The sequence below is a fragment of the Pyrus communis genome, chromosome 11, assembly GCF_041283825.1.
Source record: "Pyrus communis isolate YQ-2024b chromosome 11, ASM4128382v1, whole genome shotgun sequence".
Taxonomy (NCBI): Eukaryota; Viridiplantae; Streptophyta; class Magnoliopsida; order Rosales; family Rosaceae; genus Pyrus; species Pyrus communis.
The window spans coordinates 24,838,281-24,910,369 of NC_142575.1; the positions used below are offsets into that span (position 1 = coordinate 24,838,281).

General features: G+C 36.4%; 3 protein-coding genes, 1 long non-coding RNA gene and 1 pseudogene across 8 annotated transcripts; 3 read left to right on the plus strand and 2 right to left on the minus strand.

Moving 5' to 3' along the window:
• The first annotated feature begins 9,072 nt into the window (after positions 1-9,072).
• On the plus strand, positions 9,073-9,762 carry LOC148693152 (uncharacterized). Its single transcript, XR_015953749.1, has 2 exons — positions 9,073-9,254; positions 9,459-9,762. It is a non-coding gene; the product is annotated as an uncharacterized LOC148693152 (long non-coding RNA).
• A 13,393-nt stretch (positions 9,763-23,155) lies between these two features.
• Positions 23,156-23,758, plus strand: LOC137742887 (protein expression protein). The gene has a single exon (XM_068482830.2). The coding sequence runs from the start codon at positions 23,231-23,233 to the stop codon at positions 23,624-23,626; it is 396 nt and encodes a 131-aa protein (XP_068338931.1). The 5' UTR covers positions 23,156-23,230; the 3' UTR covers positions 23,627-23,758.
• Positions 23,759-27,307: 3,549 nt separating this feature from the next.
• Positions 27,308-33,381, minus strand: LOC137742222 (heat shock 70 kDa protein 16-like). The gene is made up of 10 exons (XM_068482019.2): positions 33,122-33,381; positions 31,565-32,805; positions 30,853-31,065; positions 30,126-30,221; positions 29,838-29,996; positions 29,410-29,610; positions 28,729-28,875; positions 28,519-28,647; positions 28,308-28,438; positions 27,308-27,911 (listed from the first exon to the last, which is right to left on the minus strand). Exons 2-10 carry the CDS (start codon positions 32,732-32,734, stop codon positions 27,824-27,826), a joined length of 2,334 nt encoding a protein of 777 aa, XP_068338120.2. The 5' UTR covers positions 32,735-32,805; positions 33,122-33,381; the 3' UTR covers positions 27,308-27,823.
• Positions 33,382-40,789: 7,408 nt separating this feature from the next.
• On the plus strand, positions 40,790-44,900 carry LOC137743632 (protein METABOLIC NETWORK MODULATOR 1-like). Of its 5 annotated transcripts, none has more exons than XM_088678973.1 (4): positions 40,924-41,120; positions 41,903-42,000; positions 43,240-44,457; positions 44,583-44,900. In XM_088678973.1, exons 3-4 carry the CDS (start codon positions 43,291-43,293, stop codon positions 44,652-44,654), a joined length of 1,239 nt encoding a protein of 412 aa, XP_088535099.1. In that variant the 5' UTR covers positions 40,924-41,120; positions 41,903-42,000; positions 43,240-43,290; the 3' UTR covers positions 44,655-44,900. The 5 variants fall into 5 exon arrangements, with proteins under 5 accessions (XP_068339658.2, XP_088535101.1, XP_088535099.1 ...); XM_088678974.1 differs by lacking the exon at positions 40,924-41,120 and adding an exon at positions 41,631-41,694; XM_068483557.2 differs by lacking the exon at positions 41,903-42,000 and having other exon boundaries at positions 40,790-41,120.
• Positions 44,901-62,813: 17,913 nt separating this feature from the next.
• Positions 62,814-63,311, minus strand: LOC137742884 (secreted RxLR effector protein 161 pseudogene; annotated as a pseudogene).
• Between the last annotated feature and the right edge of the window lie 8,778 nt (positions 63,312-72,089).

Sequence of the window (72,089 nt, forward strand, 5' to 3'; positions counted from 1 at the left end):
ACCCCTTAATAGGAAGTTTACAACACTCCCCCTTGAGTGTGTAAATACTCAAGGAAGATTCAACATCATGTAGAAGTTGAGGAAGTCAACTTGTCGGCATTGATTCTAAGGAATACGCTATTCTCAAGAAGGTAGGAACTTGCAGAAAGAAGTAAATCTCAGGAGAAAAAAGAAAAAAAGAAAAAAAAAAACCCTAAGGCTATGGTAAAAACCCAAGCAGGGAAATCCATAGTCTAAGAAAAAATGCGTGAGCAATGCAAAGTCAAAAGAAACGTATACGAGATGTCATCAGGGATATGATCAACCCAAGGTGGGTGCCTCGTTAAAACCTAGTAAGGTAGAAAAAACCCAGTGGGAAAAATGCTTCTAATCGTAGGAAAAAAAGTACATTAAGATCAAGCAAGTATACTTCAGGATACTCCCCCTGAGTTTGACACAATTCCAAAGAGAACTAGTAATGTTACAACTCAGAAAGTTTACGAACAAGCTTCTGAAACTTCGTATTGGGCAGTGATTTGGTGAAGAGGTCGACCAAATTGTCTTGTGAACGGATTTGCGTGACTTCAATATTCTGATGCTCTTGTTATTGATGTGAGAAAAAGAACTTCGGCGCAATGTGCTTGGTGTTGTCTCCTTTGATGTAACCCTTCTTGAGCTGTTTGATGCATGCTGGGTTGTCTTCATAGATCATCGTAGGGACATAAACGACGAGGTAGAGATCATAAGAGCTTCGAATATGGCCCACAACTGCTCTCAACCATAAGCATTCCTAAGTTGCTTCATGTAAGGTGAGAATTTCAGCATGGTTAGACGAGTGGCAACTAAGGTCTGTTTAGTTGACCTCCAAGAGATTACGGTGCCTCCAACGGTAAAAACATAACCCGTTTAAGAATGCACTTTGTGCAGATCAGATAAGTATCATGCGTCGGCATAACCAACAAGGCGAGAATCGACTCGAGAAATAGAGGGTACGACATCACTCGAGGATCCATAAGGATAGAACAAGCCCAAATTCATAATACCCTTAAGGTTGCAGAAGATGTCTTTAACATTAGTCCAATGTCTACGTGTTGATGCATTACTGTATTTTACGAAAAGAGTAATAGCGAAGGAGATATTAAGTCGAATGCATTGAGCTAAGTATAATAAAGTGCCTATCGCACTTAGATAAAGAACTTCAAGCTTTAAAATCTTTTCAACATCCTCATTCGGATAGAAGGGATCTCGTTTTGCATCTAGTGATCGAACAACCATAGGAGTACTCGAAGGCTTCGCTTTATCCTCATTAAAGCGATGCAACACCTTCTGGGTGTAGTTCGATTGATGTACTAAGATTCCATCTGAACGATGCTCTATCTCGAGATCGAGACAGTATCGAGTCTTTCCAAGATCTTTCATCTCAAATTCCAACTTCAGGTGTGCGGCAGTTCTCGTGAGTTCTTCAAGAGTTCCGATGAGATTCATATCATCGACATAGACTACAACTATCACAAAACCAGAATGTGACTTCTTAATGAACACACAAGGGCATAGTTTGTTGTTCACATATCTCTGACTAGTCAAATACCCACTCAGACGGTTATGCCACATTCTTCCAAATTGCTTCAAACCATAGAGTGAATGCCTCAGCTGAATTGAGAGCATGTTTCGGGGTTTGGAAATATTTGATCCAGTCAATGTAAGTCTTTCGAGAACTTTCATATAAATTTCCGTATCAAGATCCCCATAGAGGTATGCAATTACTACATCCATCAACTGCATACTCGGTTTTTCAAAAACTACCAAACTGATAAGGTAGCAAAAAGTAATCACATCCATAACGGGTGAATAAGTTTCATCATAGTCAATCCCGGGGCATTGTGAGAAGCCTTGCACAACAAGACTAGCTTTGTAACACACAATTTCGTTCTTCTCATTACGTTTCCGAACGAAAACCCACTTGTAGCCAACGGGCTTCACATGTGGAGGAGTAAGAGTTACAAGTCCAAACACCTTACGTTTCGCAAGCGAATCAAGTTCAACTTGGATTGCTTGTTTCCAGTTTGACCAATTGGTTCTACGTCAACATTCATCAATGGAACAAGGTTCAATGCCATCGCTCAACATAATCTCAGTAACTACTGTATATGTTAATACATTGTCGACGATTATCTCATTTCTACACCACATATCATCTAAGCTAGCATAATAGACCGAAATCTCATGATTCTTGAGAAGAGGATTTGTCTCTTCTAGGACGCTTCCGTAATCTACAATTTCCTCATGAGTTGGATAGAATAAGTAAGTGACAGTCGGATTCTCGGTAGGCTATTCAAAGGCTTGTGTCATGGGTTTCCTCTTCCAGGGGTGTGAATCCTTTGAACCAAAAGGTCTACCACACTTATGTGTAGAGGCAGATGATTGGCTAGCTGCTAATGTACGTGGATCGGCCAAAGTGGTGTCCCGGGCCTCCAGGAGGGAAATTCGTCGTCAATTTGGTACATCCATCTTTGCAGGCATATTCGCAACTAGAATATGTGATATTGTCACTCGCGCTAGATTGGTGAAAGTATCTGGCATGCTTTAGGCTATGCTCTGAAGACCTAATATGCACTTCACTTCAGTTTCAGACTGAGCGGTGTAGGGATCCAAATGAGACAGAGTGAATGTTAACGTTCTGATCTCACGACGGGAAGACTGTCTCATAGAAGTGATAATCTGTGAAACGAGCGGTAAACAAATAGCCTATCAAAGGTTCTAAGTAACGAATAATCGAAGGAGAATCATATCTGAAATAAATTCTCATCCTTTGTTGAGGCCCCATTTTTGTACGTAAAGGCGGCGAAATCGGCATATAGATTGTACAACCAAAAACACACAGATGTGATATGTCGGGTTCGTATCCAGTAACTAACTGAAAGGCACTATATGGTTGTGCCACAACAGGCCTCAGGTGAACCACCATGGCTGCGTGCAATATTGCATGACCCCAAGCAGCGATCGGGAGCTTGGTATGTATGACCAACGATCGAGCAATCATTTGTAAATGCTTAATGAATGCTTCTGCCAGGCTGTTTTGTGTGTGAACATAAGATACTGGATGTTAAACTTCAACCCCAATCAACATGTAATAGTCATCAAAAGTTTTAGATGTGAATTCTCCAGCATTATCCAATTGAATAAATTTGATCGAATAATTAGGGTGGTGAGCCCTGAGCTTGATAACCTGAGCCAACCGTTTAGAGAATGTAGCATTCCTTGTGGACAATAAACACATGTGTGACCAAAGTGTAGAAGTGTCAACCAAAACCATAAGTATCTAAATGGTCCGCATGAAAGGTGAATCGGTCCACAAATGTCCCCCTGAATCCTTTGTAGAAAAATGGGATGATTCAAACAAATCTTGTCATAAGAAGGCTTAATGATAAATATTCCCATTGAATATGTTTGACATGCGATTCCTTGAATCGAACCTACACTTCGGGTTAGTGGATACATGTGTGATGATTTGAGGATATGGTGCATCGTTATTCGTCCAGGATGTCCCAAACGATCATGCAAGTGTAATTTTGTGCACGGTCCCAAAGGTAGGGCCGGCCATTTAATGGCATTCTATGGAGTGTATGGTCGTAGTATACAAACCACTAGGGATACGCTCCATCTTTTCTAGAATACACTTCTAGCCATATTCGAAGGAATTTATGCATAAAAATTCAACTTCGTTTTCTACGTGGCTTTTAGCGTGGTAATTGTTATCTCTAATATCCTTGAAACTCAACAATGTTCTCCCGGAACGTGGAGAATAGAGTGCATCATCAATGGTCAAGATTGTACCATTGCACAACATTATACGTGTCTTACCTTATCCTTCAATCAAGTTGGATGGGCTTGAAAGGGTTGTTAGAGATGCATTCTTAAGTATGAAGTTAGTGAAATAGATATGTTCATGCAAAATGGTGTGCGTGGTTGCACTATTTGCTAGATAACTAACTTCCCCACTAGTCATACCTAGAATGAAAAATTAATTTGAATCGGTCACATGCATAAAAGTTCTAAAATACAAATATCCATTCAAAATAATTCAAGTATTCAAGTGTGGTAATTAATTAAAAACTTAATATACAAAAAACAAATCACCAACAAATAATCCAAACATAAGGGAAAATTGCTCAAAATTTAACCAAAAACAAGGGGGGTTTGGCCAGTATTGTGGAATTCAGCCTAATGTCTTATTTCAACTTAAAAAAAAGTTTATATCTAAGATTCTAATCTTCCATAGGGGTGGTATCCTTCTGAAAGTCAGAAACCTCCATCTTTGTACTCCCCAGTTTATCCACTTGCACAAAGTTTGATTCAAACTTCTTATGAAGGGAATGATAGTCAGCTACAACCTTTTGGGGAGCTTGGCAAACATGGGACCAATGGTCCTTTAAACCATAGTGATAACACATATCCGCATCCATGGTTTCAGGTGCTTTTCCTTATGCTTAAAGTTTGGGGCCTTAGGAACAAGGTTTCGGCACTTCTGGGCTTTGGTTCCTTTTTTAGATGGGCCTTGGCTTTGTTGACCTTGACATGGTGGCTCCTGGCCGCCTCTACCACGCCTCTTTTGGCATTTTGGGCATTGGTTTGTGCTATAGTGTACTTTAGGCACATCAGTAACCCTAATAGGTCGAGCTTGATGATTCTTCATCAATAGCTGATTCTGCTTTTCAGCGATAAGTAAAACAGAGATCAAATACGAAAACTTGGTGAACTTCTTAACTCTATATTGTTGCTACATGACTATATTAGTAGCAGAGAAGGTCGAATAGGTATTCTCCAAGAGATCCTCTTCGGTCAAAGTTTCGTTACAAAACTTGAGAAGTGATCGAATTCAACAAACTTCATAATTATATTCATTCACAGACTTAAAGTGCTGGAAGCGTAGATACTGCAAGTTATGTCTTGCTTCAGGCAAAAAGATGTCATTTTGGTGATCAAAACGATCAGCCAAAGTGACCCATAATGCTTGTGGATCCTCCTCAGCAAGGTACTCAGTTTGCAGGGCGTCATGAATATCTCTTTGGATGAAGATCATAGCAGTGGCTTTCTCAGCTTCGCCAATCGGATTGTCCATCTTATCTTTAATGACGGGACCAAGTTCTTTGTAGTGAGGTAGAGCTTCACATCTTGAACCCACTTGAGGTAATCCCTTCTAAAGACCTCCAAAGTGGTGAAGTCAAGTTTGTTCAAATTCGATATGTTCCTATCACAAAATAGATGGACAAGATGTGGTCAGTGTAATGGAGAAAAAATCAATCCATTCATGTTCTAGTAGACATGTATTGGTTTAAATTTGCATGAAAAACTTTGGGTTTTCATGGGTGATGTTTTTAACGAAAAGTTCATGTTTTCAAACAAGGCATGTCGTTAGAAACTTCAGGTTTCAAAGTAACTATGAACTTCAGGTTCATATGTTCCTGCAGGCAAACACAAATATATATATATACACACACACAGAAATATGCAACAAGAAAATATGCAAATAGAACTTAAGGTCTATAATTATAATTGAATTCATTATTTGGACTTCGGGCCAAATGTAAAGTGTGGGCAAAGAAATATAAAACCCATTGGGCCTAAAATAATTAGGCAATTAAACTCGGGGCCCAAATAAGGCCTAAGCCTATGGGTGGGCTTATTAAATGGGTGTCGTGCATCCCAGGCCCAAATCTGGGCGGGTTTGGTCATAGGCTAAGTAGCCATGTAGGCCCAGCATCACAAAAGCAATGGCCTGCATTCGCAAGCCCAAAGTAAAAGCCTATAAAGAGCATGGATTAGTTGCAATCCAGCGTACGGAAGAGACAGCAGGAGCCCAGATGGGATCAACTAGGTCTTGGGCCAAATCATCACCAAAGCCTAATGCGTTGGTGATGTAGGTCGAAACGCGCGGCACAAGCAAGCCCAATGACATGGGTGTTGTGTGAATAGGTCTAATGGAAACCGAGGCCCATTAGGGTTCAGATTGAGACCTTTAAGCCACCCCAGCAGCATTGGGTGTAGGGATCCACCAGAACAGAGTCAACGATGCCGCTTTAGGCGGCTTTCCAAGGTCGGGTGCAAGCCATGGTTCGTTGGAGAACCAATATTTGTCAACGGAGGTGTAATCTCAATGTCGAGGGGAAAAAACCGAAGGAATTCAATTGAATTCGAAGAGGAACTCACGAAATTCTTATGGAATTTTGAAATAAAATGTTGGAAAAACGATGAGTGTCTTCTAAATTACACGACTATCGGTCATGTTTCATCAGAAAAATCGACGAGGAGGACCTAGGCTTCAGGCCGAAGGTCGGGACGGTGGTGTTTTAATGCACCGATTCAGTTTTTGGGCTCGCAGTGTGGGTTTTGATATTGGGCTGGGCTCGCCAGGCCATTGCAAGCTGCTGGCCTAATGCTGGCAGCTTGCAAGGTGTAGGTCGTGGGTTTTAGGGACCCTAGCGGCTTGCATTTTATTTTATTTTTTTTCGTTTTTTTTTTTTAGATTATGAAATTCAATTATGTGCATATTTAATTCAATAATTTAATGCATGTACATAGATTTGATGCAATTCATGGTAAATATCAAATTCACCTAATTCAACAATTATGAATATAATGCATACACAATTTATGTAAAATCTAAAATTCAAAAAATATAAAGTTAAGTCATGCATTATGGTGAATGTTCATGCTATCAGGGCTACAAAAATATCGAGATAAAAACCGTTGTTTTTTGAAGAACCTAATTGTGTGATGATGTGGATGAACTGGTTTGATGTAGAGAGCGTCAACGTCAGATTCCTAAGCGCAGTGGTAAGAGCGTGCTGATAATGTTTTGTAGCCTATTTTATCTGACAAAGGGAAGGGGGCCGGCGGCAAGGATAGAGATTGAGAGAGAGAGAGAGAGAGATGTGTTTGTAGAATTGTAGGGGAATGTATGTGTTATCCCTCCTACATAGTGACTTTATTTATAGTAATAAGGGAGAGAAGAAATCCTTCATCCCCAAGGAATACAAGTCATAATAGGAAATGATAACTAGAATCAAATCTAATTTAGGATTTATATAATAGGAAGTTTACAACACTCATCTAAATATAATGATATGATGTTTTCAAATTAAATTAAGGTTTTAAATTAGTTAGGTTTTATACTGAAATAATGTATAAATTTGGACTAAATTTAAATGCACAACAACTAGCTTGGTTCTGTAGATTAATTTCAAGACATCTCTTTTTGTCGTATCTATTGAGAAGTTAATTTTGTAATCGATGCTTTTGTTAGCATAAGTCAGGTTACTTCATATAGTGTGGTTTGGTGGCAGACCCGGCAGTTTCTGACACGACATGATAGCATGACACGAAAATAATGTGTTTCGGGTCAACACGATAACTAATCGGGTCATTATTGGGTGACCCGTTAATAACAGGTATACACGTGGATAACCCGTTTCGACCTATTAAGAAAAAAATTATTTTAATAATTTCAAAGTTTAATTACTAAAAGATTTATTATAAAATTATGAAGCTCCTTTTGGTCATCTGGGATTGCTACCCTCCACTTCCTTATGGCTGCCAATGCCACAAGAACATGAGCTATCCTACTAAAAGGACTCTCAAAAGGCAATTTGTGCCTGTAATACGTAGTCCCCAACAAAAACACCACAATAGAGATTGCAAGCCCAAGTGTTGGGAAACCATATCCAAGGGGCCACCCAACTTTGTCTTGTATGTAAATCAAGAAAGTGTTCGAGAAAAGGGTCCCAAAGAAGATGCTGAACATCCACCAGTTGAAAAATGAGAGCTTTTGGATCCTCTCTTTGGGCTCAAACTCATCAAACTGATATGCTCCCATGGTGGAGATGTTGGGTTTGTTTAAAATACAATAGCCATATTAATATATACAATATATTCTATATTAAATATATATTTTTGTATTATTATTCTATCTAAGTTAAAAAAAAAAACAAAAAAACCAAAAAGTTTTAGTCATTATTTATTTTTATTATGAGAGTTCCTTATTATCATTATTATGATAAATTTTACTTAACATGTTGATGTCCAAAATTAAAATAAACTAGTATACTATTTGTATATGCAAGAACTAAGAAGACATACATACAAGTATGAAAAATGTGAAAGAATATATAAACACTTGTGATTCATCATTATTCCTCTACGAGTAGATAATGGTTACATTTACATTATCGTTTAGATTTTTAAAATCCTCCAAACCCTCATGAATAATGTTTTTTATTTGAGCACAAAATTAATAATAATTATTGTAGAAGTGTAAAAAATGTAAAAAGAAAAAAAAAATACAATCACTCATAATAGCAAGCTTTACAACTTTCATGAAGGGGTCAGCTTCGAAATCCAACACTATAATCCATAAACCTTAAATTTATATTTAACTGTCAATTGTCATTTACGCTTTATTCTTGTTACTGAATTTCATTTTTTTAATTTTCTTTTTTTAAAACATGATCATCTGGCTAATGTAAGAAGATGAACGGTTCAGATCTTTGATATCATGTTTCGATATTTACGGTTAACTGAAATATGAGTCGATGTCATATAGTTTGTAAAAACTTTATAAACATCAAGCAATATTTTCACTAACCGTAAAACTCTGAACATAATATCAACGATCCAAACCGTTCATCTTCCTGCATCCTCTAATAGATCATGTTTTCAAAAAAGAAAATCTAAAAAAAACAAAATTTGATGAAAAAAAATAAAGCATAAATGTAAACAACAATCAACGGTTAAATTTGGATCTATTATTTATATGATTATAGTGACAGATTTCGAAGTTAAGCTCTTCACGAAAGTTGTAAAGCTTGTCATTACGAACGTTTATATATTTTTTACACTTCTACAATAATTAAAAACTATTAAAGACTTTACTTAAGTAACAGTCATAAGATAAATGAGAGTAAATCTGTACCATTGGATTCTATGTCACTTATATTATTAGAACTTTTTTGAACAAAAAAACCCCTTATATTTTCCATTATTTTCCAATTTTACCATCTGATTAGATTGATCTGATATGAATCATCTAATAAAAAACAAAAGCCAGCCCAGCCCAAATCCTTTTCTCTCTCCCCACTCTCGTAACCCTCTTTCCCGACCCGTCGTCTGTTCTTCCTAGCCCCTTTCTCCCACCGTCTGTTCTTCCAAAAAGCTCTGATCCAACAACCACGATCTTCTCATCCTCTATTCGTACATCCACTTCTTCTTTATTTCTCTACGTAAGTATTTCTCCCTCTTCAAATACATAGCCTTATTGTTGGTAATCATGGGGCGTATGCACAACAGAGGGTTCGTTCTCTTCTCATTCTCTGAACAAAGTTTTGTGAGCCGATGATTTGTGCTCTTTGAACCGTTGATTTGATTGGGATTTATTTGTTTTTCATGGTGATTTTTTTTTTTTTTTTTTTTGTGGTGTTTTGCAGAAAGGGTATTTCAGGATCAGCTTTGCCGTACAAGAGGATCCCAGCTGGTTAAAGATCTCTACACAGGATGTGAGAAAACCCCAACTCTATAACTCTTGAATCAATTTGGGTTGTTTTAGGTTTTGTTTGGATGATGAGAACATGGGTTGTGTTTAGATGTGTATGGCTGATGAGAAAATGGACTAAAGTTCGAATATTTAGGTCAATTTTGTTCCCCATTGTTGGAAAATCTATGCTCATTCCCATTTGGTTTTGGATGTTAAAAGATTTAAACTAATTTTATGATTTCATTTCATGGGTTGTATTTTATAATTTTGGCAACCATGCAGCAATTTATTGATTAATCTATTTACCTATGTACTGTTTGTATTCATTGACTGATGAAGAATGCAGTGCAGTGAGAAAAAAAAAAAAAAAAAAGGACTAAGATATTTTAATTTTGTTTTTACAAAAAAAGCCATATGATTTGCAAAGATTGATCTTGTTGAAACTAATAAAACATGGAGTCTGGTATCGCTGTTGTATGTAATAAATGATAATTTAATTATCAACGAACATATAGTTTTGTTTCTTATATTCTGCTAGTTCTTTGTGATGTAGTTAACTTTTAGTTTCTATGTTGTGTATCTAACATTGACAACCTAATTATCTTTTTTATTTTGTTGGTTGTAGTCCCTTATTTTTTCCATTTTATAGTAGTCCTATCTTCAATTGTTTGTTTCCATGTTCTGTGTTCACTCAATCAATTTTATTTGGACTCTTAATGCACAATGAATGGTGAAACGCTTGAATGGCTTCCATCCTCAAAATGGTTCCTATATCTTGATAAGTATACCAATTGAATTGCACTCAGTGCACCACATCGAAAACTTGGTATTATCTTGAAGACAATATATCAAGCCAAAGTTCCAATACTGTTTCCCATGGTAATTAAGGAAAATTGAAGGGTCTGATTGGAAGAAAATGTGCAAGGTTCCAATGTTCTAATGTTCCAATGTCCTTAATTTTGCAAATCTTTTGAACATTTGATATTTTGTAATGTTTTAATGTTTTTTTATTATGCTCTTATTTTGGATATGTAAATATATACTTAAAAGAAAATGCGTTTTTATGTTTTTCATTTGATTATTTATTGGTTTAAAATATATTTTTCTTAACAGGTAACGGGTTGAGTCATATTACCTGTTAATATTATCGGGTCGATTTAGGATCGGGTCATTTTACTCGTTTATTTTAACGGGTGTTACACGACACAACCCGTTAAGATATTGGGTATGACACGAAAACAACACGAACACAGAAAACACGACATGAATGTCAGGTCTAGGTGGCAGACTCTTTTATCGAAGGTGGGATCAGCTTGGACCTTGGCTTTGGGATTTTTTTAAATTTCGGTTGTCTTTGGGGTTTTTCTTTGTAATCTTATACTTTCATATCTAGGGATGGCAACGGTTCGGTTTGAGGACGGAAATGTTATATCCATCCTCATAACCGCGAAAATTAACTATATCTATAACCGCAAATTAACCATCGAGCATGATCCATAACCATACCTACCGGATAACGGATTCTCCATCGGTTAACGGTTATATCTATCTTTTTCAATACAAAAAATATATTCGTTTAATTAATGCATGATGGTTTAGTAAATATTAATTTTGTCATTAAATATTTGACGTATAAAATGATTTAATGAACGGATCTTGTGGAGCATAAAAATTAAAGTTAAACATTGATAATGTTGGCTAATCTTTGATATCTCCCATAAGTACCATTGAATCTCATAGATTTTGATTCATATCAAAACTTACGAATTTTCCCACAAAATGTAACTCACATAATGCAATTTTTGTATTTACACTCAAAGTAAGGGATTTGGCGAATAATGAATATACATACGTGTGTGCTCGTATATTTTAATACTTTAATATTATGAATAATTATATTACATATTATTCGGTTCGGATTCGGGGATGGATATAGATTGGGGGACCCCTATAGCCATATCCAAAACCATAACTGAATAATATTCACAGTTTTTCCCTATACCCAAAATATATACAAATTCTCATATCCAAATCCAATCCATTTAGGCAGTTATTCACAATTATTGAATTTACAAAAGATGTTGTAATCGATATACTTTTGTTTGGAACACTATCAAGCACTGCCGAGTATGGTCTGCAATGTCTCCTCCTCTCAAACTACTTTTTTGACTTGGGCATCGAACTTAATCATCAAATACCCTTTGGTGGATACCCTCTTCTCTTTTTCTAGCTGTTCATCAATTAGACTAACATTGTTTGTTATCTTGTAGGTGAAATTTCGTCGCATCAGCCATGTACGATATTTGCATCCACACTTCTCTTTTTATATGTTGTTTGTATACAAAAAAAAGGAGTGATGCATAAATGTTAGCATAGGGCTGCAATACAATGTTTTCTTTCTAGAGATAATTGGAGCTATGGTCACTGAACTTTAGCTCAATTGGAGTTTTGGTTTATGAACTAAAACTTTTTGGGTATTGGTCTTGAACTTGTTATAACGTGGAGCAATAGCCATTTTGGCTAATTCCGTTAGAATTTCCATCCATTTTTTCCCCTTTAGACCACCTTGTATAGAAGTTCTAACGAAGTTAGCCAAAATGACCATTGTTTCACATTATAACAAGCTCAAAAATCAAAACTCATGAATTTTTAAATTAAGGACCAAAAATCCAATTAGGCCAAAGTTCAGGGACTATTGCTTCAAAATTTCTTTGTCTTCCTACAACCTCGTAGTCTCACATGTTATCAAAGCACACAGTAAGATGTATATTTCTTTACCAAGCAATATTAGTTAAATGACAATATAACATGACAAACAAAAGCATTCTATACACACTGTTTTCTTTTCTTGTTTAAGAATTAATTATGACATATTAGTCGTTTTTAATGACTAAAGAGTGATGTGGCGAAGTCACTAGCTGGTCCTCTTGTTTTTTTTTTTTTTTTGTTTTTTTTAAGTACATTCTACAAGAGTGCCTGTATAGAACCCGGATCCTCTATGGATCCCAAAAAACTAAGCCTAAAGATCAAATAATCTGAGCCGTTAAAATTTGATCCAACGGTTACAATTATTATAACTTTTAGAGGCCCTGTTTGTTCTCATTGGGTCAAATTTTAACGGCCCGAATCATTTGAACCTTAGACTCAGTTTTTTGGGATCCAGAGAGGATCTGGGTTCGCCTCTATATATACTCTATATTTACCGGAATGGCTATGTGTGGCTTGCATGTTTTTAGACGTGAGGATGCCCACGTTTGGTGCGGCCCCAATTGTCGATTATTAATGTTGGAGAATAATAAGGTTTTAAGCACCATGGACGCTTTGACAATACTACCGTGAAAATAAGGTAGATTTTTTTTACAATTGCTTTTATTAAGAATTTATTCAACATTTTATTGAAAATCCGAGTTTTTTGAAATGCGCCTAGAAGTGTTTTCAAAATAAGTAATTAAGAACTGTTATCAAAGTCATTTAGTACTATGCTCTATTGGTATTTATCTTCACTTGTAAGTGAGAGATGTTAGATTCGATTATTGCCACAGGTGAGTTGGAACACATTATAGTGTAGATAATAAGGAAAACTAATGAAAAGAGCTTGAAAACTTTGAGTTTTAATGATAAGGACAAAATGAAGGTAAAGTGAATGGTACCATGATTGAGTTTTTAAAGTAAAAATGTGGTTTTTCGTTAAAGTAAGTAATATCGAGAGCTTTTCGTTAAAGTTCTCTAAATAATATCGTTTGTTCAAAAAAAAAAACTGTTATAAAAAAAACTTTTAACGCTTTCAAAAACAATTTGAACAAGGTCTTTCATGGGAGAGACATAAACGTATCAATCATATATATATATGTAATATGTTTTACTTGCGACATAATAAAAAGACGAGAGGTAGTTTGTGATCAGTAATCTTCTAAGAGCCATTCCCATCAAACTTGATTATATATATATATTCCTTTGTCCAAGGCATTGAACGTAGCATGTAGACCCGTCGTTTTGGACACATCAATGAGTTAAACTAAACAATTTGATGCCAGACAGTACAAGAAGATTCCTTAGGTTTTTTAAAATGTATTTTTCCCTTAAATTGTAGGTTCTTTTTAAAGTCTAAATCTTAGTCTCCAACATGGGGATACCTATAGCATGCTCAATAGCAACTAGCCAACAACCAGGATCAAGAGAAGGAAGGAGGTGATACTGCCGTTACCGCTAATGAGAATCCGGCCGGTAAGAAGTTACTTGAGAGAATGAGAGAGCATGATGAGCAGGGAAGGTTAATGTCCAAATTTGCAAAACAAGTTTCATTTGGATTGAAATTGACAATGAGTTTAACCACAAGAGTATTATTATTTGAAAATCAGAGTACACATAATGAACAAACTAATAAACCAAAGAACAACCGATTATAAACGATCATAATTTTATTAACTAGAAAGATATTGCCATGACGGCTACAAAGTAAAGAACTACATTGTGACTATCTAGTTGTTGAACAAGTTACAAAACACCCTATTTATAAAGAAAACTCATAAATTTAACGGATAAATAATCCTAATTCTTAGCACAGTATAAATCCAATAAAAATAACAATAATACTAAAACTAATTTTTCAACACCCTGTCATACTCATTGTGGTAAACAGTATATGTGAGTTTGCGAACCAAAAAACCCAACGGGCAGGCATATGCAAATTCCAATTCCAATGCAACTACACATGATGTCCCATAAGTATTTCAAATATTAGAAATTTGGAACCACTTAAATGAACCAATGAAAAGTACATGAAAATTCATGAAAACCTATTAATTAAAATCCGCTAAAACATATAGCCAACGACTCACAAACTTTATTGAAATTCATATAAAATTCACTCAAAGTCCATGAAAAATATCACAACTTGATGTAGAGTGGCAATTATCTCCGTGAGCATGTTTTTCGTGATGAATATGAAAATGATCTCAGAATAGTGCGATTATCTTATCACATGTGGATTTAACTTTTGAGATACGATGAATCTTTTTCTTTTCTTTCCCAACTAGACATATGACTTCAGTTAATGAAAACCACTTTCTTTTTTGCCTCATAACTTTTCTTTCTTTCTTGTGCTTAACATGACTTCTTATATATATGGTTGGAAGGGCCTCACTGTCGGCACAGCAGCTGGTTACAAGGACCAAAAGAGGAAATTAGAAGCAACTCAAATGATGTTTAGATCCCAAACCAATAACAAATAATACATAAGAGTTTACTAATTATATAGAATACTTTCTTTGAATTCTTGGTATGGTGGGATTAATCCTTTAATACTAAATGCTTTGAAGGGCTAAATTCAGAATTAAAATGAATAAAATTGGTTGACCAAAAAGTTAAGAGGAATACGCTTAAAATCATAAACTAATTCTCCAACAGTTAGATCTTGACGTTTGTGATTTTTCTTATCAAATATCTCGTGGTTAAAAAATTCAAAATATCTAATACTTCTGAACTCTAGAAATCGCGTGATCAAATTACGGTGGCATCATGACTTCATATACTGTATTTCTCACATGTTTTGGCAGTTCAATGTTAAGCCCAGAAAGCCTAGAAAGGCATATAACACATCTGTTGAAACTTAGCCCACTTTTATGTTTTGGGCGACCGAGTGTGCTAAATGGAAGGCCAGCAAATTTATGTTTTCTTATTTTTATGTTGCACTAATTTGAACTTTCTGTAATTAAGCTGTCGATGTCAGTATTTTAGGAAATGCAATTCTTCAAATATGAAGTTCGCACGTATGTAATCATCAAATTATTAGATAAAGATACCACAGACGAAGCCGACCCATAATTAACTTAAAAATCGTCGTATCGATGTCAAACTTAATCGTCACTTGGGGACTTAATCATCTTACATCTTAATCTTCAGGATAATCTTTTTTTTTATACATCTTAAGGATAATCATGAAAAATATAGATATTGACTTAATCCTACTAACTGACGTACAATAAATTGAGAGATTTGTAACTACGAAAAAAATCTTCATGCACTCATTTTCAGCGAAAAAAAATAAAATAGAGAGCATGATCATTCTTTTGGACTGCTAAACGATTCTCTTAATTAATTAATGATATCAGTTTTATAATCTAATTTTATTTTGATTACTCATTGATTAATATAATAGACGAAAAGGTTAATTTGTAACAAAGCCAAGGTAATAAAAAAATAACGAAATAACATGTCCAAGCAAAGTTTTAAAGTGGTTGTGTACATTGGCGTACCATCATTTGATCAGTGTTATAAACCGTGCATATTTTTTAAACCATACCCTAATTAATGTATAAACTCGTCACCATAGAGATTGGGTGGACGGCAACACTATGGCCCTTTTTTTTTGTTTTTTGGTCAAACGATAGATTTTGTTAGATTAAATGTTAAATTAGCCAAAGACGGGATTCGTATCCCGTCATGTAAAGGCTCAAATCATTTCCACTACTGTGGTAAAGAGTCACTTGCAACACTATAACCCTTTTTCTAGTGAAGCTAATTTTGAGTTTCTGGTAGCAGATTGCATGTGTATCCATACGTACCAAAACAAGGAAACATGTCAAACCAGTACCTGAGATGGCTGTATTGGTAGGAATTGAAGAACAAAGTTTTAACTCTCAAACAGTTCCAGAAGATCGATGCCACTTTGAAGGATGTTCGTCCCTAATTTTTGATGTCATGCCCGAAACTGATATAGAAGGAAGAAAAATTAGAATGACAGACATGACAGTTTACGATAATCAGTATGCTTACAGATGTAGTAACCACTAACGCACAACTTATTTGAGAATGCTTTTATTACAAGCACTTTTATCTATAGTATAATTTTTGGTTGATACTTGATAGTGCTTTTGTTAGAATGCATATAATCTCTTGTTACCAATTAAGAATTTGAAAGCATATTCCTGTACTAAAGCACTTATAGCTTATGTTTCTACAGTAATTAAGCACTGTATCACAAAGTATTACTAAGAAGACACTTTCAACTATGATCTATTCTTGCAGGCTTATTTTGATTGACTTTGCAAGTTCCATACTCTAATTATATGTTGGCCGGTCAAATTAATAATAAACAAGCACATGTGTTTTATGCACGATTTGATATTCCAATTTCAGCTCATCAATTGCAACCTCTTTATATGACACAATCTTCTTTCTAGTTAGTCCAAAGAAGCTTAATCCCAACTAGCTTAATTATAACTTATTTAGGGAAAGAAGCATTCTCCATCTTCTTAATTAACTTATTAGTAGCTGAAATGCAGACATGGATGTCATGTGAGAGAAGAAATTAATCTTTTATTGCCTATGTCTAAATGAAGTAACAGTATATTTATTAACAACTGAATGTTATGTGTGATGCTTAATTTGATAACCATTTTAATTTTCTTGTTAGAAATAAGGTCATGTGGGAGAAAGGAGTGTGAGGGATGAGGATGGGAGGAAAAAATGGCAGGTTTAGTTCACTGCATTTGTATGAGTTTCTTTGAAACAAATTGTATATATATTCCTTTGTATCTCTTTCCTCACACAAGCTCATTAGTTTTATCATAAACTGTGAGTAGTTTGTGAGACATATGAGTGAGCACGGTTTGAAAGACATCTCTACTTGGATGATGATGCTGCTACAAGTTCATTTTGCCTTTTGCACATTCCAGGTAGTGACTGCAATGCATGCATTGTTTCACATAGGACTTTTCGCTGCTTCTGACTATGTTGTTTGTCGGTCACTCTTTGATAGTTTGTGGTTTTTATTTTGTCTTTCCTTGGATGTTTCTTCTACATTTAACCTGTAAAGATTTTAGAGTCGGGCTAGTGATTCACTACTAATCACATCAATATTGTTGTCTCAACTAAACTACATGCACCCAGTGGCGAAGCTAGGAACTGGCGGGAGAAGGGGCGAAATCTAAAAGTATAAACGGTCCCAAAAAAATGTAGCCAACCTTTTATACATCTTTGATAATTTATCAATACAAACAAGTTATAATTGTAGTCGGCAAAGCTTCATGTCATGAAACATCACAAATAGGCTCATTATCAATAAAAGCAAAATTATATCCCTCTATCAAAATCTTGAGAATAAAATTGGACGAAACAAACTATTTATATTGGTCAAAAGGTGCAACAATTATTCACCAGGCTAAAAAATACATACAAAGAAGCAGCTTGGTGTTTACCTCATTGAAGCGATCATGTAATTCTTTGAGTTGCATATCAAGGACTTAAAAATAAAGGTACATGATAATAATGAAAATTTATGATTCTTAGAGCTTTATGCTCTGATTTTCCGAGTATGAAATAAAAATTCTCCATGTTAGGAACATTAATATCATTTTCCTCACAAACTTTTGTACATGAAGAAACTAGTCATCAAAGTCATCATCTCTAAACATTAAAAGAAAATAAGATAAAATAATTTTAAATTTTGGAAAAATATCAAGAATTGAAAAAAACAATAACAAACATTAACCTTTTGTTGTTCTTTTAGTCTTAAACAAATGAGAGAGAGAAGGGAGAATTGAAATGGTGGGCGGGTTTCTTTGGGAAATCATGTTTAATCAACTAAACCATGGTGGGATTGGAAAAGAAGCCTACATCAGTATAATTAAAAAATAAAGAAGAAACTAATGGCCTGTTTGTTTGGTTTCATTAAGTTTCACATGACTAGACTGAAGTAACTCTTAACGTATCCAGCTTTTGTTGTCACAAGGAACTAATAGTAATGAGATTAGCTGGGACTCTACCCAGGCCCCAGACTAACGACATCACTAGCAGTTCTTAGCGAGGTCTCCGAAAACCACGGGGCTAGCTAAGACCTGCTTCATCCTGCTCCCGTTGCTCTGTTAGTGTCCTCTATGCAACCACATCTTCATCTTCTCTGTGACCACAACTTCATCTTCTTTGCGACCATAACTTCATCTTCTCTGCAACCATAGAGTCCTCTCTCTGCACACGTCTGCACATCTTCGCAAATCCGCTCGAATCACAAAACTCATATTCGTTGAGATTGCGAAACCCATATTCGAATCGCAAAATTCAGACACGAATTGCAAATCCCAGATTCGAATTGCAAAACCAAGTTCGTTTGAAGCTCTGCAAAACCTAGATTTGATAGGAAAATTTTTTGGCCTCAAATTCAAAAGGAAATAACCAAAACCAAGGCTGCTCTGCAAACCAAATTCCTTCTGCAACTTTCAAGAGAGAGACAGAGGTTCTAGATAGGGAAAATTTGGGGCATGATTTCTTTTTCTTTTTTTTTTTTTGATCCATTTGGTGCACGATTATATATTCCTTTGTTTTCAAGAGAAGGAATGGAGTTGTCTAGAGAGAAGAGAGAAAAAAAAAAAAAAAAAAAAAAAAAAAAAAAAAGAGGGAAAAAAAAAAAAAAGAGAATTATTTTTTATTATTTAATTATTTTGGTTATTAGTCCGACAATGCACCAAATGCTACACTAAATTAGTCCAGCTTAGTCTCTTAACCTAGTCTAATCCAAGATACTCTGGTGTAACAAATGCACCCTAAAGGAGCCAACCACCAAACCTCATTGTTTCATTGAAAGGAAAAGATTTATAACTAATAGCACAAAACAAAGTAAACGACACCATCTGGTTTTAAGTCGTCTTCTTCCCTTGTAAACATTAAAACCCAGCAGCGCAGCGCACCAACCCCAAATACCAACAGGTTCAGAAGATTGGAGAGGCAGAATCTTCACTCTCAGTGGCCATTTCTGACGACCGGGCGGCCGCCCCTCCTTGCTCCTATGTAGTTTTGCCACTGCATGCACCCAGTAGGTGTTAGGTTTCATCATAAAAGGTCTTTCACATTTTAAGCAAGGTTCTAAAAAACGCTAGGCGCTAGTCGGGTAGCGGGTTGGCGGCTAGGCGGGGTCTAGGCGGGCGCCTAGGCGGATTTAGGTAAATTTCTTGTATATCTTGTAAATAAATGCATATTGACACTTACAAAAAATTATACTTGTATGAAATCCATGGATAAGATAATAAAAGAAAGATAAAATGCAAAAAGAGTATCCAACAAGTCCAAAACTTAAAAACACATTAAGCATATATGCCATATAACCATAGTGAGGAGTATTATAGGATGACACATGTACAACAAGTTCACAATTTTAAACCACTTAGACTTAGATAGGATTTTTTATTTTATTTTTTAATTTCATTAAAATAAAAATGAAAAACCATCTAGCACCGCCTAGCACCGCCTAGCCCCGCCTAGAGCCCATCCGATTTTTCCCACTGATTTGCAAGAAAACACCTCGGCTCACCACCGCCTAGGCCGTTTTTTAGAACATTGATTATGAGTGTAAGAATTCATTTAAGTTGTAATTTATTATGTCAACACTGCCCTTCATGTGTGACCACATCTTTCGTGGCTCATGTGTGCAACTGATTCCACATTCGTAACATCTTTTAAGTAATTAACAGAAGATTCTTCGTCAAGCTAAGGTCTTATTCACAATTGAAATGGTCACGGTCATAATCCTGCTCACAATTGAAATGGTCATGAGGTTCAAGTCAAGGTGAACCGCTTTGATACCATATGATGTCAAGACTTCAGTGTCAAGTATATGTTCTAACCATCGACATAGTCCAACAATTATTGGGTTTTATTACGAAAAAGAGTGGAACAATGCCATATTAATTGTAATATATTCTGTCCAAGTTTCTAATGTGAAATTACGTTCTTCAACACAACCTTCGCACACTCTTCTTCACCCTTCTTTTGGGTATGTATTTCCCCTCTATCACAGTATCACTAACATAAAAAGTAAAAACCAAAAGATTAAAACAGAGTAGTTTATCACCTAAATTTTTCACTTCCAACACACTTCTTCATTCAAGTGTGACCCATGATTGACATTATAAGACCCATTTATAACTCTGGTGACGACTGATGAGTATTTGCAAATTACGCATGCACTCAAGTCAAGTGAGATGACTAAACAGTACGAGCAGTCCCTTTTTATTAGGTCTTCTCAACCATCAAAATTGCTTGTGAGGTGTAAAGAGAGGAGATATTACTGTGGATGACGATGACAGTTTATATATTAGGTGTGCTACTGCAGATCGAGTGCAGACAACGCCCCACCCCCCTAAAAAAAAACCCAGGAATCATGTGAGTCTTTCGTGGTTGAGCCAAAGAGCTTTTTAGGGTTTTGGATCATGGGGACGCGACGACAGAGGCGGTTGTTTTTTGAACGTGAAGTAGGTTGGTCAAGAAAACCACTTTATTAGACTCACCAACCAACCATATGCAACTACCGCAGGTACTGCCATGCACTAATTTTGAACTGCCATGCACTAGTTTTGAAACTTTTGAAGCCTATTTTGTAATAATAAATTTTCTGCTCAACTGATTTGAGGACCACCCTCTTCCTAAGCCCAACAAAGTGACCATGTATCAAATACAAGACACTAGCTTTTGATAATATACAAATGTATTTGAGTATGTTTAAAATTAAAAAAATACTAATAAGGTTGACAAGTGATGAATGATTTGAGGTATAGCATATAATTTGACCCAATTAAAATTTTGAAAAATTGCCATAGAATGACCTTTTTGGTTTTGGTTTACGACTGTATTTTCACCCCAAGCATGTCCATCATTTAAAAAACAAAAGTTAAAACGAAGCTATTTTTTATTTGAATGTGAGCATCCGTCTTAAAATTAATTAGCAATAGATAACTAGGTCTAACATCTTTTAGTATGTTGGACTTTTGGATCATTCTGTGTGGGTTAGCCATCAACACGAACTTCCGTTTGTCATGCCATCTGGTGTTTAGGGTACAAAGATCAAGAAAGGAAAAACCTAGCAATAAAAAGTAAAAAACCCTAGTTGGAATATATTTAAGGAAAGTCCTGGCTCATCAAGAATTTATGAGAAACTCCTCCTCAATATACTTTGTGATTAATTTACAGAATGTCATGCTGACGATCAAAACCAATCATATCATTAATCACTATCTAAAGATCATTTCTAAAAAAAAGATTGTTTAGTTATTGAATAGTATAAAACCAATTCGTCAGTATCAGTAAAAGTATTATGAATTGTCTATCTATTTACAATAGTTGACCGACTAAACGACTTTAGTTTTAATTGATTTTTTGTATAGATAATTTTTATAGAATGATTTATAATATATCTGGTTTCGATTGTAAGCGCGAAATTTCATGAATTGGTAACAAAGTATCTCAAGGAGAAATTTATTCTCAATCTTAAGGAGCCAAACTCTTTCCACATATTTAAATGAAACATTTAAAAAAAAAGACACAAAAACTGTAGAAAAAGTAGAGGAAGTATATAAAATAAAAAAGGCCATAACATTACTAATAAAGAGAAATAACATTAAATCACATTAGGACTAAGTGACTATAGTATTATATTTTTTTTAATTCCCTGCATCGAGGGCATGAAACGGTAAACAAGGCTCACGGATAAGATTAAATTAGTCAATAATTGGATATTGATTAAAAGAGTAAGGAGATAATCAAAGTAAGGAAGTGCACGTGGAAGAGCGGCAACACCTAGATTGAAAGATTCCCTTAGCTCTTTGTGTTCACACCTACTTTAATGGGCAAGATCCCATCCAAAATCCTTTTCACACCTGATTTTCTCATTTAGTTTGGTGGCAGTTCAAGCTCATGATTATTACAGGTAACATGGCATGCTAATTATACTTGATATTTATATGGTAACATTTCACTACAATGGAAAGTTTTTGAAATGTCAAATGAACTTACACTTCTATCTTAATTTTTCATATAAATTAAATTTCAAGCAATTTGTTATATCAAGTTTGGAAAATCATTATTTGATCATATGACATATTTGATTATTAAATCTAATCTTTACAATCTAGCTAATTGATGTACTTTTTAATTGAAGCTAATATATTAGCGATGTTGCCACAATTGTTAAAATTGACTCTTAAAATAAATTTTAGTGACGATTACACATATTTCCAACATGTGCAAGATAAGCCGATGAATAAGATTATTCTTATCTTTGACTTATTTAAGAAAAAATAAATCAGAATCAAACTCTTATCGTGCAATAAATAAATAACAAATATAACAAATGATCTACCAATTGAACTAAACGCTCTCCCCATTCTTATCACTGATAATGCCAAATGAATTGCACCATAATTTTGATCTACTTTTGTAAGTAAATACATATTATTGTTTGTTACAAGTATGATATACACACACTTAATTTTATTTCTCATACACCTTATTTAATTTTCGATTATTAGATCGATGAATTTCAAATTTTCAACGAACATAAATTAACAAAATAAATAAATAAATACAAGTGTGAATAGCATCACTCATTTGTTATTATTGACGCGGATTGGTGATGGTATCATCCCATATCTTTCAGTTGGAACCGATCCCTAAAAAGGACCCACGTCCGAAGGATGATGATGCTGAAGAGGTCAAACTCCCACTACTAGCCACGTAGGACAACATGTCATCCGACGTGGCAACAAATTAGGTTTGACTCTCCTCTCATAAAACTTTTCCTTTTTCCCATTACCTTACCACCTTACCCCTCACGAGCCTTTTAATAATTAATTTCCCTGTCCAATCCTCACCCCTTTGCGGTGTATATATAACACAAACTACATCTCTGCATTTGCTCTCCAATATTATTCCGTTCATACAAAAGAAAAACAAGAAAAAATGGGAAATTGCATAGGGCATGATTCGTCCATGAAATGGGCAGGAGAGGATTGGGGGTGTCTAGCAGATGGAATGAAGGGTGACGATTATCGCGATCAAACGGACGTAAAGATCATGAAGAAGAACAACAAGAAGATTGCAGAAGCGAGCCAGATGGATTCATTTTGTTCTACAACAACAGCAACAAGAAGTAGTAGTAGTAAAGTTGGTGCAGCAACAGAGGTGAAGATCAAGATCACAAAGAAGCAGTTGGAGGAGTTGTTGGGTAAGGTGGAGTATAAGCAAATGTCAGTTCAGCAGGTTTTGGCTCAGCTGATTAGGGTTAGCGATGGCTTTGAGACCCAGCTGCAAAGGTCTTGGAGGCCTGCTCTTCAAAGCATTCCTGAGGTCAATTAATTTTGCCTTTTCTATATGTATCGGGTTTTTGTTGTTAATATGGGGAAGAGTAATTTTCTTTCTTAAACATATTTTGTTCAATATTAATGTACATACTCTAGAGTTCAGAAAGAATCTGAAAAAAAAAAAAAAAAAAAAAAAAAGAGTTCAGAAAGAAAAGCTCCAAATTGTTTTGCCTCTCTCTAGATCTCTCTCTCTCTCTCTCTCTCTCTCTCTCTCTCTCTCTCTCTCTCTCTTTTGGTGACACAGGGAGGAGGGTGGCCCTAGTCCGCTCTTCTCAAGCTCTACATCAATCTGGAAGAAGAACTTACATGTAACGAGTTCATTATTACTAGGGTCATCGGATCTAATAATACAATATTTAGAGAAAAACTTACACATAACATTGAATTATTATATTAAAACGCCACAATGAGAGTGAACCCATTCATTGTAAATCATTCTCCTCCCTAGATATAGCTATAATTACTTTTCTAATCATTTTATTTTAAGAAAGAGCCTCCTCTTAATTATAAAAGGGACCCAACAACTACCTTTGCTACAAGAGCTGGTGGCTGCGACCTGTGAGTATTTTCTTAATGTGGTAAAGCTCCTCAACATATTGGTAAAGATAAAACCCAAAAAAAGATTAAAGGTTGTTTAAAACAAAGAGTACCAAACGGCCCAAGACGATCCCCAACACTAAGTATATGGTTCCTTATCAAACCTATTCCTAAACTTGTACAACGAAAACACTAATTTGATTAAGAAACAACAATGCTCTTGTAGCAAATTGTTGGGTCCCTTTTATAATTAAGAAGAGCCTCTTTCATATAATGAAACGGTTAGAAATGAATCTAATCTTACATTTAACAAGTTCACAATCGTTTAATGTGAAAAAACTTTCTTTAGCTCATTGGCCTCAAGTTTTATTTAACGTATAAGCTTTGTTGATTGTTTTTAGACCAAGATGCTCCTCAAGTTCGACATATATACATACATTCAGCTCAGATCAACTCTTAAAACCAACATGAATCCACAAAGGCGTATCTAATTCATTAGCCCCACGCTAATTCAAGCCATTCTTCACTTGATAGTTTTGAAACTTAAGAGCAACTCCAATACACTTGCCAAATGGTGTCTGTTGCTAGATATGTAAAGAGCCACATAAGATAAATTAGTTTCAACAGACTCAATTAACAAAATTATTAAGGATTCTAACCAAAATGATCCCTAAGATTGACATCATTCCTCATTTTGCTATGTGACAATGAAATCAATAGAAATGGTCTCTGAGTTTGTCTACCGTAAATTATTTTGGTTTTTCCATGAAAATCTATTAATATTCTTGTAAAGGAAAGGAGTCTGTTTGACAAAGATACACTAAAAAGGTGGTCCCCGTGATCATTCTCATGACAATTTAACGAGAATATTAACAAAAAATTTCACAAAATGACCAACTTGATTTACAATAGACAAACTCAGGAATCACTTCTATCGATTTTCATTATGAATGATTAAAGTGTAGAGTTATGTCAATCTCATAGATCATTTGAGATAAAAAGCCTTTATTAAATTTGGAATCTTGAGTTCACTCTCTATATCTATGGACTTGACACCACCCAGCAAATACTCTTTTTATTATATTAATGTGTCTTGTCCACAATCTCCTTCATTTATCCAATAACAAAAAAATAAACATGGGACCAACTTACCTCATATTGGATATGAAATAATATTATAACTCAACTTACGAATTTATTGGATTCCAAAATTGTGAAGTAGCAAATTTTAGCCTTCAAACTATCACGTATGTTAACAAACTTGTATTTGAAGAGATTGTTAGAAATGCTAAGTGCTAGTTCAATTTATCCAAAAAAAAAATCACGAAACTCTGCAAAAGAACCAACCATCCCTAACAATCCGGTCGCCTGTACCACATTTTCTTCTATTTTTACGGTCTCATCGCTCAAACTATACCATTCACTATCGCTTTGATAATTTGGAGATACGAAGTATAGATTAAGAAAAAACCAAAACTCTATGAATATTAGTCATGGTTCATGTAGTGCAATTGTGGTTTATAAACTTAAAAAAATGTCACATACTTATCACGTCATTAATTAAACAACAGACCAGACAATTTAATAGACAAAAAAACATAAACTGATACATTTTAAAAACCTCATTATGTACGAGAAAATTAAAATATCATAACTCGGTTTGAGTATGAAGATTTGTAAAAATATATAATTAGCCCAAGTAGTTATTCAAAGGACCCAGTCAGAACCCTAGCCCAAAAAGTGATGAAGGAGTGCAAAGCACATCTTCTGATTCCTCCCCGTTCACGCCGCTCAAAGTAGAACTTGTCAGCCCGCCAAAAACAAAAAATTGTACAGACAAAAAAGGAAATTTATTTTGGAATCCTCTCCAGTTTCACCAAATCCAATCCCGCCCCATAAACTCTTTCAGTTTCGCTCATTTTCCCTCTCCCTCCAAATTTCAAGACCCAAAATCGATTTCAAATGACCACTTAGTACTAAAGTCTAGTAGTTTTCCTCCTCACTTGTAAGTAAGAGGTCATTGCTTCGTTTCTCATCAAAGACGAATTTGAACCATATTATTGTTGTCTATTGTAAGGCTAAACCCACCACCTCTCCTAGTGTAGATAAATATCGTTTGTTCAAAAAATATAAAAATAGGTTTCATAGGAACAAACATGGAATGTAATTTAGGAAGTTGTTAACTGGAAGAACGTAGTATTTTTTTTGTCAGATTTGCATAATGTCATGGGTTTATTGATGCGGTAAGGGGCCTTTTTGCAAAACTAATGCTTTTTGGTAATCTGGGTATTAGAGTTATGTGCAGTGTGAAATTTTGAGATGGGAAAATGGGTAATTCTGGTTGAATCGAAAGGAATTTTAGGGACAGCAGCATAAATAGGGATTTAATTTGGTAAATTTTTGGTTGAACAGTGGGTTTTTTTAAATAGTGGGGATTGTTAGCTGTTTGTAAGCAGCACAAGCAAACGACATGAATAACGCTATGGCAACCAAATATCGTCGTTATATTAACAACGTTATATTAACGTATTGATACTAAATATCAACATCATATCAATAATAATAATATAATATCAGTGAAATATCTATATAGTATGAATGTCGTTAGCACGGGATTAATATTCGGTTGCAATATCGTTGTTCTTATATGCACACCTTTATTTCCAACCTTTAATTTGAGTAATAAAATAAGGGACAATGATTGTCTGTCCTCCCACTTCCGGTGCCCTCCCGTGCCCTTCTGTTTGTGTGGTCACGGTTAAGCTACATCAACATTTTATATTACTATTCATTTTTGTTTTATTATCTCTATAAAAAAAAATAATATAAAATGTTGACATGGCTTAACCGTGACCACACAAAACAGAAGGGCACGGGAGGGCATCGGAAGTGGGAGGGCAGACAATCTTTGTCCAATCAACGAATAAAAATTAGCAAGAATGTGTATGACGGAAAAAAGGTGTGAATCATTTTACAATGTTAACTCGAAGAGCTTTCTAACCTACACATTTCTGCCCCTAAAATGGACCCATCACCGTCTTCGATCGCCAAGTCCGCAGCTGCATACTCACTACGCGAGAATCGATCAAAACTAAGCTAAAGAAAGTTCAAAGATGTTATGAGAAAGTATCAGGCTACATTTGATGAAAGATTCACAACCTTAAGCTTTTCCAATCACGGAGGTACAAAGTAATTTATTTGCCACATAACAAAACCACATACAAAAACAATTCATCCGGTACAAGGGAGATCATTTTCGGTTCTCGCTTTCGGAACACTGTCTTTCCCACAACAGAAATGAAAAAGGAAGAGTCCCCGAAGACAACCTTTTACACAACATTTTATGCTCGAAAAGAAAATTCACTATCCAACATGGTCAGATGATTATGTTTGCAACAAAATGTTCCAATGACTCCTTCGCACGCTTCAGCACCTATGCTCCGTATCACTTTGTGAGACCTCATCAGTTTGCTCAAGTCGATGACACAGGTCTTCGGTGGAAGGACAAGCAAAAAACTTGGTCCATTATTGACTAACATGTTCTTGTGTAGCTACCTGCTGCCCATCTATTCAAAGGCGTAAAACGTGACTACAAAAGATGTACAGTTGTCAGAACAAACAAGAAACTAAGCCTTTAAACTTTGCATCGTTGCACTCATTTGTGATCAGAAGTGTTCTGCTGGTTAGATCCCTTGTGGTCCTCTCGATTAGGAGCCCTGGATCTGAATATGTGTTTGCACATCCTGAAATGATTAGAGTAGCATGATTAATTCTAGAGATTGAAAACCAAATGTAACAGCAACAACACAGATGGAATTAAGTGAATCGAGAAACCGGCAGGAAACTAGGCAAATGCGTGCAGTGCATGTAAAGGAGCGAGTTACTCCAATCACAATAATTACCCCCGATGTCATTTGTTTCTTATTTAACCCATCAAAGTGTGATATATTACATGCTACCACCTGGTTAGATAAATTTTCAGAAAGGATTGATTTGGCTGGCCAAACAACTTATTGAACTTGCAGTCCTACATTTAAAAGGTCTTCACATACCATGTTGACACAATTAAGAACATAAAAACGAACATGGATCATTAGATTTATAGTAAAGTCAGAAACTAGGAAGTGCAAGAGAATTACGAGTTCAATTCCTCATTCCTGCTCTCTATATCACTTGACCATAAGACTGGGTCAACATTCTTTGGCAACAAGTCTTGTTGTTGGGTTTTTTCCCTAAGCCACTGCTCCACTTTATAGCACTCATTAACAACCTGAAACATGAAAATTCCATCGCTGAAAATAAAATAGTCATATTTATACAAGGCATAACTAACTAACTGAATTGTCATACCGATTCTCTATCCATGCGTGGAAGTGAATTCACAGCCATCCGGTAATCCCCAATGCACTTTAATAGATCCCTTGTAGCTTGCATTCTTGCTTCCTCATCCTTATATCGATTCTCAATTGGATCTACCAGCTAGAATAATCAAATAGACATCAAGAATGGATAAAGGTAACGGGGAACTTAAATTCTCAAATTTCAGGAAGTGGAGAAAACCTTCTTAAGATCTTCCAGCTTTGAAGTATAAGCATTTTCTGTTTCATCTTCTCCATCATCATAAAGCCATTCCTCTGTCTGCTGTAGGCTCCTGGAAATGCCCTCCCTCTCTTGATCACTTGTGAAGCTTCGATATGTGTTGAAGAGCTATTCACATGCATATCTTATGTTAAAAGCCAGCCCATGACAGAAAGTGGCAGCACGAACTAAAAGATCTACGAGAGTCCGACTAAGCTACAGTCAAACATGCTCAGCTATGGATGATGAGATGAACAGAGATACAACAATAAGAGACTGATATTTGGCCCAATGATATATAGAACTGGCGATCATCCCATACTATAAGACAGTTCAAAAATTTGTTTGCCAAAAGCCAATTCATAGTCTCAAAGCATAAATCCTAAAGTTTCCAGACAGCAATTTCAACATTATGTATTTGGATCTTCATCACAACATGAAAACTAATCTCTTGAGTTGCAATATATTAAACCGAGGCTATGTAGGGATTAAAAAAATTGGCCTCATAAACAAATACAGATTCCAATGTTGGAGTAGTAGAATGTTAGTGTTAAGTCCTTATGCTGCTTCAGAAAAGGTAAATGCCAAAACAATGCAAAGTATTTTAGCAGGTTGAATCACAAAGCCAAAGAACACGTGATGAAACAATAATACAGGCAATACCTTATTCCGCATCTCATAGACGTAAGACTCCAATGCATTCTTTTTGTCTTTGGTTTGTTCCATAATTCTGTCCTGTTGAGCTAATTGGAGCTCTTTGTCTAGAGCTTCGGAAAGTTCAGCCTTTGTCATTCCACCGTATATACTTTCACTAACAGGTATCTCTAGCCTCCTGCTAGCTTTATTGTTTCTTCCAGGATCACCCTGGAAAAGTGGACACCTTTCAATAAGTTTACATCTGCTCCAGAAACTTTAAAGAACCGAATTTGACAGAAACTTTGCAAAACCGAATAAGTATGCATTGCAGATTAAGTGCAAGCAACAAGATTACTGTAGATTAATTATAAGGGAATTATCGCATTTATTCAAGACTCAGATTTATCTCTAGTTCTTCCAGCATGAAGTAAGGGAAGAGTTGAAAACAAACTTACACTAGTATGTGAAGAGTTGTGCTGCATGGTACTTCTTTCAAATCCATCTGCAACTGCCTCAGTAGAACCAGAAGCAGTTACATAATCAGTGTCCATTGGATCCATTTTTGAATTGGCAAGACCCCTTGTAGAAGAGTCATCTCCATGTTCTTCCATCACCTGAAGCCATTATAAGATTTATACCACAAAAATTTTGAACATAAAAAATACTACAAAACACAGATCCTAGGAAGGAAACCAGTAGATGACAAATTTAGTAGTGTCAGAAAAAAAAAAATATTTACTTACCATAGCTGATTCAACAGAGACAACACCGTGGAGGTTTAAAACAACTTTAACTTTAACCCTTGTTTTTTCGCTATGGGAGCATTGGAAAGGGCCAATCTACATAAACAGCAGTCATTAGTTACAAAGTAGCAGTAATCCATTAATAACAGGTATTTTCATTGCTAGGTAAGCTTAAAAACTAAAAGGATCTAACTGGCATTTGCATAGTAAATATTTTTAATAGCGTTTTTGGTGACATTTCTTTCCCTCTCATGCCCACACAAAAACATTTAAATTTTAAACAGACGAATTGTTTAACATGTCAAAAACTGAGGTTGTCGCCCCCAAGTGTTCGATAAATTGTCTAACAAAAAAAATAAGATTTCCATCATGGCATCATCCTAGATTCTTATCAAGGCTTCAGAGATTAGACATGGAACTTAGCGCTCAGTGGTAACATGTTTGCCTTTGATTCACCTTCACTTCTCTCATGTAGTCATCCTTTATTCACATTTTTTCATGCACCTCCACCAATAAAATTCTCAGTGTCACATTTTCCCCTTAAAGATTAGACATTGAACTTAGTGTTCAGTGGTAGCATATTTGCCTTTGATCTACCTTCAAATCTCCCATGTAGTCATCCTTTATTCACATTTTTTCATGCACCTCCACCAATAAAATTCTCAGTGTCACATATTCCCTCTCCCAACCCACGGGAAAAAGGGGAATGAAGAGCATAATATATTACCGTAAAACAACAAATATCAGAAGATACACCAGCAGGGACTTCAGTGGGATTAGCGTAGAATGCTTTCAAATGAAATAAACTGCTTCGTTGAAACGTCAGTACTTTAACACTTGGAATGGGTTGCCCTTTTGGAAACAGGATGCCATTTGTCCCTGTGCAAATTGGAGCCTCATCTATTAAGAATGCTATAGAGAAAGGAATTGAATCTTGAACCTGCATATAGATCCGGGAAAACCATTACGTACATTGTGGGCAACTATCCAGATAAGAAAGACCTCTTACATATGCGTGTACATTTTATAATTAAAGACTTTAATCCCTTTGAGTCTAGTAGGGATTTTCGGAATGCACATCATATCCACAGCAAGTGCTGTTGTTACCTTCAAGGCTTCAACCAATAAAATCAAAATCAAGCAAACATCTTTAACGGATTATTATGCTTTCTTCCTTCTTAGGTGCTGCTAATATCCTTTTTTAAGGGGGTCCCTAAGCTTAAGCTTTGTGATAGGACTTTTCATACTCTCAAATTTCAAAAACCAGAACGGAAAAAGGGATGGGGGGAAAACAAACTCATTTCTTGTTGTATACAGGGCATTGCATACAACAGCACAGTGATGCATTGCATATGAACCAATATATCATGGTATTCTTAACTGAAATAAAGTACTGTATTTTGTGACCAAGATATGAAAAATTGTTTCAAAATACAAACCTCATATTCTCTGACTCGAAAAACAGGACTCAGCATTGCACATTGAAGAGCACATCCACGTGCTACACACTCACTTGCATTCAGTGTCCGGCGGGGTTCATTCCTGAACACAGAAGCTAATATTCTAGCAACCGCTGGGATCCTAGACCCTGACCCGACAAGCTCCACAGAATGAATCTTATCAGCAGTCAAACCTGCATCAGCTAGAGCTTTGCTACAAGGAACACCAATCCTCTCCAATAAACCTGAAGCCAGCATCTCAAAATCTTCCCTGTTAATGAAACCCTTTACATCTTTCTCATCCATTAAGCACTCAATATTAAGAGGTGCCTCAGCATTCGCACTCAAAACTTTCTTCAGCTTCTCACATGCTGCCCGTAGCCTGATACTTGCCTTGACATTAGAGTACACATCAATTCTGTACTGCTTCTTGAACTGTGCAGCAAAATGATTAAACAAGACCTCATCGAAGTCTCTCCCTCCCAAGCTTCTGTCAAAAGTATGAGATAGGATCTTCATTTGCCCAGCCTCAAATGATGCAATAGAGACCTGTGTATCACAGTGACCAATGTCAACAAATGCCACATAAGTTGGACTGGAAGTTGAGAAATCTGTTTTGTAAATCCCATAACTAAGAGCAGTTGCAGTACAATCATGCATCAATCTCAAAGGCTTCAACCCAGCAACTGTGGCAGCATCCAAATACGCATGTCTTTGCAAGTCTGTAAAGTACGACGGAATACTAATCACACAATCTGAAATGGGCATTTCCTGATTCTTCTCTATTAGATCTTTCAAATGTGCAAAAAGCATTGCTGTAACTTGAACCGGCGTAAATGTATGAGTCGCACCCAAGTACTTCAAATGAATCAAAATGCCACCATCTGGGGCTTCAGAAGTTTCAAAGGGCAAAATTCGAAGGTCATGTTGAACATCAGGCTCAATAAATTTTCTACCAATCAGTCTCTTCACTTGAGACACAGTAGATTTCGGGTTCATCATTGCAGAAGCAGCACCAGCAGACCCCAGAAACCTCTGCTTCTCACCAAAACAAACCACAGCTGGGGTTTCACGTTTCGACTCATCATTCAACAAAACATCAACTCCCCGTTGCTTCACCACCGCAATTACACAATTCTCATTTCCAACATCAAACCCCACCACACTCATTTTTAACAAAATTTCGACACCAAACCAACACACCAATTCAGTTCCACAAAACCTATGATTTGATCCCAAAACTGCAGACAAGCAAAGAAAAACAGAAATGTGATCAAACAAGCTTTCACTAACAAATGCTTAATCAATTTTTTTATTTTTTAATAATTGCTTCAAATTCCTAAGCGAAGCTAAATTTAGCCATCAGTACATTTCAATTTTCAAATATGAGGACCCAGAAACTCAAAATCACATCAGGATATTTAATTTCCTTCGATTTTCCCAGAAACCAAACAAAATTCAAATGTTCAATATTTCAAAAGCAAATCCTCGAAGTACTTGAACGAAATCTGATAAAAAGATGATCAATAAAGCAGGTGAGGAAAGTGCTTGCAGTACCTGTTTGAGAAACGACGTTCCGGAAACAATTCGAAGAACAATTTCAAAGAGAGGAAGAGTCTGGTCGAGAGAAAAACTCTGCCGTTTGCTCGCACTGCAAAATATACAGCGTCATATTTCTCCTTCATAAAATTGTGGCTTTTACGGGGGTCGGTTTGAAATTAATTATATTTTCCGGAATGCCTTTCTATTTTTCGTATTTTGAAAACACCACCATCATATTTCCGTTTTTTTTAATTTCAAAGTACTTTTATCTTCCCAATAGTTCGTGTGTGTTTGAATTCTATATGTAGGAATTATACAATTTGAGTTTAATTTTTATAACATTATTATTATATTGGTGCGAGTTTGATAAGTGTGAGTTGTAACCATTCACTTAATATTTCTTGCACATTCTGAAGTCTGATTTTTATAAAATTAAAATTAGTTTTCTGGCAAACTATGTATAGCCCAAAAAAGCTTATAAAAAGAAAAAAGTAAAATAAGAGACTAAGAAGTAGTGCTTGATGAAATTTCTTCTTGGCTAAGATTCGTTTAACCTATCACGTTTTCAGGGGATACTTGTCAAAGTACGAGTTGTTCTAGAGCAAGTACTTCAAGTGCAATTACCAACTTGCTCTAAAACAACTACTTCAAGTGCAATTATCAACTGCTCAAGATTCCGCATCTAATATATTTCATATTTTTTAAAGGATTCTATGGTACCTTTAAGTACCATTTAATTTAATAAAAGTTGAGAATTATCTGAGAGCATTGATTAAGTTTAACGAATTGTGTTTACCGTTATATACAATTCGTTTCAATAAAAATTAAAGATTATCTTAAAGATGGTTCATAAAATTAAAAATCGATAAATGTAGCTCCTAAAAATGAGTATGACAAATCAATGTGATCCTTCCGTTACAATTCTGTCAAAATTTATGTTATGTGATGACGTGTCACATAATTGAGTTCCACAAATCTAATTAAATAATTAAAAACATTTAAATAATAAAAAACAATTTTTATTTTTATATAATAAATAACTTTAAAAAATAGTAAAAACAAGAAGAAGATGGACAGTTCATCTTCTTCCTCGCCTCGCACCGAGCAACCACTACAAATGGAATCATTTGTTGTCATATTTTTATTTTTACAAATGGCCGAAAGAAATAAGGTGACGCTTGGATTGGTTAATATTGGTCAGGCGGCAAGGGAATGGGGGGCCACGGCAAGGGAAAGGGATGCTGGAGTCGTCACCAATTCTCAGCCCCACTCCCCCAGCCTGCACATCCGGTTGGATCAGCATCGGGGAGGATCCATTTCGAATTATCATCACCTGCGAACACGAGGACCGCAGGAACCCGGGTGCGACGGTGCCGTTTCAATGGGAGGAGAATGGTGGGTCGCTGGGTAGGAGTCTTCTTATTCTTTTCCTTTTTTTCTTTGTTTTCAATTGTATAAAATAAATTTTTAAATATTTTAAATCCACATGGCAATATCTAATTACATTGTGAAACCCACTTGTGTGTCACATCAGCATATAACAAATTTTTTTACAAACTCAGATCCTAAGCCTAAGGATCAAATGATCCGGACTGTTGAAATTTGATTCAACGGCTACAAATAGGGGGCATTTCTAAAAGTTATAATAATTATAACCGTTTGATCAAATTTCAACGACCCAGATCATTTGATCCTTAGGCTCATGATCATTAGATCCGGAGAGGATCTGAGTTCATTTTTTATAGAATTGTGACAGAAGTACCACATTGATTTGCGACACCCAATTTTCAAGGACTACATTGATTGATTTTCAATTTTAAGAGACCATCTTGATGAGGTGAGTCAATTTCAGAGATTATTTGTGATAAAAATCTATTATTTTATTAATGAGATATCTATATCTCGTGAACTTCTTGTTCACGTGTTTTTCTCTTTCTTGTTTCAGCATCTCCATATTCCCCTTTTTCGTCTCCAAATTATTCCTAAAACATGTTCTTCATCGTCTCCCATAACTCTTGTGAAATCCCTTGTACACTTACCGTACCTTGCAATTTCTAAATTTATTTTTTATTAATTTTTTATTTTGGATTTCTCATTTAAAGTTTATTTTTGTTACAATTATCATTAAAAACTTGTAAACCTTGTGGGGTCACTCTTAGTTTTTTGAATAGAGTTCAATCTCATAAGCGCATAGGCGAAAATCATTAACAAATTAGAGTCATAACAAAGGAGAAATAAGCGAGTAAAGGCAATGGCATTTTTGTCAACTACACATCTATATTGTAGGTCCCAGATTGTGGGAGTCGGCTTTATATTTCTAGAAAGGCTGACCCGCAAGATAGACTCGACAATATGTTTCATCTGTAACTCGACTTGACAGACTGGCTAGTTTTTTTTATGGCTTTTTTTTTTTTTTTGGCAAGCTCCGACAACGAGCCTCATCACCACCACCACTGTTCCAACAAATAGAACTCAATCAATTTTTGTCCAATTTGGCCACATTTTCAGGCAAGGTGGAACTCAACTACTCCTAGCTCCCCAATGACAAACTTGTTGTTTTTGTTCACCTCGACACCAACCATCACCACAATAGACAGCTCTCAACCCCAAGAATAGATCTCTAGATCCCATCACACATAGGTGTAGCCACGCCATGAAATTCCGACGAATTAGTGACTTCCACGATGATTTTTGCCGTCATCTAGTCAGTTTTGAACTCCAGTGAATTTATGAAAAATGTTCTAATGTTCGTGACCCTTCTTAATGTGGTATATTTTGAGCCAATTTGGTATTGTCGAAGTTCCAGCGAGATCTCGCCCGCTGGCCGTTGCGTGTGGCAACACGTAGCCTTGATGACCTCCTTTGTCTTTCTAGGTTTCGATGCCCTTAATTCATTTTTGATAATCGTTTGACAAGATTCAACCTTAGGAACTTAGTTTCGTAAGTGGCCACCACTTGACCTTTTTAGTGGGCAACGATCCAACCATTGGATTGTCATGAAATTATAGTCGTTGTTGAACTATTAGGTCGATTTAGCCATGCCCTGGGAGCGAAAAGTGTTGTGGTATAGTTACAACCTAACATCACATGTCAATTTTTAAGGTATCTCGAGATCGGGGCGTGACAAAGCTACTCTCATCTTACTCTTTCCAAATCGAGTTACCATTTTTTCATTCCATCTTGTTTAGGGTTTTCCGACAATGAAGATTTTTGGTGAAGGATATTACAATCATGAAAAGTAGATTATGACCACTACCAAGTTGAGGATGTATTGTCCTTCATTAAATTTTGTTACTGTTACAAACCTATATCCCATTGATTTTCCTTTTTCCTAACAACTAATTATTTAACTCACTAACGTCATCACTCTAATAAAAAGAAATATGCATATTTTCAAAACACTGGTGTTCACAAAACCACCCTAAGAAACCCAAAATCCATCTCCACCATCCAAAACTTTTATGACCGGCCCCTAATTTTCGTATAATTTTGTTCTCACTAGTGGAAAATGACCCAAATGTCCCTAAAATGGTGAGCATTGACTTTTGTTGACTTTGTCTTTCGTGGCACGTTTGACGTAAGGATTAATATATTTTTATAGTACTCGCTATTACAAACGTGTCATTATGTCGAGAGTACTCTATAATGACAGGTGTATGCAGTCATATACCTAGCTTGTCATTACTTTGAGACTATTCAGTAATGACATGATTATACTATCTAGCTTCCACTAGCTACTGCTAGTGCATGATATTGTATGCTATACCATCGAAATCAGTAGCAGTTGCTGTGAGCATATTTGGCATTGAGGCATCTTCTCAGTCTTTGACATATCTTTATCAAGTAGGTTATATACTCAATTTTATTTGTAGAACTAGTATTAGGCAACTATGCTCTTAACATATTGTTAAGCATGTAATAGAGAGTTACAGACCGATTAAGTCTTGCCTTTTAGAGATGTGTTGAAATAATTGCGATTACTTGCATGTGTCTTAATTTGGGCTTATCCTTATTTTAGGGGAAGTTTTGCCGAATTTTCGATATATTTTAATAGTTGATAACATTAGTTATGTTTTTATGCATATCATAACTTCGTCACCTATTTGGGTGATGGCAGCACACCTCAATTTCAGTGCCCATTGAACATCATGTTCAGGTTGTGTAAAAAACAGCCTAGGTAAGAGAAGGCCAGCCTTGGCCTGACTTGCAGATGAGGCATATCTTGCCTAGGCTTCTACCCAGGTGGATTGATGTCAGGTTAACATTAGGACGACGGTAATCCCGTTAATTAATTTTTTTTTTTTTCAACTGAGTGCATAAAATACATGCTCAAGAAAGTAGTTGGTTGAATCTCCAACTACAGTGCAAAATTACACGTGGTGCACTATAGGCCTTTGGATCTCCAACAACCACAATATCCAATGACAAGAATATTGTAAGTAGTGGGTTGTAAGTTGTAACGTCTTCCTGAAATATGATGAGTAAGACTAGTCATGACCCAAGTATTATAATCCTTACCCTACTTGTGTTAAACATATCAATTTTTAAAGGGTAGTGCTACCTACACACGCATTTTTACTTTTGACAAAACACTTTCACTTTTCGGCCGTTGGATCGAATAAAGTGAAGAAGATTAGCTACAAAAAATTAACAAAAGTATGTGGAAGTGAAAATGAGTGTGTGAGAATGCTCTTTTTAAAATTCCATTCAAACATTTTAATTTTTTCTTCCCAAAAAGGGTTTCTTTGGACTCACCACTTTAATTCTCATACATAAATAAGATAATGTCCCAAAAAGGGTTTATTGTCATGTTCTTGTCCTTATATCCACAGACCTATATATCCCAGTAAGATAATGTCATGCATCTTTCTAGGCTCGTCTCCTTTTTTCTTGCACGTTCTGTGCAGCTATTTCTCGACCACAAAAGTGTGCAGCAAGTTCTTTGGTAAGAACGTGTGGTGGGCCTTTGTCTAAACTCCTAGTCCTCTGTTTGGCTTCCACGAAATTTTTCTTTGAAAAGAAACGCACGCATGTTAAGCACTCTCAGCCCGAATAAAAGTTGGAGGAATTTCAGATTGTTTTGAAGCTGTCATACTTTGAATCAGTTTTGTTATCTGCAAAGATTCTAACTAGTAAGATTTTAGACGTTTCTTTGAAGCATCTGCATCTGCATTGTTCTGTTTTCATATTATTACTTTTCTATCTGTTTTGTTTCTTGAATATTATTCCTTAGAAAATTATTCGTTTTGACAGGGTTCCGATTACATGATGTTTTCTAGTATAATTTGAGTTTGATTGCATATTCTGTTCTATCTGTCCAGACAGCTTCTGTTTTCACTTCTATGAACCTTTGGTTAATGGAAAACACTGGTCGTCCTGACGGGTACCCATCGAGCATGGAGGAAGGGTAGCTTACATGTTCGGCCAGCATCTCTAAGCGTAAAGTATCTTCCTCCGATAAGAACTGACGGTTGGACAGCTGACGAGATTGACGAACACATTAGAATGGTACATGACTTGTATGTCCAACACCTTCCACAGTCACAGAGGCCTCTTGTGTTAGAAGAATTCACGAATGGTACAAAGTCGTAGTTGTGGAGGCTGTGGTACATTTTTTAGTAATCATCCATTCTTTAAATTACAATCCCCTATTAATTGTAAATCATTTAGTTTCGAAAAGGTGGGAAGCTTGTGGCTCAATTGATTAAGAGCAATAACCCGACACTAAGGTCCTAAGTTCGACTCCCCCTCCCCCAACATTGATTGTATAGAATTATTTTTAAAATGTAAAAGTATCTGTTTGTTGAGGGAAGAATAGATAAGGCATTATCATACGTAATGATGTTGTCTCTTATACCATTGTGTTTTGATATTCATCACATGGTATTAATTTGAGCAATTTTTCGGATTCGTTATTGGTGAGAATGTATAGCTGGGCAGAGTAAGAACTTAAAGGAGCTTCAGAGGGATCTCAAGCAACAAATATAAGCAGATTTTGATACTAGAGAAGCAGAAGATCAAGAAAACATGCAACGGTGACACCATTAACTCAGTTGTGTAATAGTAACAGTATTGGAATCTTGGTGGAAGGGGGGGGGGGGAGAGAGAGAGAGAGAGAGGAAGAGAATTGAGTAGACATGAGCTTGAATGCAAGCGCAAATGTTTTTAATTACTTGAGTTACAAGCCTACTGCTTCTTGATATGAGTATTAAAAGGTAAAGAGACCAACAAATACATGCAAATTGACATATTGTACATCATGAAGACTTATGTTGGGAGATTTGTAACTAAAGAGTTGTGGAAAACATATGTCCTCAAAGATTATGGTTCGAACTTTCTCGTACCTTAAAGTGTAGCCCAAGCACGAATGCTTGTGCGTGTTGTGTATGGTTGGATCACTTGGTGTCTTCCTTTTCCTTCCAATTTAGAATGGTTGAGTTGAACTTCTACTTTGTAGACACCTCACAGGAGACAAACGGGTCATCGAATAACGGTTTCGATGTGATATCGGTCAACTACTCTTTGATTCCTAAATTTGAATTTTATTCAAAGGCAAACAAAATTCATCTTTAAGAAGCAAGTTTAAGTTAAGTTGGAAGCTAAAGTACATCAAGGTTCATCTAGGTTCAAAGATTCTTTCCTATTTTTCTAGTCATAAAAATGAGTTCGTGCTGATGCGACAACTTGTGACTTAGGGCTGGTTTGGTATTACTGTGCTTTGAAAAAAAACTGCTTCTGCTGTGTTGTGAGAGTAAGCAGCTGTGAAATAAAGCAGCAGAGTGTTTGGTAAACTTTTTTGTAAAAGTGCTTTTGAAAAAAAAAAAAAGCAGCATTATAGTGTTTGGTAAACTTTTATGTAAAACAAATGTGAAAAAAGCCGTTTTTTCAAAGCTGGGTTTTGTAGCTTCTTGTTTTTGGCTTTTTTTCACCCAAAACTGTGAAAAAAAGCTGAAACTGAATGTTTACCAAACGCAAAAACAACTCCCAACTTTTTTTAATACCAGTTTTTTTTAGAATCACCTCAGTACCAAACCAGACCTTAATGATTGACTTTTGATCAACATTTGACGTTAACAACTCGTAGAAAGTAAGCGTTAACAACTTGTTGAAGGTGAGCGTCACATTCCTTATGGCCTAGAATGTTTTGTGCACGAGGGACCATGTGGGTCTTTCCAAACTTTATAGAAAGCGAATCGGTTTTAGTCGGACTTTGTTAAGTTCTAAGACAAATTCTTTAAATTGTTCCTAGTACATATTCAGTCGTGGCACGGTTGGGCACTCGGTCAGCTTCTAACCTAATTCTTATGACTTAGTTTTTAAAACCTTATAGTTATATGGTCTTAATAATCAATTTCGCATGCTCCTTAATGACAACATTTATATATTCAATATGGATGCCATAGGTGACACACAATTACAAGCCTCTCTAGATGCGTGAGAATATACATTTCATACTTAAACATATATTTGAATTATGATGAATGAATCTCATTGAACTGTTATGGTTAAAGTGAAAATATGAAATTAAGAAAATACAAAATAAGTGACCAAATGAGCCAGATCTTATCCATTTAAATTTTTCTTAGCAAATTTATCTCTATTCAACAGTTTTAATCGAATTCAAATTCAAATTCAAATCTTTATAAGCATCACATTATCTCTGTGAAAGAAAGTGAGAGAATTAGGAAGGATAAGAACAATTAACAACCCGCTTTTATGTGTCACCGCATTGTTACATCGTACAATGTAACATATCATATCTGTCAACTTTCCATCCTCCCACCGTAATTAATTAATTAATTAATTTATAATATAATTTCAGCATCGAAAGTGAAACGAACAACCACATTTTCTCCGAACTCAATGTTTGTTTTTCTCTAGAATCTTAGTTTCCCCACCTCGTCCCTTCCGCCCGATACAAAACAAAGCCCAAAACCGCAAAATTCCCAGATAGCATCAACCATTGAAGCTTTTGGTTCTCCGCTCCACGGCGTCGTTGCAACACTTGCAGAAGGTACTGCCAGTTTCTTCCCCGGTCTCTCTCAATCCCCTACCTCAGCTTTGTTTTTTTTTTTATTTTTTTTATTTTTCACTTGGGTTCACTTAAATTTAATCAAAGCTCAAAACTTGTCCTTGGGTTCAATAGCAAAGTTACTATCCAAGTTTTGTTGGGTATCCAAGTAAAAAATAAAAATAAAAATTTTAATTTGGTTTATCTATATTCTGAGTTGCTGTTATGCTCAAATTTGACCTGAAAAAAGAGGACAACAGATAAAAATGAATAAATACGAAAGTGTGGTTGTTTAGGTGAGTGTGTGGACTTAATTGCTTTTGTTGACCCCATTTATGAAAAAGTTAGGAATATATATTTATAACATTTCTCAGCAACCAGGCGGAATATTAGTTTTTTTATAAATAAAATAAAATATTTATGAATTTTTTTGGTTGAATCTTCAGTATTATTTTGAAATTACATATTCCATATGGCCATCTGTATTCAGTTCGAACTTGTATGCTGAAATTGGAAGGTGAATAATAAGGATCGAAAAGCTTCTGTTGCCTGGATTTTAATTTGTCTGTTGCTTCAGGTGTGTCTATTTTTTTGTGGTTTTTAAGTTGAGTCAATTGTATAAAATCAATGTCGATATAATTATTCATTTTGGTTCACTAGCATCTCTTGTGGCTTATATTTGCCTTTGCCTATTTCTTTTGCTGTCTTTCTGATGACATTTTGCAATCATGCTTATCCATTGATGTTGTTTGTTGATTCTAAAGCAATCATTTTTCAGTTATTAGGAATCGGGTTTGTCCGAAAATCATAATTGGCGAATGATTTTGTTTGTCGCTTGACTTGGCGCACCGGAAGCTAGCGGCTAGCCCTGTTCTATATAAGGGTATTAAATACTTAACTTACGAGGGACAAACAATTGAAATTAAACCAAGCTATGAGAATTTTGAGACTGGGGAACGTAAGAACTAGAGAAGTAGTTCATGACAGAATGTTGAGATAGTTGGTGCACAAGGGTTTTCTCTGTGTTTGTGTTTGAGTTATACGATTAACTCAACTGTCTCTTATACTATTTATACTTGGTGAAAGAATAAATATTTTGGTGTATGTAGAGTCTAGACAAGAATTTTTACAAGGCACTTGCTCGTAACATTTTCTTTCTTGTTCGTGTAATTATTTCTGTTGTGAATAGCAAAGTGGTGATTCTTTTGTATCTCAGTTTGCAGTTGTACGTCCTAACAAGTGGTGTCAGAGTTGGTTCCTATAGTGTCAGATTACTTTCTTATTCACCATTTGGTCAAGAAGTGTAGAGATAGACAAAACTAAGTAGTGAGTCAAACACACATTTGTATTTGGTGTCCAAGCTCTGCTTGTCTAAAAACCCACAAAACTTAATAAGGAAAGTAAATCAAACTTGACATGAAAAAGGAGAGAAAGGGGTGGACTTTCTCTTGGTTTTGGAAGAGTGGACCAAGCAGGAGTCCCACAACAAGCTGTTAGCCCTGTGGTAGAGCGCGTCTCTGATAATTGTGTACTCAAAAGAAGAAATCTACCCGTGAAAATAACTCATTATCGATGATTTCCTTATAAAAGTCCCTTTCTCTTCGGTTTTCCTTTTCAGTTAGAATTTCTTATTGGGTTAATGTTACTTGCATGTAATGCACTATTACATACTAAATGGATTTTTCATTTATTATCCAGTATCTTTTTTGTAAACATTTGCTTCCTTTTTGCTTTGGAAGTTTACTTCATTTTTAGAATCATGATTATTTAAATTATGGAATTTACAGGTTGTGGTTAAGTTTTAGCTTCTGTAGCTCAAGAACACTCAATAGATTCATTGCCTAGATTAAATGAGAAATATAGATCCTATTCTTAATGCTTTTGTTTTCGTTAATATTGTTTGATATGGTAAAATTTTAAGCTATTAGCAGCTGGCTTGTAGCTTGTGGAGGTTAGCTTACTTAAGTATTCAGCTTAATAATTTTGAGGACTCTGAAAGTCTTGGTGCATATGAATATGATTTCAGATTGAATCCAATATATCATTGACATGTACTTTAAATATCATATTCCATATCAAATTTCTCATTTAAACTCACTTTAAAGCCTTCGTCTTGCTGTAGGGTGGGAAAATTTGGGGGAAGAGGACGAGAGTTTGGTAAAAGTGCCTGAAGATGAGCCAGTCGGATCAAGGGAACACCCCTGATGGCTCGTCAAGTATCCCCATGAAGCGAAAACGTGGCCGTCCACGAAAATATCCCAAACTAGATCTGGAAGAGAATGCTTATGTGAGAAATGCTCCAAATCTGAACTCGGGGGAAAATGCTGGTACTGGTGTTCCTTCTGCTCCTCCTGGATTTCTAGGGAGGAATGGATACCAGCCACATCATGGAGCTCCCAGTAATGGTGCAGCTGATGTCATGGTCGGAACAGTTGTTTCTGGTGTCATTGATGCAACATTTGATGGAGGATATCTACTTAGTGTTAGGGTTGGCAACTCTGCCACCACTATGAGGGGTGTTATCTTCAAGCCTGGACATTACGTTCCTGTTTCAGCAGAGAATGACGTGGCCCCAGATGTTCAAATGATGAGGCGAAATGTGATTCCAATTCCAGCTGAGATCTCTCATTTCCATGGTTCGAGCCCTCGTTCTAGAGATGCCATTCGATCTGTTAATCATGTAGCATCAAAACGCAAACATATGGTTCCAGTGGCACCCCAAACTGCTAGCCCACTACTGTCCAGAGGCAACTTGTTGCCTGTTGTACTGCAACCTCGAAATTTATCTGAAGGGGTACCATTCACTGGTTTATCAAATTCTGTTGCACCAGGTGCTCCTCCTACCAATGGGCCAATGTGCACCATCCGGATGCCACTCGCCAATGAAGTTGTAAACCAATCTTCAGATCTGGCAACTTCAAAAGTTAAGCAGGTTCCATCAGTTCCTCCATCAAATGGGTCGATATCTACCAACCAGATTCCAAGGGTTGGAAATCAATCGTTGGTCTTCGAAGGTGGACAAAATGAGAATGGTACTTGTAATCAACCATCAACAGAGACGCTGAAGGCAGAAGCCAAATCACCGAGACTCCCAAATATACCTTTTGAAAAATTGGTTACCGAGGTAGTTAAGAGGATTGATACACCCTCACAAGCCCCCTCACATTCAACTGAGATGAACATTGAGGGTAGCAAGTCAACTGGCAGTGAGCTGGAGAACGATATGGATCAGCCTTTAGTAATTGAGCCTCTGCAAGCCATACAGCCTAAAGACTACTCTATACCACATTCAAAACCCCCCGAGGACGATAGAAATGGAAAAATGTCTGAGCTGTTGCAGGTAAAAGGACTCGTCTATTACACATCTGCTTTAACAATAGTAGTTAACTTAAAATGTCTGAAGATATACACTGATTCTAAACATCTCAACAAGTTTCTTTTTCTTTTGGCTGGAAAATCAACAAGGTTTTGCAGGAAAGCATGAGGGAAAGCGAGTCAACCACAGAGTCGAAAGCGAAGATGGATGAACCAAGCTAGACTGTGTTCGGAAATGAAGAATCCGATGTTTCAAGAAAACCTTCCGAGGCATGAAATGTTTAATTTTATGGTTGCCACCTTGTATGGATATTGTGTACATGCTTTGGTGATGGACATCAAGTCTTTGCATGATGTGGTAATCATACCTGTATGTGGAGTGATTGTGTTTTTAAACAAAGCATGTTGGATATTAAGTACATAGAAGGTTGTTTTCTTAAAATAGTTGCCGTGGAAGGTTCGTCTTTACCCATTTTGTAGTTTATTAACTTCTTGGATATGTTTACTTACCTGCTCTAGTACTGTCGAATTTCCCCAAGACATAGGATAAAAAAAGAAGTCAACAAATGTTTTGGTTTTTTTAACTGTTAGACTTGTTTTTTGTGTTTTAAACAAAAATTTAACGGTTAAAAAATTTGGAGTATGAGATACTTTGGAGCGTTGCAGAAAATTCTGGGTTAGAAAACACAAGGTTAAAATTCAAACCAAGCAGACAAGATCAATAATCCCGGACATGATTGAAAGCTAAACAACTTAAAAAGGGGACAAGGAAACCTGGGATGTCTCAGCATACGGTTGTTCCTCTCCTTCCAAATGAAGGAATTCAGAGCATTTATCATGGAAGTTTGTCAGTTGATATTATATTTTGTCTGGTCTATGGTCATTCATACCATGGAGAAGGATAGCTGCTTGGTAGTATTCAGTGTTCTTTCCTTTTTCATTTAACATACAATATAATATTTACAACCATTCCAATCGATCGACTGCTGACCCACACAAAACAATCCATTGCTGACCCACTCATAACAATCCACAATGAATCAATTTAGTATCAAAGTCAGTTTTCTCTTTATCCGAGTCACATTTGAGACTCGTAATTAAGTAAAGATTAAGTGTCGTTACATCAACTGATCATGTGCAATTATATAATGGTTCTATTTAGAAGTGAGCAATTGTACGAGTACCACTATAATTTCCATTATCAGGACCAAATAGATAAACAATGCTACACAGTCCTAGATGTTTCCACTTTTTGGCCAATCAACATGGTACTATATATGTAATTGAACTTTATAACATAATTGTGTAAAGATTAGTGAGTTTTTACCGACTAACACTATTTGACTTGTGATACTTATCTTTTCAATGTTAAAACTTAAAAGAGATCCAAAGAATTCCCCTTTAACTTAATTGTGTTCTTTTCTAGGGCAATAACGACCATTGCCACGCCGATTACACTATCCTAGCTACTTGGTAATCCAACTCGGACATACAAAATTCACCTTCAAAAATTGGTGCCGTTTTATTCCATGAGCCTTTAACCTACGTCTAACCAATAACCCAACCCTCAGATTATGGTTCCCAGGTTTATATAACATATTATATATATACACATCTAAACATGCACCACCAGACATTTTCAATGAAACAAAGACATGAAGCGGATTTGACAAAAACAAGATTGCATGCAAGCATACATATATAGAAAGTGGGGAAAAAAAAAAAATCGAAGACAGCAATATATATAATGGGATATTGATCGATTACGTACAAATTAAATGTAGTATATCAAGTAAGAACACTATTACATTAGATCAAAAACCGTAGTTTAAACAATATGATCGATGATACTGGTCAAATGAAAAATCTACAAATTACAACAACATAATTAAACAAGTACGTACAACAGGTTGATCCATATTAATTGTTCCAAAGGTCGTCCAAGTCTATCATGATGTCACCAGGGGTGTAGTCAAAAGTAAGAGGGGGAAGTTGATCCTTATCCATGATATGATGATTCTGATCAAGATTGGATGGACTAGTGAAGAAGCCACGGTGGGATCGGTAACAACGTAGTCTGGCTGGTGTTCTTGTATAACGAAGTAGTGTGGCTGATTAGCGAACCCAGTAGTAGCGGTACTCTGCGGCGGATCATACTGAGAGGAAACAGTACCACTACTTGGGTCTTGTGTACTGGAGTAGTAGTACCTTGTCAAGTCCGTCATAACATTACTCACAAAACCATTGTGCTGAAGAAAGTCTTCTTGGCTAGACATAGACATACCTAGTGAAGAGGCCATAGCTGGGTCTACGACAAAATTTAGCTCAGGGAGACATACGTAGGTATCTAGCGTCGCCATAGTCGTCATCGGTTCTTTTGTATCATAGTAGTATTGTGGCAAGTCTGTTACATTACTCTGCACTTGTTGCTCTTGATTGTCTGGCCCAGCCATAGCCAGTGATGAGGAAGCCACAGTTGGGTCTTGCGTAACAAAGTTGTGTTGCTGCTCAGCAAGCCTCAAGTTTGTAACGTTGAGAGGATCGCTAGTAGCAGTCGCCTGCTCCTGCTGCTGCGGAATATCATACTGATTAATAACCTCAGAGTACTGTTCTGGCTCACAATAGTAGTAACGTCGCTGATCCACATTAGTCACACTAATACTACTACTAGTACTAATTGCATTAATATTAGTCTGCTCCTGCTCCTGCTGATTGTAGTGATCGCTGTTAACCTCAGAAGACATGGGAGTAACATAAGATTCATCAATATTCTCTGATTGCATCCGAATCCTTTTGCTCTGGGATTGTACTACTCCAGTCTCCTCGTGATCATCCGCCTTTCTCTTTCTGTCAAAGTTCTTTCGAACCCGGCAGACTACATATTCAGCATCATTCGGGCGACTACTTGGGCTTGATTTAATGCGCATGGCCTGTTTAGGGTGAAGGCTGAACTCGTGCATAATCCAGCAACCACTTTCTTGAGGATACTTAGTATTCTTGTATTGATACCTTTTAAAGAAACCTATCGTCTCCTTAGTCTTGGGATCTTTGACTTTGGCCCCTGCGGTCTCGCCCTTCCATGTCCCAGACCCTATGGTGCGAGCCACTCGGGAACCCGTACCCTTGGCCGGCTTCAGCTTGGTGAAGAAATAAAGGTCTTCATCCTTTTCTAAATTCTGTCCGCCATTGTTATTCCATATATCTCTTGCCTCCATGCTACCATAAAGATCGATCTCAGGAATAACATTCTCATCCCTAAAAGGTGTGCCACGAAACTTGTTATACAGATAGTATCCGACTAACTCGTCGTCTCTTGGATGAAACTTGTAACCCACGGGAAAGGTATCAGAATGTGCCATAGATAAGGTAAGGTAGATATAGCTAGGTTTTCCTTCGACTTTCTTGACAAGATGGAATATTTATTGTGAGACAGATGGTACGACGTACGTAGTAGGGTTTAATATGTGGAGGAGAAGAAAGTTTGATTAGGGGGATTTCTTGGAGTAGTGAAGTGGGTTTAATGTGAGTGAGTTCTTTGCTTGCCCTCCAATATATAGATGTAGGGCACCGCCTCTCAATCATTTCCACTTAATTAGCATGCAATTTGATTCCGAGTAGATAGGGTTTCAATTTTTTGGTCGAAAAATCAGGGTTTTAATTATATATCAGAAATCTGTTTGGATTAGGAAAACTCAATACTACTAATAATTCAGCTAATGTAACCCAAAAAAAAAAGAAATTAACTAAAACACCCACCTCATTTTTATTTTTGTAAATTAACACCTAGCTCAGCTCATTACCCCTACCGTACTTTAACCCTCCGTTTGGATTAAAAAAAAAATATATATATATTTGACATTTAAAATTGTTGTGCGGAAAAGAAAAAAAAAACTTAGGATTTGGGACCTCGAAGTCTCAAGTTTAAAATCTATGTAAATAGTTATTATTTCTAAATTTTCATGAGGGAGCGAGGATTTTTATTTTATTTGTTTTTGGTGATCTGAAAATTTTTGATACAACTGTTTTCGGGTTTTATGTTTTGAATGTTTGTCTTGAGAAGAAGGGAGGAGGTGGAAAGACTAGGAACCAAGTGTATTTGAGAAGTATGTTGTTTCACTAATGATTATGCAAATTAGCAAGTTGTTGTGATTAATTTGATCAATCAACCACATAAACTTTTGCATTTTCCTAGCATTTCATCGAAAAAATTGGAACATGAAAATAGTGGTAAATTAAACTGAAAATCAAAGGAGCAAATTTGGGTTTAGTCAAGTGAGTTCGAGTTGTCTGCTCCAACTTCTATATCCAAATTTGAATCTCTCTCCCCATAAATTTAGATAAATTTGGTTTAATTATCTTATCATTTAAATGTAATGATTAAATTTACACGTGAGCAACACTTTTAAATCATGTTATGCCATGCTTTCGGAAGAAAAGTTGGGTGTTGGATTGTTCATCCGCTATATGCGCGTTATCAATAATTTAGACATAAAGACTAATCTTGGAACTTCAATGATAAATTTAAATCATCAGAATTAAAACATATAACGGAATCAGGCATCCAAAAACTTAAAATTGTCAAAAAACTATATATAATATTGTTGACCCTAAAAATTACAAAACCTACGTGGCGCGCAGGCCGAGTAACTAATAAGCTAACTACGTCCTTCGGTCAAATGCGGGGCGTGCCAACTCGTCGGCCGAGCTTGGCCGAGGAGTAAAATTTGTTGATGTAGCTTTGAGCGCGTTGCTGACTTCTTTAACTTGCGATTGCGACCGAGGAAGGAACGCTCTCGGTCTCTGGGTTCTACAGCCTGAAGACAAGGCTGCTAGTTCTACGAAGTTTAATATCAAATTCGGCTCTCAAGGTGCCGAATGTAGTAACCTGGTAACACCTCACTTCGCCGAGAAGGCTAATGAGATGACCTCTGCCAATAAGGATTTGAAAATCCTTCTCGACCGAGACTTGGATAGATAACCAGTCGGCCTCGACGCAGTGCTGTTTATCCAAACTGAAGGTGCTTCGGGAACGGCTGATTCTACGGCAACAGTGCTGTTTATCCAAACTGAAGGTGTTCGCCGGTTGCCTTCACAGTGCTGTTTATCCAAACTGAAGATGTGTCGGCGGAAAAAAGAAAATAAAAATCTCAAGATGTTTGAGAGGTTTTGCGCAGGGCAGTTGTGTGTTGAATTGGAGATCCTTGAATGGTGTTCGCAGCCTTGTATTTATAGAGATCTGCAAGCCAAAGTCGCGAAAATCAATCCTAATTGTACTGTGACTCTAAGTCTTTATTGCTCTCATCTTATCAAAATTTTGTTATCATCCTGCAACCTGATGCAATCATGCTTTGACTAATAACCTTTATCCCTCATTATCATAACCTTCTGCCAAAGACCACATGCATGCATGACTCCACCAATTCCTAGATAAGACCACGTGCACCAATCTCATCCATGAATTCCAAGTCACTTTGTTCTGAAACAACCACCTGGATATATCAAAAATTAGGTTTTAACTATCCTAGTTATTATTAAGATATAATATTACGATAAAAATCGAAATATTACTTCTCAATAATAACTAAAAATTATTTCAACCACTTTATCATCCAACGGTCTAAAATTCGCCTATTCAACGGTCTCGATTGCTCAGGCCGATGGTGTAATTTTGGGTCCAAACATTGCCCCCCAGTTTCCTTGAGCTTCGGCTCGTAAGCCGAATGGTTAAGGAAATTAGCGCAGTCGAAGAACCCTTATACCGCCGAAAATTAAGTGATTCGATGCAAACCAATAATCGTACGTTCCCTGACCGCGGCCTTGATCACTCGGCCAAAGTTGAACTGAATTCATTTCCCGTGGTATATCCACTTCATAGCCTGCTATGTCTTGAAAGAAACCTCGACGAGTTGGCCGAGCTCGGCCTAACATAATTCTAGCCCGGACACGGGTAAACAAAACACCTTTACAAATCCATTGTCATGAGTTGCAATAAGCATGTGCATGTCAACTGCAAGAAATAAGACAGGCCACGATTCCAGATGTGTCTTCGCCTAGTACTGTCAAAGGACCGAGGAAAACCAAATACGGTCGAGGGCCGAGAAAAACCAAATACGGTCGAGGGCCGAGAAAAACCAAATGGGGTCGAAGGCCGAGAAAAATCAAATAGGGTCGAAGGTCGGAAAAACCAAATGGGATCGAAAGCTCGGGGACTCTCGCCCACCGCTTACTCCTTCAAAGAAAGTTATACTTGTATGCATGAATTGATCTATAACCATACATCCATCGAGGCATGTATGCTCTGTCGTCCCTGATTCTCAAGGCCACATCCTGTCAGTCTTGTTTGAAGCTTGCGGTTGTGCAGTCAACGGAACCATTAGGTTGCTTAAAATGGCAACGGGTACATCTGCTATCGTCAAACTGGAAATGATCTGCAACTTCTCGACGAAGGCGACACCGAAATCAGTCAAAGATACTGAAGAAAAACGTCTGAAGGGCGTGGGAACTTCTCGACGGAAACTAGAAATAAATACATGCTGTAAATATTTTCCTTCTCGGCAAAAGAATAACATATGATGTTAAAAGCCTGCAGATGGACTTATATCTAAACCTCCACCGAATAACTTTCTCACCGAATGAGAGAGTGTGCCCACATGGAAGCCTACAATTTAAAGTGAGTGGCTTTTCATTAAACTTTTGAACCTGCCATTTGCATTTGCATGCCATCTCTCATTTTGCCTATTTTGATGTGACGTTACAGGCTATATATATATATATATATATATATATATATATATATATATATATATATATATATGCTTATATCGTTGCAGCATGGCCGACATATATACGCTAACACTGGGAAACATGGTGCTGACAAACTTTACACTTAATGTGGCTCGGCCAACTTCATTCGGTGGTCTCAAATGGAAACACAGCAAACACCACCATTTTACTGACAGCAAGCAGTCTTCGCAGTAAGAATGATCAAATTTTCTAAGAAAAATTTGATGCAAGGTATTGAAGTGATTTCTCTAGACACATGTCTCAATCAGCTGTTAACACCCAATCCTCTTTAATACTTGAGAAAATCAAATACTTCCACCGAATGTGAACTTGGCCTTGTACTCGACTCGTCGAATGGCCTTCTACAAACATCCCTCCTCGGCTCGGCTAATGGTCACGGCCGAGTGAAATTTTTTTTTTTTTTTTTTTTTTTTTTTTTTTTTACGGCCGAGGCCGAGAAAATCTGAGCCAGGGTCAAGCATAATTTTTCTTAGCAGCTCGGCTTGCATATATATATATATATATATAGTGAGCCGAGGTCGAGAAGCTCGGAACGAAGGCAAGCAGAAACTAAGTGAACACTGTTGAGCTCGACAAACACATCACTGCGATTTTTCTCGACCGAGACTATTCTACCGAATAGGTCACTAATATCATCATATTTGAGTCTCATCAAAATTCTCTGCTTACCTGCCCCAAGAAAGGATGCGGCAAAAGTGGACATCATGGTGACAAATGACCACCAAACAGTGTCCTCCCACGTCCATAGGCTGAAGCCTACTACCATTCTTCTCGGTAGTGGCATCCTAAAGAAACTATATATATATATATATATATATATATATAGGCTCAGTGCTCGTTGCCCCCCTATTTTCTTATGCATCGGCTCAAATAGCCAGATGAATAAGAAAATACATAAAAAATTGAAATCTAATGTATAGGAATAAAAGTGGCCGATCCACGAAAAGGAGGAGGCCAACGATGCTTTATTCCAAGTCGAGATCGTGTAATAACAAAATTTTCAAATTGATTTTGCTCTTGGCCGAATAAAGAATTTTCTCCAAATATTTGTAACTTGAAATTTTTTTTTTCATTTTCGGCCGCCGAATGTGTTGAACAATTATTATGCCCCACAAGCATAATTTCGGCTTTTAATTCAAACAACTTAGCCAAATGAGATTTCTCTAAATCGGTGTTATCACCAATAATCATATTGATTGGCGTAGTTTCGGCATCTAAAACCATGTCTCCAATTACCATATCAATTGATGTGGTTTTACGGTCCGAAGTCGTGTATCGGTATTGTTCGTCATTGGAACACTCCTCTAAAGAATCATTTTCTGAGTCAATTTTTGGCTAAAAAACTTGAACATTTTCTTCTAGGCCTACCACACTTTCAGTCTCGACCGAAAAAATAGGTGGCCTTTGTTCCTCGATCAAATTAACAATTTTCTTAGGCCGATGTCTGATTACGGCCGAAGCGGAAAATTGCCCCCCAGTCTTTTCAACCAACCATTCCTCAAATGGAATTGATTTGTAGTCAAAAACGTAAGGAAAATATTTTCCATCTAGCCAGGCATTAAATCGAGCCCTGTCTTCATTTACCCACTGCTCTTGCAGGGCAACATGAGCTTTTATTCTCAACATGTAAGCGAATGACTTTTGCAACTCTTTATGGCCACGAAGAACTTTTTCCACTTCCAAAGATCTTTTTCGTTCTTCATTGTGTTTTTTCAATTCCTCTAGGCACTCGTACAATCGGCTACGTTGAGCCAGATTGGAATCTTGATATATCATATGAACTTCGTAGTTTTAGCACTGGGTCCCACTGGGCGTGCCAAAATGTTGACCCTAAAAATTACAAAACCTACGTGGCGCGCAGGCCGAGTAACTAATAAGCTAACTACGTCCTTCGGTCAAATGCGGGGCGTGCCAACTCGTCGGCCGAGCTTGGCCGAGGAGTAAAATTTGTTGATGTAGCTTTGAGCGCGTTGCTGACTTCTTTAACTTGTGATTGCGACCGAGGAAGGAACGCTCTCGGTCTCTGGGTTCTACAGCCTGAAGACAAGGCTGCTAGTTCTACGAAGTTTAATATCAAATTCGGCTCTCAAGGTGCCGAATGTAGTAACCTGGTAACACCTCACTTCGCCGAGAAGGCTAATGAGATGACCTCTGCCAATAAGGATTTGAAAATCCTTCTCGACCGAGACTTGGATAGATAACCAGTCGGCCTCGACGCAGTGCTGTTTATCCAAACTGAAGGTGCTTCGGGAACGGCTGATTCTACGGCAACAGTGCTGTTTATCCAAACTGAAGGTGTTCGCCGGTTGCCTTCACAGTGCTGTTTATCCAAACTGAAAATGTGTCGGCGGAAAAAAGAAAATAAAAATCTCAAGATGTTTGAGAGGTTTTGCGCAGGGCAGTTGTGTGTTGAATTGGAGATCCTTGAATGGTGTTCGCAGCCTTGTATTTATAGAGATCTGCAAGCCAAAGTCGCGAAAATCAATCCTAATTGTACTGTGACTCTAAGTCTTTATTGCTCTCATCTTATCAAAATTTTGTTGTCATCCTGCAACCTGATGCAATCATGCTTTGACTAATAACCTTTATCCCTCATTATCATAACCTTCTGCCAAAGACCACATGCATGCATGACTCCACCAATTCCTAGATAAGACCACGTGCACCAATCTCATCCATGAATTCCAAGTCACTTTGTTCTGAAACAACCACCTGGATATATCAAAAATTAGGTTTTAACTATCCTAGTTATTATTAAGATATAATATTACGATAAAAATCGAAATATTACTTCTCAATAATAACTAAAAATTATTTCAACCACTTTATCATCCAACGGTCTAAAATTCGCCTATTCAACGGTCTCGATTGCTCAGGCCGATGGTGTAATTTTGGGTCCAAACAAATATATAATGGATAAAATAAATCTTTTGGCGAAACATGAATTTATTACATACTGTACTCATATGTCATAATACAAGTGAAATAAATGAAATATTTTCTATATTCCACATATTTTATGTGGAATACTCGCTTGAGTACCAGACACTTGAAAATATTTCTCGATCACATGGTAATTGTACTAGCCAATGACAAAAAGAAAGTTAAAGATAGAAACATGAGGGGAGGGGAAATTTCAAATCAAACGAATCAATACATTCATTGTTCGAATACTTTACAAAGCACTCTATCGTCAATTATGAACTTGAAGCAAAAACCATGAAACCCTCCCCTTTCGTACAAGAAAAGTTCATTTTTTCACAAGATAATGTAAAAGTTCGCCGACTTTAAGGTATACAAATAATGTTGGTATATTTCATTAATATATATATGGTGTTGCGTGCATAATGGGAGCAGCGCGTTGTGTGAAGAAACACAACCAAAGGCGGCAATGCCGTGTCTTTTGGCAAAAGGAGCATGGCTGCAGTTCCATGTTTCTGCTGCAGTGCCGTGTCTTTTGGTAAAAGGAGCATGGCTGCAGTTCCATGTCTCTTGGATGAAGAAGCACAACTAAGGGATATGTCCCTTGGTATGAAATCAGAAAGTTATGACTTCTTGCAGTTCCGTGTCACTAACAATGGGATTGCATCTTTTCCAGAAAATGAAAGATGCAGCAGGGTGTGACTTTGATTAAAAGATGCGTCCATTCGGTGGTAATGATGCAGGAAAGAACATGACTTTTTATATGCACACTTTGATCCATCTTCAAAGGGTTCCATAGTATCTATATATAGCCCATGTTGGCTGCATATTTGGATATAAATACAATTCTTCAAACAATAGTTTCTTATCCTTTTTTTCTCCATTAAAATCATACAGTTTCCTTTTTGAAGATTTTAAGGGAATTTCAGTTCTTGCTAAACTAAAATTCCAAACTTTGTTGTATCCTGGAAGTGATATGCTTTAGACCCGTTAGTAAACTCATATTAGCGTGGGGGCAAATATCACTTTAAGGAAAACGTATTAACGTGCCACAAAGTCATCTTTCTATCAAATTCTCAACCTTATTCTAACAATGTTAAAGTGATATTCGCAATGGAAAAGATGTTTGAAACTATGGCTTTGTCTGCAATGAACAACGGTGTTTTTTGGAAACTCGACAAGTTTGATGGAACCAATTTTATGCGCTAGAAGGACAAGATACGCTGGATGTTGACGGCCCTGAAAATTGCCTACGTTCTTGATCCAAATCTGCAACCAATTCCTGAACCTAATGATGCAAACACTGAACAAATTATTGCCAACAAAAAGAAGCGTGAAGACGATGAATTGATGTGCAGAGGACATATCCTGAATACTTTTTCAGATCGGCTCTACAATTTATTTTCTACAACTCAATCTCCAAGGGAAATATGGAATGCTCTTGAAGAGTAGTATACATCGGAGAAAAAAGGTACTGATAAATTTATCATGTTTAAGTTCTATGAATTCACTATGAATGATGGGAAATCCATTGTGGACCAAGTTCAAGATTAATTACTTTTGGTCACAAAACTTCATGAAGTCAAAATAATTGTTCTGGATGCATTACAAGTAGGGGCTATCATGTCAAAATTACCCCTGGTTGGAACAATTATAGAAAGAAGATTTTGCATATGGCAGAAGATATAGGTCTCCAAGATCTCTTGAAGGGGATCCAAATTGAAGAGGAAACTCGGAAATGAGAAAAATATTTTTCCTCACAAGACTTCACTAAGATTAATTATGCTGAAGGGAGAAAGAGTAAGTTCAAAAAGAACTTGAAAGCGAATAACCTAGGAAAGTTCACAAAGATATCTTTTGGCACCAACAGTGGCAAGAAAAATGCAACTTGCCACCATTGTGGAAAGAAAGGGCACTTTATTCGTGATTGCAAGTTCAAGAAAAATGAGGATGCCAAATTAAACAAAGCAAATATGGTAGAGGAAACTCATATTGAAGATATAATTCCTATGGTGTCTGAAATACAAATTGGCATGATCACTGAATTGAACATGGCTGCAGCTGTTAAATCTTCTGACTGGTGGCTTGATTCTGGTGTTACCATACATGTTTGCAATGATAGAGCACAATTCAAGATCTACAAAACCGAAGAGGATAGTCAAGAAGTACTAATGGGCAATCACAATGGTGCTAAGGTTCTTGGAAAATGGACTGTTGAACTACAATTCACTTCTAGAAAAAACAATGACTCTGACAAATGTTTTTCATGTCCCAGACATTAAGAAGAATCTTGTATCTGAAAATCTACTGTGTAAAAATGATATTAAAGTGGTGTTGAAAGCCGACAAATTTATACTGTCAAAGAATGGTGTATTTGTTGGCAAGGGTTATTCATTTGATGGAATGTTTAAACTCAATATCAATAAAGTGAATTCTTCTGTTTATATTGTTGACTCTTCTTCTACTTTATGGCATTCTCGTTTAGCACATTTAAATTATAGATCTTTAAAATATTTGTCTAAACATGGTTTAATTTCTTGTAAAGATGTCATTTAAAAATTGTGAAATCTGCACACAAGCTAAAATTACAAAGAAACCTTTTCAAAAAGTAGAAAGAAATACTGAAATATTAGATTTAGTTCATTATGATATATGTGAGTTTAATGGTGTTTTAACTAGAGGAGGAAAATGCTATTTTATTACTTTCATTGATGACTGTTCTAGATTTACTTATGTTTATTTAATGTCTAATAAAGATGAAGCCTTTGAGCTTTTCAAACGATATAAGGCTAAGGTTGAACACCAAAAGGAAAGGAAAATTAAAATCCTTAGGAGTGATAGAGGTGGTGAATATTTTTCAAATGAATTCTCTTTGTTTTGTGAAGAACATGGAATCATTCATTAGAAAACTACACCTTACACTCCTCAACAAAATGGCTTAGCAGAAAGAAAGAATAGGAAGCTCACTAATATGATTAATTCAATGGTCATAAGTGCAAATGTTCTTACATATTTATGGGGTGAAGCTCTTCTTGCAACATGCCATATACAAAACAAAATTACCTCTAAGAAAACTCATGTGTCACCATATGAAGTATGGAAGGGCAGAAAGCCAAATTTGGATTATGTAAGAGTTTGGGGAGTTTGGGGGTGTTTGTCGTTTTATAGGTCTCACGACCCTAAAAGATCCAAATTAGGTCCTAAAGGCATAAAAAGTATTTTTGTGGGATATGCCCAGAACTCTAAAGCATACAGATTGCTTGATGTGACTCAAATATCATTGTTGAGTCAAGAGATGTAGAGTTCTTTGAGGATAAATTCTATAATGACCCTAGTCCTAGTTCAGTTGAAGAACATGATCAACAATTAGTGTCGAAGGAAAATCCCAGTTCAGTTTCTGGCACCAAAAAGAGAAAGGAACCGGAAAAGGTTCTAGAACGTAGGAAAAGTCAAAGGGTCAGAAAATAAAAGAATTTAGGTCCTGATTTTATATCTTCAGAAGCCATTTTATTTTTGGTGGAAGGAAACAGAGAAAAGGTTCTACATAAAATACCCTTCATTTTAAATGTAGAAGGAGATCCTGTAACCTTAAAAGAAGCAATGACTTCTAGAGATGCTGCTTTCTGGAAAGAAGCTGTAGATGATGAGATGAACTCATTGTTATCAAACCAAACATGGACTTTGGTTGACTTACCACATGGATCCAAACAAATTGGTTGTAAGTGGGTGTTTAGAAGGAAATATAATATTGATGGTTCTCTGCAAACTTTCAAAGCCCGATTGGTAGCCAAAGATTTTAAATAGAAAAAGGAAGTTGACTACTTTGACACCTATGCACCAGTTGCAAGAATCACCTCCATTAGAGTATTGTTTGCTTTGGCATCTGCATATAATCTATATGTACATCAAATGGACGTGAAAACAGCCTTTTGAAATCGGGATTTGGATGAAAAGGTATATATGGAGCAGCCAGAAGGATATGTTCTTCCTGGTAATAAAAAGAAGGTTTGTAAATTAGTGTCACTATATGGTCTAAAACAAGCACCAAAACAATGGCATGAAAAATTTGACTTTGTCATTTTGTCAAAAGGTTTTAGACATAATAATGCCGATAAGTGTATTTATTCTAAATTCATTGATGAATATGGTGTTGTCATATGCTTATATGTAGATGATTTACTAATATTTGGGATCAACATGAAAGCTATATCCGAAACTAAGAAGTATCTAAATTCAAATTTCAAAATGAAAGATTTGAATGAAGTGGATACTATCTTAGGGATTAAAGTAAGGAGACATGATGGGGGGTTTTGCATTGTGCCATTCACAGTATGTTGAAAAAATGTTGCAGAAGTATAAGCATTTGCAAATAAAAGAAGCACCAACCCCTTATGACTCTAAGATCAACATGCTAGTAAATTCTGGCATATCAGTTGCACAACTTGAGTATGCTAGTGTAATTGGAAGATTGATGTATGCTTCGCATAGCACAAGGCAAATATAGCATTTGCTATTTGTAAGCTTAAAAGATATACTAGCAACCCTAGTACTTTACACTGGAAAACAATTTGTAGAGTTTTTGGTTATCTTAAAATGACTATTAATTTGGATCTATTTTATTCAAGATTTCCAGCGGTACTAGAAGGGTGCTCAGATGCTAGTTGGATTACTAGCGCAAGCGATAATAAATCCATAACAGGATGGATATTCACTATTGGGGGAGGTGCTGTTTCTTGGGTATCAAAGAAACAAATTGTTATATCACACTCCACTATGGAATCTGAGTTTATAGCATTAGTAGCCATATTCAAAGAAGCATAATGGTAGAGAGATTTATTGTTCGATATAGAGTTGTGGCCACAACCAATGCCATCTATTTCTTTGTACTGCGACAATGAAGCTACATTGTCTAGAGCTTATAGCAAAGTATATAATGGCAAATCTAGACATATTAGCTTTAGACATGAATTTGTCAAACAGTTAATAACACAAGGAGTTGTTAACATAACTTATGTAAGGTCAAATAAAAATTTGGCAGATCCTTTTACTAAGGGACTCTCGAGAGATATGGTACAAAGTACATCTAGTGGAATGGGGCTGAAACCCTTTACTATAAATCACCAGTAATGGTAACCCAACTTTGCCTAGAACATCACTAGACCAAAGTTCAATGGGTAATAAAAAGTTACTGATAAGTGGTTTGAATAAGCACTGGATAATTTATATAGCCTATTCCAGAATGCCAGTGCATACTGCTATGATATAGAGGGTGAAATTTAAATTCTTAATGAGGTATAATAATATAAGATGTTCGAATAGCAGGAACATATACAATATAAACATAAGGAGCGGTGCTGCTTCTACCAAGAGTTTTATGGGTTTTCTCTTGTAAATGTTTATGAAACCAGGATGTAGCACAGGACCATAATAGTGCTAACTAGATACAAAATTTTATCCAAGGAAGCTATAATATGATCATGTGTGTAGCATTTTCCTGCTTTGACCGATAAATACATAGTTTAAGGTATGGAAAGGCAACTATTGTATTTGTAAAAACCTTGAGATACTTATACTAATTGAAGGTTAAAATCGAAAGATACCTTTTTGTATGCATGAACATATGTGTATGATTAAAGTTTATGATAGAAAGATTAATTCATTATAATATTTCTAGTTTTATATATTTTGAGATAGAGGAGAATTGTTAGATATTTCCAAGTACATGAGCATATATATATATATATATTATTGAAATAGGGAAGGATTTTTGGTATATTTCATTAATATATATATATATATATATATTTATTTATTTATGGTGTTGCGTGCATAATGGGAGAAAGGCTGCAGTGCCTTGTGTGAAGAAACACAACAAAGCCTGCAGTGCCGTGTCTTTTGGCAAAAGGAGCATGGCTGCAGTTCCATGTTTCTGCTGCAGTGCCGTGTCTTTCGGCAACAGGAGCATGGCTGCAATTCCATGTCTCTTGGATGAAGAAGCACAACTAAGGGATATGTCCCTTGGTATGAAATCAGAAAGTTATGACTTCTTGCAGTTCCGTGTCACTAACAATGGGATTGCATCTTTTCCAGAAAATGAAAGATGCAACAAGGTGCGACTTTGATTAAAAGATGCATCCATTCGGTGGTAATGATGCAGGAAAGAACATGACTTTTTATATGCACACTTTGATCCATCTTCAAAGGGTTCCATAGTATCTATATATAGCCCATGTTGGCTGCATATTTGGATATAAATACAATTATTCAAACAATAATTTCTTATCCTCTTTCTCTCCATCAAAATCATATAGTTTCCTTTTTGAAGATTTTAAGGGAATTTCAGTTCTTGCTAAACTAAAATTCCAAACTTTGTTATATCCTGGAAGTGATTTGCTGTAGACCCGTTAGCAAACTCATATTAGAGTGAGGGCAAATATCACTTTAAGGAAAACATATTAACGTGCCTCAAAGTCATTTCTCTATCAAATTCTCAACCTTATTGTAACAAATAACACAATGAATGAATACAATTTGAAAGAATCTAAGGCTAAAATGGGACTTCAATGAGATGATTTTTTTTTTTTTGGACAAAAACGTTAGAATTTGATTACCATAACCAACTACTTGCAAGGATGCTAGATAAGTACATATGCTCCAGTGATCAATTTCTTGATTTGGAGGTAATAAGCACAAATTACAAATAATTTTAAACCCCTCTACTACCATCACAGAAATCAGACCACTAGAATGAGGAATTCCGAGATTGATATATCCCATAGACAAAACGTGACATACCAAGCACCGAAACCCTCACCAAAATCATCGTGAGACAACGAGGCTACAAAATTGCAGAAGCGATGACACAAACCACTTGCCGAAGCAATACGGACCAGTCATAAAAACTAAACTAAAAAAAAAAAAAAAAAGAAACAAAAGAACAAGGTGACATGTCCACAATGGAGATGCAACTGCAATTTGGCCATAGGCATGGGTAGTAGAAGGAAAGGCACATGCAGAAATGTTAGGAGGTGTGCGAGGCCAGCTGTAGCCGGGACAAACTGTGGAAGGGGATCCAGCTAGAGCCACCAAAGTCGTCGGAACACCACTACAATCCAAAAACTTGCATAAAACATGTTAGCACCAATAGCCGCTAGAAATTCCTCTGACCGGTGTTGGTTGCAGTTATGGCAAGAAATAGCGGCAACAACATGGATGGTAGAGGGGTTGCCAAGCCAAGACAACCCACGTCACTGCACCTCCATCCCCACCACCACGACGAACCCAAAGAGGACAAAACAATAGTTCCAAGGGCAGTGCCCTCGGAAAGTCCGAACAATCGAGAGAAAATTATGCTGGCAAATATGCACACCATCACTGTGGGTGCCCAAGAAGCTGCCACCGAGAATGCTCCTTGCGCAACCCCACCCAGGAAGTATAAGCTACACGAATCCGAATAAACGAAACCTCCGGTAGGCATGACCGCCACCAACCAGGCAAAAAGAGCAAAAAACCAAAAAAAAGCAAGTCAAATACCCACAAAAACAACCCAAAGACCAACCCAAAACTGCAGATCTAAGCCCAAACAAGGGAGGATCCTTGTACAACAATATAATCAGAGAAGTGGGTTGGAAGCTCGCAATAAAGCCATGAAAACAGGTTGCGCACAGAAGAGTGAGGAGAGAAGGTGCTGGGCAGACCAAGGAACAGAGAAAAGAGAGAAAACAGCGAGGGAAGGAGGTCAGGGGCGCATAAAGAAAGGAAAAAAATGTGTGGGTCGCAGCGAGAGGACATGGGGTAGGAAGCAAGGGGTGGAGAGACTAGGAGGGGGGGATGCTAGAAGGAGGTGGGAGGGGTTGCCGCCTGCCCAAGCCTAAGCAAGGGACCAGCGGATGAAGGTTTGCAAAGTTAGGGTTTGTGGTTGGAGGGAGAGCTTGAGAGCAAAATGAGGTTGGAGCTTTAAAATTTTGGGATACAACTTGGCAATGGCCCGGGAAAGGTTGCTGTCGTGTAGCCATGAACGGTGGAGGCACACACAGCTGAAAAGCTTGGCGAATTGTTAGTCCGAATGTAATTAGCCAGGAATCGGGTTTGTTCCAAAATCATCACTGGCGAATTGTTTTGTTTGTCACTTGACTTGGCGCAACGGAGGCTAGCGGTGGCCTATTGAGTTCTATGTAAAGGTATTACTTGTTAGTGTGACTGAATTCGATGGGTTTTGATCTAGAGGGAGCTGGACAGAAAAACAAAGATGAACACAACTGAAACCGAATGGTTTTTTGCTTCTTCTCTCTTGCAGAAGTTTGCAGAGGAATATTTCTTCTGTATTTCAAAAAAAAGCACTAACTCTACTTTTACATTAACTGATGGCCTTAACTTAGGACCACACAAAACACTACATTTCATCTTAGTCACTCATATATCTAATTACATGGATCAACCAACACATGGCACTCATGGCCTTTTACAAAATAGAACTTTACACTTTGCATCATTTTGCACAAGTGGATACACCAATTTAAGAAAACTTATTCTAAACTTTTCAGCTCAACACTTATAATTCAACACTCCCCTTTAAGTTTTGAGTTGATTTCACACTAAGCATATCCCTGAGATAGTTGAACCGATCCTTAGCCAAAGGTTTTGTGAAGATATCTGCTACCTGTTTTTAGTGGGACAATACACCAAATCAATGATTCCTTCTTGCAGTGCATCCTTAATAAAGTGATACCTTCTATCAATGTGCTTTGTCTTTTGATGGAACACAGAATTCTTTATGATAGCAATGACAGATGTGTTGTCACAGTGAAGAGGAGTAGCTACAGTTTGTAATTCTCCAAAATCTTCCAAAACAAACCTCTGCCATATTGCTTGAGTTGTGGCTTCTGATGCACTTATATATTTAGCCTTTGCAGTTGAGAGTGCAACACAGTTTTGCTTGACTGAAGCCCAGGAAAACACACCACTGCCAAATGAGAATGCATATCCTGATGTGCTTTTGCTGTCTTCCAACGAACCACCCCAATCACTATCACAGAAGCCAATTAAACAAGCTTTTCTTCCTTTCATATACTCCAAGCCATAATCCAGAGTTCCCTTGATGTATCTGAGTACTCTCTTTGCAGTTCCATAGTGTCTATTGGTAGGACAATGCATGTGTCTTGCTTGCCAATAAACTAGCTGCATACATTATATCCGGCCTTGTAGCAGTGAGATATAGAAGGCTTCCCACAATGCTCCTATACATTTCATCACTTGCAGATCCACTTCCATCATCTTTAGATAGCTTCTCAGTAGCTACCAGAGGAGTTGCGACAGTCTTTGCTTCATTTAAACCAAATTTACTCAGTCAAGAGCTTGCATACTTCTTCTGATTAATGAAGATGCTGGACTCTGTTTGAATGACTCCCATCCCAAGGAAGTGATGAAGAAGTCCTAAATCTGTCATTTCATACTTCATTTTCATATCTTCCTTGAACTCTTCTAGCATTGGTTTGCAACTACCAGTGTAGACTATATCATCTACATAGATAGAGACAATCAGGATATCTTCTCCCCTTGCTTTTATATATAGAGTTGGTTCACTCAAGCTTTTCTTGAAACCACACTGTGAGAAATAGCTGTCAATCTCTCCATACCAAGCTCTTGGAGCTTGTTTTAGACCATAGAGGGCCTTATGAAGTTTGTACACCTTTTCTTCCTTGCCTTTTACTACAAAACCTTAAGGCTGCTCAACATAGACCTCTTCTTGTAGAACTCCATTCAAGAAGGCCGATTTCACATCTAATTGATACAGTTTCCAGCTCTTTTGTGCAGCCAAAGCTATTAAAGTTCTAATGGTATCCAACCTAGCAACCGGTGCATAAGTCTCATTGTAGTCCAAACCAGGCTTTTGTGTATAGCCTTTTGCAATCAGCCTTGCTTTATTCTTCAACACTGAGCCATCAAGATTTAACTTGGTTTTGTAAACCCATTTAACCCCTATAACAGGTTTTTCAGTTGGTCTGTCAACAAGCTTCCAGGTGCCATTCTTTTCAATCATAAATAGCTCATCCTCCATAGCTTTTAACCAAGACTCATCTTGTTTGGCATCCTCATACTTCTCTGGATCCATGATACACAGATTACATTGAGCCAATACTTCATTCAGATTCCTCCACTTTAGTGGTGTATGATCAAATGCTTGATTGTGTCCTTCACTTAAGTTTGACATGCTTGAAGATTCACCTAAGATAGGTGATTTGGATTGAATTTGAGAGCCTTCAATATTAAGAGCTCTCCTAGATGGAGATAATATAGATGATGTAGGAGACAACACCATTCTGTCACTGCTCTCAGTACTTATGTCATTATGAATAAAACTTCCAGTATTAAGAGATGTTGACCCTGAGTTCTCTTCCCAATTCCAGACAGCTTCTTCATCAAATACAATGTCTCTTGACAAGAATAGCTTCTTGGATAGTGGATCAAATACCCTATACCCCTTTTCACAAGTTGCATATCCCACAAATACTCATTTGAAGCTTTTAGGTTCGAGTTTATGTCTCTGTTCACTTGGAGCATGAACATAACATAGAGATCCAAATACTCTCAGATGGGCTATTCCTGGCTTTTTACCGGAATAAGCTTCAAAAGGTGTGATGTTGTTCAAAGCCTTTGTGGGACATTGATTTAGGATATATACAGATGTATGCACTGCTTTTGCCCAGAGAAAATATGGCATCCTCTTCTCATGCAACATAGATTTCTCCATTTCAATCACTGTTCTGTTCTTTCTCTCCACTACTCCATTTTGTTGTGGAGTATATGCAAGAGTAAGTTGTCTTTGTATTCCTTCCTTTTCACAGAACTAATCAAATTCTGATGACTTGAACTCCCTTCCTCTATCATTTCACAGAGTCTTAATCTTGAAACCACTTTGTAATTCTGCCATAGCTTTGAATTTCTTAAAATAGTTGAATGCATCAGACTTATATCTCAAGAAATAGACCCAAATCATTCTGGTAAAATCATCTATACATGAAATACTTATTTCCAGCAATTGACTCAGTCTTCATAGGTCCACACAAATCAACATGAATCAGTTCAAGTGGAGCAATTGCTCTGTACACTTGATTTCTTGGGAATTCTTCTCTGTGTTGTTTACCAAATTGGCAACCTTCACAGACTCCATTGTAGTCTGCAAGTTGTGGCATACCATGTACCATTTCCTTGTCTCTCAACTGTTTGAGACCACCAAAGTGTAAATGTCTAAGTCTCATGTGCCAAGTCTCAGTAGAGTGAGTGACACTAGCTTTCAACACCATTTGATTCTCAGAGAACAAAGTCAGTGGATAACACCTATTCACTTTCTTTTTCACTCTCATAACCAAGCATTCCAGTGATGGACCATCATACACACTGCACATTCCACCTCCAAACACCAAGAAATATCCATGTTCATCCATTTGACCAACACTGAGTAAGTTCTCCTTTAAACCGGGAAGATACATTACTTCTCTAACATACTTTCTCCCTTTATTTGTATCAATAACCAAAGATCCCATTCCTGCAACATTCACAAGATCTCCAGTTGGCATTTGAACTTTGCCAGCTACATTGGTTCTGACCTCAACAAGCAAATCTACATTTCCTGTCATGTGATTGCTACAACCACTATCTATATACCACTTTCCATTCACCTTTGGTTCTGTGACTGTGTTGTTTGCATAAAACAGATTCCCTGTCATCTCCAATTGATTTGCATTATTTGCCTTTTGCACTGACTTGCCTACAGTACACTCTCTAGCCCAATGACCAAATTTATCACAGTTGAAGCACTTTGGTTTCCCTTTGTATTTACACTCACCAAAATGATATTTAGAACACACCTTGCACTGAGGCTTTGCAACCTCTTGACCCATTGACTGAGATGCATTTGCATTCTGATAATTGTACAGAGAAGATTTCTGTTGAAATTTGGGTTTTGATTCCCATTTCTTGCCTTTAGAATTCCAATTTCTCTGAAATCTAGATGAACCAGAATGAACACCACTCTTGTTCTGTTCCTTTGGATTCACAGAGAGTGAAGATAATGCTCTCTCAGTTGCATCAACCGTATGTAAATCAAAATGTTGTTCTTGACTCTTTAAGATTGCAACTACTTCCTGCAATTCTACAGCCTCTAGACACTTTGTATTTTCTATAACCAAACAGATAGAATCATAAGGTTTACTAAGACTAATTAGAACCTTCTGCACAAGTCTCTCATTCGACAGAGATTCACCAAATGTTCTTATCTGATTAATTAGATCATTCAACCGTGTAAGATAGCTAGATAAAGACTCATCATCTCGCATCCTAGCATATTCAAATTCTTTTCTAAGATTTTGCAATTTCACAGATCGTACCTGATCACCACCATGATATTCTCCGTACAACAAATCCCATGCCATCTTCGCTGACTTGGCATTGGCGATTCGAGGGAAGATTTGATCCGAGACTGCATTCTGAATGATTCCCAAAGCCTTTGTGTCTTGCATCAACACAGCTGGCATTTCTTCATCTCCATCATCCTCCGATGATCCTTCAGACTTCTTCTTCTTCTTCGAATCGGACGTTTTAACTCCCTTCTCCACCAGATTCCACAACCCATGTGATTTGAAGATTGTCACCATCTTGATTCTCCAGAACTCGTAGTTTTCACCGGAGAAAATTAAAGTCCTCACTTCCGAGCCTCCAGATCCAGACATGTTTTTGATCTGAATCGACAACCTTCACGGAGCTTCAAGAGAGCTTCGATTGAGCTCGATAACTTCACAGATTTACGCCCAGATTGTTAAATCCAACCTGGCTCTGAGGCCATGTTAGTGTGACTGAATTCGATGGGTTTTGATCTAGAGTGAGCTGGACAGAAAAACAAAGATGAACACAACTGAAACCGAATGGTTTTTTGCTTCTTCTATCTTGCAGAAGTTTGCAGAGGAATATTTCTTCTGTATTTAAAAAAAAACACTAACTCTGCTTTTACATTAACTGATGGCCTTAACTTGGGACCACACAAAACACTACATTTCATTTTAGTCACTCATCTATCTAATTACATCGATCAACCAACACATGACACTCATGGCCTTTTACAAAATAGAACTTTACACTTTGCATCATTTTGCAGAACTGGATACACCAATTTAAGAAAACTTATTCTAAACTTTTCAGCTCAACACTTATAATTCAACATTACTTACATAACTTATGACGGACAATTGAACTTAAACCAACATATGAGAATTTTGAGAACTAGAAAATGCAAGAACCAGAGAAGTTGTTTGTGACGGAATGTTGAGATACTGGCTGCACAAGGGTTTTCTTTGTGTTTATGTTTGTGTTTGAGTTGTACGATTAACTTAACTGTCTCTTATACTCTTTATAATTGGTGAAGAATAAATATTTTGGTGGATGTAGAGTCTAGACAAGAATTTTATAAAGCACTTGCTCGTAATATTTTCTTTCTCGTTCATGAAATTGTTTCTGTTGTGAATTGCAAGGTGGTGATTCTTTTGAATCTCAGTTTGCAGTTGTACGTCTACAAGTGGTGTCAGAGTCGGTTCCTAGAGTTTCAGATTACTTCTTAGCTCTTATTCACCATTTGGTAGAGAAGTGTAGAGAGAGAGAGAAAATCAGCAAGTGTAGAGAGATAGACAGAAGTGTAGAGAGAGAGAGACAAAATCAGGAATTGTAGAGAGATAGACAAAATCAAAGGCAGCCTAAAAACTTAGTGAGACAAACATACATTTGTGTTTAGTGTCCTAGCTAGCTCCGCTTGTCCAAAAACCCACAAAAGTTAATCAGGAAAGTAAATAAAAACACACATTCGTGAAAAAGAAGAGAAAGGGGGTGGAGTTCTCTTGGTTTTGGAAGAGTGGACCCAGTGGGAGTCCACAACAAGCTATTAGCCTTGCGGTAGAACGCGTTTCTGATAATTAATTGTGTAGTCAAATTAGGAAGAAATTAACCCATGAAAATGACCTCGTTATCGATGAATTTCTTATTGGGCTTACGGTTTACCTGCATGTAATGCACTATTTTTAAATACTAAGTGGATTTTTCATTTATTTTCCGTTATCTTTTGTAAACATTTGTTTCCTTTTTGCTTTGGAAGTTTACTATATTTTCAAAATCACAATTATTTAAATTATGCGAATTTACAGATTGAGGATAAGTTTTAGCGCCTCTATAGCTCAAGAATACTCATAGATTCACTTCCTAGTCTAGATGAGAAATATAGATCCTTTTCTTAATGTTTTTGTTTTCGTTAATACTAGCAAAGAACACCTCACACGATATTGCGGGATTGAAAACTGTATAAAATTTTGTATAGTACTATTTACATACAAAAGATTTAGTAGATAGTCCTATATTAAAAATCGTACAAAATCTATAAACAATTTGATTGTGATACATGAGCTCAATATGTGCATACCCCTCTTTACTTTGAACTCCCCTGCATACAATAACAACGAAGTCTTAATCCACAAAAATCACAGATAAAATTAAATAAAAAATTCCAATAAAACTTAATCACAAGTTTCATCTGGGTAATTATCAAATATCCAAAAAAAGAAGATTAAAAGAGTCAATTGAGAGAATTAGAAGAAGATTTAAATACTTACAAATAAAAACAAAAAATAAACCAAAATCAATATTAACATTTTCTATTCATGTTCATGGTTGTCTACATAAACATATTTGTTGATTACCCTTGTTGATTTGAAAGTTAAAGCAAAGGCTTTGGCCTTTTATGGCATATTAGATACCTCCCTTAGTGCAAAAAATAAAACGACATTGCATCAGCAGCAAGCTTTGATTTTCAGTTTTTATTTTTATTTTTTATTTTTTTATCAAAATCCACCTTCACCCCTTGACAAACTTGCAGAATATGTGATAAAATGTCTAACTGAATGCGCAGAACTCATATCAGAACCTGCAAATGACTAATGTCTTAGTCCTATATATGTTGTGTTATTCCTTGAATTTGAATACATCGTTTTCTCTAAAGTTGTTGCGGCCTTTAGAGTGCAGAATCTCTGTACAACTTGCATTTTGGACCAAGTATAGTGGCAGCATAAGCCCTTATCTCGCAGTCTCTGCCAGCACTCAGTCTTTCTACCTTCGAAAGCAATCGTTATGTTTTAAGATATATTAAAACGTGTCTTTTGTTGGACTGAGACATTTCATCTCTATTTCCTCACATCATCTCCCTGATTATTCAGCCATTTATTTACATCTGTGAAATTCAAATTCAAACTCAGCAGAATGCACACACCAAACTTAGATTAGGAAAACCCCCCAATTACCCAAAATCCCACCATATTTCCAGATGGACTCTACAAATTCAAAAACCCTCCACTTGCAATCACTAAAACCTATTAAATTTGGTATAATAGGTTTTAGTTTTGGTTCATACCAGACCTGTGGACCAGTTACTTCCCCCTATACCTTAGTTGTGGAGTGCACGGGAGTTGGACACCTCAAAATACAACTCCACCCAATGTCTACATGAGATTATCCCTTTTAGAATCAGTGGAGCTCTGGTTAGCTGCAACGTAAACGTTAAAACATTACCAAAAATTCAGAGCTATTTCGTAAAACTTTAACTCCCAAAATTTCAAATAATTCCGAACCGATAAACCTTTCAAAACCCTAAAAATCACAGATCGGAGATACTTACTTGTCATAGGATTTAAGCAGACTGGACAGCTGCGAGGAATTTTCGAAGGAGAGAGCGGGACCTTTAGAGGGGCACCAAATGCACCAATCCTCTCTCCTTCATCTCAGAAACCAAAATCACCCGTTGCATGCCTCGTTACAGTTCCAGCGAGGAGAAGGTTCTTTTTTGTTGGTTTGGTCGTTGTCACCAGCTGGGTCGCGGGGAGAGGAGTGAGAGGAATGGAGAGAAAGGAGAACGAAGAAAAAATAAAATATAAAATACATACAGTATGTATATGTATATATGTATATGTGTGTGTGTGTGTAGGATGAAGTGCCGATTTAGTCATGAACTATCACCTCAGTGAAAATTTTAAATCCTTAAATTATTTTTTTTGGTAAAATAAGTTTCTAAATTCATTAAAAATTGTTAATTTCATCCATACTATTATATTCAAAGCTATTTGATCCAATTTTTCGTCAACGTATATCACTTGACACACTTTAGAGTGTAATACCGTCATTTTCTCGCATATAAGCTCTTAACATTTCATATAGGTTGCGAATCTAACGTCTAATCTACCCTCCAAAGTTAACTCCATAATCTACTCTCCAATATGTATCACGTGTAAGTAATGTGACTTAAATTGATGGAAAATTGAATATAGTAGTTTCGAATATAATATTAGGGATGTAATTGACATATTTTATAATTCAAGGACTGATTTTTTCTGAAAAAAATAGTTTAGGGAGCTAATTTTCACTAAGGTGATAATTCAGGGACTAAATTGGCAGTTCACCTTTAATTTTAAGGAAAACTAATGAAAAAGACTTGAAAATTTTGAGTTTTAACGAAAATGACAAAATAAAGGGTAAAGTGAATAGTCCCAGGATTGACTTTTTAGTGTAAAAATATGATTTTTCGTTAAAGTGAACAGTACCAAGAGCTTTTAGTTAAAATTGCCTTAATTTTATGGTTGCCACCTTGTATGGATATTGTACATGCTTTGGTGATGGACATTATGTCTTTGCATAATGTGGTAATCCGACCTGTATGTGGAATGATTGTGTTTTTGAACAAAGGATGTTGGATAATAAGTACATAGAAGGTTGTTTTCTTAAAATAGTTGTAGTAGAAGATTTGTTTTTTTTACTCATTTTGTAGTCTATTTGAGGGTGTTATAACTTGTTCGATATATTTGCTTATCTGTTCTATTACTGTCAAATTTCCCCAAGACATAGGGAATAAAAAAAAAACCTCAAGCAAGTTTGGAACAAAAGTTCCATGGTGCATCGGAGTGTAGAATAATTTGGGTTTTTTACACGTTAAATCTTGGTTAAAAAACAAAAATCATTCCACAAGCCAACCAAAAGGCTTATATGAAATACAAGCTAATTTGAAAATATTTCTACAATTCACTTTCTCCAACCTTATCTTTCATTTCTCTATACTCTATATGTATAATGAACTTTGCAACATAATTGTGTAAAGATTAGTGAGTTTTTAATGACTAATTATTTGAATAGTGATACTTCTCCTTGCAATGTTAAAACTTAAAAGAGTTCCAAAGAGTTCTTTTAACTTCCTTTTCTTTTCTGGGTCAATAACGACCGTTGCCACGCTGATTTTACTATCTTACATGGTAATCCAACTCGGACATACAAAATTCACCTTCAAAAATTTGTGCCGTTTTGTTCCATGAGCTTTTAACCTAACTCTAACCAATAACCCAACCCTCAGATAATGGTTCCCAGGCTTATATAACATATATATATATATATATATATACACACACATCTAAACATGTACCCAGACATTTTAAAAGAAACAAAGACATGAAGCAGATTTGACAAAAACAAGATTGCAAGTGCATGCATATATAGAAAGTGGGGAAAAAAAAAATTGAAGACATCAATATATATAAAGGAAAACTAACGAAAAGTAAAAAAAAAAAACTTCCCTTTTAATGAAAAATCATTTTTAAAGGTATAGTGAATAGCATCAGGGAAATGTATAAATGTGGTTTTTCGTTAAAAATGAACAGTACCGGGAGTGTTTTGTTATATTGATCGATTACGTACAAAATAAATGTAGTATATCAAGTAAGAACACTATTACATTAGATCAAAAACCGTAGTGTAAACGTTTTCCCAAAAAAAAAAAAAAAAAAAAAAACGTAGTGTAAACAATATGATCGATGATACTGGTCAAATGAAAAATCTACAAATTACAACAACAGAATTAAA

What these genes read in the sequence shown, in the direction of transcription:
- LOC137743632 (XM_068483557.2), top strand. Translation starts at nt 43,291, where the DNA reads ATGAGCCAGTCGGATCAAGGGAACACCCCTGATGGCTCGTCAAGTATC. An exon ending in AAATGTCTGAGCTGTTGCAG is followed by an intron (nt 44,458 to 44,582) that starts GTAAAAGGACTC and finishes AAAATCAACAAG; the next exon opens with GTTTTGCAGGAAAGCATGAG.
- LOC137742887 (XM_068482830.2), top strand. Translation starts at nt 23,231, where the DNA reads ATGGGAAATTGCATAGGGCATGATTCGTCCATGAAATGGGCAGGAGAG.
- LOC137742222 (XM_068482019.2), bottom strand. Translation starts at nt 32,734, where the DNA reads ATGAGTGTGGTGGGGTTTGATGTTGGAAATGAGAATTGTGTAATTGCG. An exon ending in ACAACTCTTCACATACTAGT is followed by an intron (nt 29,611 to 29,837) that starts GTAAGTTTGTTT and finishes CCACTTTTCCAG; the next exon opens with GGTGATCCTGGAAGAAACAA. An exon ending in AGGAATGAGGAATTGAACTC is followed by an intron (nt 27,912 to 28,307) that starts GTAATTCTCTTG and finishes TAATCATTTCAG; the next exon opens with GATGTGCAAACACATATTCA.